Source organism: Carassius auratus, chromosome 19 (assembly GCF_003368295.1).
Source record: "Carassius auratus strain Wakin chromosome 19, ASM336829v1, whole genome shotgun sequence".
Taxonomy (NCBI): Eukaryota; Metazoa; Chordata; class Actinopteri; order Cypriniformes; family Cyprinidae; genus Carassius; species Carassius auratus.
The window spans coordinates 18,640,548-18,712,636 of NC_039261.1; the positions used below are offsets into that span (position 1 = coordinate 18,640,548).

The following is a 72,089-nucleotide window of genomic DNA, read 5'->3' on the forward strand; positions in this document are numbered from 1 at the left end:
AAATTATAGATCACACCCAAACCCACACATACATTCACACTTACACACACACACAATCAAGTGTCCCCCACAGTGCCTACACACACACACACACACACACACACCTCACACACTCCTACAGAGTAAGACACACAACGACATCTTCAACACAAACCACACGCGACCCATGCTCTGAGAAACATTCACAAACTCTGAACACATTGTGATATATACGCTAAATCACAAACAACCCTGTTAGTGGAAATACAGCTGATGGATGAATGCCTGCGACACACACACACACACACACACACACACACACACAAAGACCCTGATATACCGGATCATCACTAATGAGCTTTTTCAGAATAACACAACATTCCCTCCCGCTCAAATTCAAATTCAAATTCAAATTCAAATTCAAATTCAAATTCAAATGTATTTCCAAAGCACTGAATAAATCAACAATGTTGAGCATGATGCTGTATAAACAGTAACAAAATGAGCAGGAGACGACATTTAAAACTTCTTAAGACAAAATATCCATGTGTCTAAATGAACAGTATAACAAAGACCTTCAAAAAATAATCCAGATATATTTTTAACACACACACTTACATACATCAGCAACTGACAAATAACATGGACAGGAACTTGCTTTATCATAAAGATGTGTTGTAAAAATAATCTAAATATATCTATTATTGAGAAACTACACAGAATTTGTGTATGCTTAAGAGATCGTGACAATTCAGAATTCAGGAGAAAAAAACATACAGTATATTTCTACATATTAATTATACAAAATATCTATTTTTATACACTGTATATTTTGACATGTATATGTCATTACATATATTTGAATATATAAGAATTTAATATATTAAAATAAATATAATAATATTTTTTTAAATATACATATATTTTTTATAATTTCATTAACTTATATTATACTTTAAATAAATGAATATACAATTTGAAATATTTTTTTTTATATTTTATTGTGTACTTTATATATTTAATTTTACATTTCATATTACATACATACACACACACACATAATACAAACAGTGTGTGTGTGCCTAGATATATACATATAGACATAGACTAACACACACCAAGCTTAAATTCTATATAGTTTCTCATTAATATGTGCTTATTTGGATGAATAATTGAGTAATAAATATTGACACATTTTAAAATTAGTTTTTAACAGCAGTTTTAATGAAGTTTGCCTCATTGCAGGAGTGTTTGCATGTCATCAGCTCACAGGCAGACTCAAAATGTTTTATAATCTAAAGACAGTTATTGTTCTAGATATTGTGTGTTTACATGTAAATGCAGATGAGTCAGTTTGATACAGAGCTGTGAACTCACATGTGGAAGACACAAATGTTGTTTTTTGGGCTGAACAGGCCTCTGTAGCAACAGCAGCAGCTGCACCTCAGTGTGTGTGTGTGTGTGTGTGTGTGTGGTGACCATCATTAGTGACTGAACTCTGCTGTCAGTCACATGGTCTGGAGGCGGAGTCTGAGTCACAGTATCGCATGAGATGGATTTGACAGATATGAGTCAAGAGGATTTCATCACACACACACACGCACGCACTGAAACAACCTTCATATACACAACATCAAACACATCCACATAGATGTACACAAACCCACAGATGATTAAATATGTGCCCATCATTGCTGGAGTTTATTAACTGCTCAAACTATACAGTTGAAAACGTTATGCTACAACTATTAAAATATTTTATATCCAAAATATAAATATAAAAGATTAATTAAAATGATTACTAAAGATTATTTATGTGTGGGTATTTATTTATTTAATTTAATATAAAATTAATTTTAACAAAACAACTAGAAGACAAAACTGTTAGAATTTGTTTGTTATTATAATTATTTTAAATATAAATGTGTTCTTAATTATGTATAATTATAACTAATAACTATTATATACACACACAATGCAACTAGTCCATTTACACCTTTGAAAAAGTAAAATTGAGTATACCTAAAAAATATAGTATATATATTTTTTATTTGTGTGTATAGTAGTTAATATCAGATCATTTATTGATATTACATTATCATTTAGATCTGAACTAGACAGATAAATAATGCACAGGGATGTTTGTGAGCAATACAGATTCATGATTCAAATTGAGATTCAGATTGAATCAGTTGATTCAAACCAAACCAAATTCCGAATCAACTGATTCACTGAAATGAATCACACTTCTCAATTCTACTTGATAGAGAGAGTAATACTGTAGGAGAGCGTGTTTGATTTTTGCTCGTGCTATAGAATGTGACATACAAACTGTGAGGAAATTAGCTTGTTACTGAAAAAGTGCCACCGTTTTGAAAGCGTCGTCATATGTAAGCACTAACCGGCCGTGTAACACTGCAGTAACAACAGCCTACGACTGAGACGCTTACACAGGCACGATGCTCGTGTTAGGTCACATGTGTTATGAGAAGATCTTGACCTTTACTGGATGGCTGTAGTAAGCAACAGTTGCTAATGTGACATCTAGGTGTTTCATATCATCGTGTGTGAATCGAACACCCAGCTTTGCTCTCACCTGCTCGATGTGGATGTAAACAGTAAGAGATATCCCACCTGAGCGAGTCGAAGGTATTATTAAAAACACTGAATTCAGTATATATACTAGTTTTCTATTGAAGAGCATTTTTGAAACATCTGGAATTGCTAAATTATTTGGTTAGTTTAACCTATATCACCATTCCCGACACTGATTAACAATAATAATAATAATAATAATAATTATTATTATTATTATTATTATTATTATTATTATTATTATTATTATTATTATTATTATTATTGGTAAAAGCATTAAATAATACAATTATATTTAAACTAACTTATTTAAAATTAAATTCTTATTTTTTTCTGCACAATAACAACTGCTTTTACTGAACAGCTTACATTAATTGAAACATTTGAGATGACAAAATCAATTCTGATTAACTTATTGACCTATATTTACACTAGTTCTGTAAATATGATAGTATATTTTAAGGCAAAAATTTTGAGAACCACTGCTGTATGACGATTATCACTTGGATTTCTTTTTTAATTCTAAGGCCTTTCATGAGAAACATCTGTGATAATGTTGCTAATTAAATGTTCCCATTGACTCTCCTGAGCAATAATAGTTTGCTTGTGTCATTCCTCGTCTAATTACTCTCTTAATCGTTACATCTTTCTGTGCTCTGGTCTCTTTTCAGGTCAGGTCTCAGGTTTTTGTGGAAGGAGGAATTGCAAATCAGAAGCAAAGTCATGAACTGCCCTCTAGTGGGGAGAAGCGGCGCTTAGATGTTTATTGTACATCAGACTCCACTTAAAGCACTGATCCAGAATCAGTTTCTGATGTTTGTGTTCTAATGACAAAGATGTTAGAGGCTGATCGGGGATCAGCGGCAGGTTTGAGCGCTGGGCTTGGGCCCGTATTAGCAGCCGACAGAAGTGTTAATTGGAATAATTCTGAGGCGGAAACTCTCAGCTGTGCTGCTTAGAGGTTTTGCTCGAGAGAAACCACATGAAACCCAGCTATGGTCTCCCAAGAGCGCTAAACGCACTGACTTAGATGGGTTTGCATGTGATTCTGATGCAAACCATGAAGAGTACAGCACTGTACGGCGGGACAGAGGTGAACTGACCCCGTCGCGGCGTGTTAATGTGCTAAAATTGTAAAACCATAGGAAGCTGCTGCTGGCATATGCTGGCAACCAGCAGACGCACACATATACACCCTAATAGCCGAAACCCACACCCAAAAAACACATACACACTGGCAACAGCATCACCCATCCCATCCAGGAGAAAACCAATTATCTGTGCTCTCTGGATAACAATGCCCAAGAAACATCTGTGTGCGAGGCCTTACGAGGACCCACACAGGGCCGTCCCTGCATGCCTGTTTAATTTAAACACAGCCCCTTTGCCGGCTGGGCACCGGGTGTGCGTCAGACGCCTGTACCCAGCTGAACGAGGGGCTCATACCCCCGCGCTTGGCGTCCGGCATGTCAACACAGACGCGGGGACAAATGTGGGAGCAGTTGTGCGTTCTGTACTGGTTTGGCGCGGCCTGGGATGGTTTGGAATAGACTGGGATCATTTAGCTGTGCTGAGAAGAGAGTGCAGCCAGCGCACATGTGACGCCCCCGCTGAGGGTCTGTGAAGAACAGCCTGTAGGACACATACAGACCGCAGACACACAACACTAAAGATAGAGGGATAGACAGATAGACACATGCACACTCTCTCTAGACAGTGAGATATATATATATATATATATATATATATATATATACCCCTACACACTGACAGAGACAGAGACAAACTGAGAGACAGACAAACAGGTGGACAGACTGAGAGACAGAAAGACAGACAGATACAATAGATAGATAGATAGATAGATAGATAGATAGATAGATAGATAGATAGATAGATAGATAGATAGATAGATTCTCATTTCGCATTTGGCATCGTATTTTGTCTGGGGGGGGGGTGGCTTAAACTGGTTTAAATCTGTTTTAACCAATAGTAGATTCTCTGTAAAAATTGGAAGCTTTATCTCCAATAACTTAACCTAACTTAACCAGTAACTTAACCTGTGGGGTTCCTCAGGGCTCTGTCTTAGCTCCTCTGCTCTTGTTTGAACATGGCGTTTCCTTCCAGTGTTACCCCAACAATATGCAAATTTACTTGCCTATGACTATGAATACAAAGTATGCCATTGATACTCTATCAGCGTGTCTTGATGATGTCAAATCGTGGCTCTCTTAAAAAAAAAATTCTTCTTGAACACAGATAAAACTGAAGTTATCGCCTAAAGTCCCTCCGTCTCCACTCTCGTTCAAAAATCAAGTAATTTATTTCTAACAGTTCTCTATAGTCTCTATAGTTTGCTATTCACGCCACGTCTCAGCTGGATTATTGCATCTCCCTCTATTTTGGTACATCAAAGTCCCAAATCTCTCTTTGTAACAACTTGCCAATTCACCTTAGAATAGCTTCCACTTTATCTGAGTTCAAGTCCTATAAGAAAAAAAATCTCTTTTCTTTGAGTTTTAATATGTAGCTATGTTTGTTTTGTTTATGGTTTTTCTCTCTTTATTGTGTTTTATTGTTGGTTGTGGAGCACATTGGTCGGCTCTGTTCTGTGCTAAAACATGCTCTTGAACTTGAACAGACAGACAAACAGACGTGTACATTATAACAGTTCATGCATACAGTGATTTGGAAAAAAAATATTTGCATCCATCTGATATTCTGTATTTTCCATGTTTAATGCTAAATGTCATCAGATATTCAGACAAAATCTCTGACTTATCATGAACAATAAAAACTGGCAGGCACAGTCTGTCTCATTGTCTACCAAAACCATTCATCTGTCCATGAGACTTTGTTCACAGCTGAAGATTGCATAATTAACACAATGGAATGGAAAGATGCACCAATTGAGTCCATTTCATCAACAGCATCTGATGTGTACCAACAGACTTTCTGCTCTGATCTAATTCAGCAGATAAAGTGTCTCAGATCCTCGTCAGCTAGCGTTCCAGAACAGAGCATGACTAATTTTGGAGATTTTGTAATTAGAACGATTACAGAGGCGTTTCTGTCGTTCTTGCCGAGCGTTTTGTTTTTTCTGTTGTCGCATTGTGTGAAGTCTTACTCGCTCTGTTTAATTGGCTCTCGCAAAAAAAAAAAAAGTCTGCGTTTGATCAAATTATCCTTGTTCGCACTGAGGCTTGTTAGAAATCCCTTAAAGAAAATCGCCTCCAACTCCACAAGCTGTTGAGCTGAGGTGTGAGAGCCTCGCTTATATTAAAACGGAGCTGACTGCTGGTGCTTAACCGAGGATGTGAAGTGGATGGAGAACCTGATTGCACTGCATGAGATCTTACTCGATCTGTGGCTCCATGTGTGTGTTTTCCCTTTAAAATCAGAAGGAAAAGATTGGATGACAATAGCTAATCCCAGTTATCCCCTGAAAAGTAACACATAAACATGACTGGTTTACAGACAGATCATTTCAGGACCAAGAAGGATGTTGATCTGACAACATCCACTTGAAGAAATCCTGGAAGGACACAACAGGCAATGAAACTGTATCCATGTTAAGTATATTACTGATGGTGCGCATATTATATAATTGAATTCATAGAAGAATTTACTCATTATATATAAAGTACTCTGTTTAATTGTCATGTTCACAATCATTTCTCATATCTGGCAGTTCTCAGAGGTAATTTCTCTTCCAGTGCTTTCAGAGAAATGAGTCTGGATGAGATGTGTGATCTGCTAGCGCCACCTGGCGGTGCGTCATCAGAGATTATGTGTGTGTGTGTGTGTGTGTGTAGTAGAGCACACATTCCCAAAGACGTGTATAACAACACCTTCAGGGCCGCTGCTGGCCAAATGGGTGCCCATAAGCAGGATTGTATTGTTGTGCCCCCCTTCCTCAAATATGATGATGGAAAAAACAGCTACTATAGGGGTGAAAATAGAACTTTAATCAAATAAAAAACTAAATGAATAAATTGTATTATTTACAAATCACAATTGTAGCTCTCGACATTTACCTGTGGCTATAACTTTATTATGACTCCGATTTATTTTATAGTCTCAAGCGTTCAGAAATCATGCAAAAAGAAATTAAGCAGTTTTACTATGATAAAACCATGGTTTATTTTTGTAAGGGTTGTGATATGCACGATTTTTGTTGAAGAAATTATAAATGCTGTGTCATCTAATAGCAAAAAGGTGTCCAAAAATGAAAGATTAAGTGAATATTTGAATTAAATGTTTGGTCAGTAGCCTAAACAAGGATTTGATCGTCCTGTAAGTGTAACAGCAGCAATCACATGGCATTTGTAATAACGTACATACATTTTTTATTTTGTATTTGCCTACATTATGTATTTTAACAGTGTTATTATTAACCAATCATTATTGCCTCGTTGTTTTTTTTATATAATGCATTTTAAGTCATTTTAAAGGCTATATATGGCTTAGGTCTGTTTTTATAGCAACAACAACAACAACAAAAATATTACAGTATATTAATACTTCTGTGTAAATTATTATTTGAAGTAACAAAACCATGGTTAATTTGCAGTTACCATGGCTACAAGAACAATGGTTTGTGGTGTTATTGTTAAAACCATGGATAATTTTCGTAAGGGAACCTGAAAAAAAATAAAAAAAAAGTTCACAGGAATGTGCCTGAAAGTGATAAACGGGCCTCATTTGTACCCAAATGATTTATACTTTATTTTAATATATATTAAAAATGTATAAGGTGTGCATTGTAGCTGACACCTAGATGAAAACATTACAATTGTTTTATGACTGCAAGTCTTTCTCCTCAAATGCTATTGAGCTTCAAATTTGCGTTTGAGCCCATGTGAAAGAGTAGCATAATTTACATATGATTTACAGTTTATTTTAATAAATATCAAACATTTAATTCAATTGTGCATTATAGCTGACACCTACATGAACAATTAAAGTTGTTTTTATGAGTATAAGTCATTCTCCTCAAATGCTACTGACGTTAGAAAAGTGTATACCAATATCGCATGTAACAGAGACGGCCCCAAAATTTGAGACTCGTCCAACGTCAAGCCATCTTTGTTTTTTTTTACTTTTAGTTTTCTTTTCTCTTTGCTGGATTGGATTCATCCATCAATTATGAACATTCAGCCGCAAACATGAGGTGCGAGCGGTCGCGAACGCGGATGGGAGAATGGAGGAAGTTTTTTTTTTTTTTGGAGCAACTAGGATGGTGCCCCCTCTGCGAGTTGGTGCCCTAGGCAGTCGGTTCGGGAGTTCGGAGCGGGTTCGCGAATCATTTGAGTCAGTTTGGGGATGGCGAATCATTTGAATTAGTTCGGGAGATCGGAGCGGGATCGCGGGTCATTTGAGTCAGTTCGGGAGTTCAAAGCGGGTTCGCGAATCATTTCAGTCAGTTTGGGGATGGCGAATCATTTGAATCAGTTCGGGAGATCGGAGCGGGATCGCGAATCATTTGAGTCAGTAATGGGGATCGCGAATCATTTGAGTCATTTCGGGAGTTCGGAGCGGGATCGCGAATCATTAGAGTCATTTAGTTCGGAGCGGGTTCGCAAATCATTTGAGTCAGTTTAGCCCCTTTCACACTGCACGTCGGACCCGCAATATTCCCGTAACATTGCCTGGTCGCCTTCTGTGTGAAAGCAACCACGTCCCGGAATTGATTACCGAATCGAACCCGGGTCGGGGACATAGTAACATTGCGGTAATCGATCCGGAACGAGCGCTGTGTGAACAAAAGCCAGATCTAATTCCGTATCGAAGTGATGACGCGCGTTATCGCGCGACTTTTTTACCGGCTGTTTTGAAGGAAGATCAACATTCGCGACGAAAACATATGTGCAAACTGTAATAAAGCAGAGATCAGTTAGTTCCTCACTTTCCGCGCTGACGCAGAGATCGTTTGCTTGCTTCAGTTAAAGTATAACGTGCCTAGCTTTGTCGACTCGTACATTACACGTCACGCGCTGATGTCACGTGTCGTTACGGGATCTTCAGGGGTTGTGTGTGAAAGCACGCACATATACCGGGTCATCACTGGCAGTGTGAAAGTGCCAAATCTAGCGACCAGGGAACAATTACAGGAACACTTTACCCCTGTATTTGCCGGAATGGCAGTGTGAAAGGGGCTTTTGGTGATCGCAAATCATTTGAATCAGTTCGGGAGATCGGAGCGGCTTCGCGGATCATTTGAATCAATTCGAGAGTTCGGAGCGGGATCGCGAATCATTTGAATCAGTTCGGGAGTTTGGAGCGGGATCGATAAACTTTTACGTACATGTTTGTTAAAATATTTTAACAATGACTCAAATATATGATTTGGAATGACAAATAATTTTCAAATAAAGCCATACTGTAGAGAGGAGTAGGACTCGTTAACTGCAAACACCACACTTTTGTGAGTTTTGTTAAGTGGATGAAGATAGACGCGCACGAGTGGTGCGGGAATCGTGATCACGCGCTGCTGGCGCCAGAAGAACCGAAGCGGCGGGAATGGCGGCGGTACCGAAACGAGCGAGATCCAGCAGAACCGCTCGGTCTTCACAACCAGGCGTCCTGTGAGGAAACTTTGTTTCGTGAGGAAGCCCTTTATTTTTGTGAGAGGACTTTTAATTCTAAGAAATAAATATGTGAGAATATTTGAGGGAGTGAGGGATTTAAAGACTTTTAATTTGACGAACTGATCTGCTGAATCAAGACATATTAATAATATTAATAAAAAGAAAAACAATAGCATAATAATATACACATATAATAATCGAAATAACTATAAAATAATAACCTGTTTTTTTCTTATGTGTCCCTGTGATTGTCAGCTGCGTTTTATTTGAAATTTTGTTCGCTATTTAAATAAAATCATTTTTCAAATTTTATTTTATGTTATCATTTTGTATTTATTTATGAGTATGACAGGTTTATCCATACATATCTATGGTTTTACCTGTTTTTTTTTTTTTTTCTTCTATGGTTTTACCTTTGACGGTTGTATCTGTCCGGATGTGACGTCATCGCGCACCTTTTAACAGGCCACGAGCGCGTTCGAGTTTAAAAATGGCGAAAATTACTGAAAGTCTTGAACCTACCAAACGTGGACTGAAATAATATCTAACACATAACGAATTGCCGTTTGGAGTTTAAATTCTGATGTCTGGTTAACATTCATCACATAAAAATATATTCAATTATTAGTGAAATATAGCGCAACATTTGAGCTCCAAATGTTTATATGGATGTCATAGCTTGCTCAGGTAACTGTTTATGCCATTCCTCGTCCTTCTCTGTATTATCTCTTCAGCGCTTCTCTTATTGTTCATGTTTTCTTTCTCTCAGATGTTGTTGGATGATCACAGTCAGTTCATCTGACCGTAGATCTCACCTCCTCATGCTTCATGTCTGTATGTGAGTGTGTGTTTGATTGCTGTCTTTGATTCAGTGTGTTTTCTGGCTGCATCAGATTGTAATCACTTTCATATAAGATTAATACAATGATATTAGTAATAATATTTTTTGCATTTGATTTGACATGTCATTTCTTATATTTATATGCCCCATTTTAATAACAGTGTTAAAAATAATGTAAAACAATGAAAGTGAAGCAATATATTTGGCTATATCATCCCTCCCTACTTTAGTCTGAATGATCTCTCGTTCTTTTTTCTTTTCTTTTCTTACCTTGTGGAGTTACAGTATCTTAGTTTGGCTGTTCTGTTCATTAACTTGCACTGTTTAAAACCACCATGTAAAATAAGAGAGATAAGATCATAGATCATATCAAGTGTAATATTTGTCATATTCCCCACCCATATTTCTCACCGTGAATTAACTTATAAATAAACAGACAAATAGTTCTGATGCTGCTTTGGTTCATTATAAATGAGATGCAGCATCAGCACAGCCTTAATCTTTTCTGTTATCATGGTAATGTACATTTTATAATTTGGTGTTGTTTAAACATTAATCTCATAGCATTTATACAGATGTAATTGCTTTACAAAAGCATGCATGCCACCTTTGCACAGCATTAATTACTCGATGTACTGTAAATGCACCAAAGCCTCTTTAGATGGAGCATCTTTACAGTGTTAAGATGGATTTAGACATGTACTGTAGTTTGGGCTGTTCAGTCAAATTATCTATAGAGAGATGCTGATAGATTCTGTTAGATCCTGTGATGATGATCTGATTGTGCTTCCAAGCAAAGCATTTCAAGTGTGTGTGTGACAGTCTGTCGAAATCCAAACACTCTTTCCCATCTGCACTATATTTTGTAATTGTAATTGTCAGCTCTCACTGCACCAGTTTTCAGTGCTGAGATGCTTTAATTATAGTGCGCTTGAAACACAAAGCCAAGCAAGTTTTGAATTGCTTGACGATTATATTGCTATCAGTGACTACGTTTACAAGCTGTTAAAATTCGGGTTATGGTCGGGTTAAGGTCACTATTTGGGTTTCTGAAACGTTCGGGATAACCCGTTTACATGCGTGAGCAGAGAGAGTTACTCCTGTATACATGGAATGTGTAATCAGTCGCCAATATCCCGATGTAAACGGCGACGCACGGTTAGCGTCTGGACGTAAGACGCAATATGCGTCATTTCCGATTCTTCTTCCTGTATCCAAAGACTCAAAAGACCAAGATTCCTTGCGAATTGAACATGCGCAGAACACACATTTTGATGGGGATATGCCGAAACGCGTTTACAAGACCAAATATTCGGGTTAGAAAAGGGGTACCCCAGGTATAATATCCCGTTTTTTAAAAACCGGGATATGAGCATATCCGGGTTTTTGCCGGTGTTTACATGGCTGTGCGCGACCGGGTTATTGCTAATATCCCGGTTTTGAACGGGTTATTGGCTGCATGTAAACGTAGTCAGTATAGTCAGTTTGTGAGCTCGGGCACACTTGGGTTACGCAGCAGGACAATGGTCCAGCAAGTCCACCTCTGAATGCCTCAAGAAAGACTCAATTTTGTTTTTGGAGTGACCAAGTCAAAGTCTGGATTGAAATCTGATTGAGATGCTGTGACCTTAAACAGTTCATTCATGCTCGGAGAAAGACCGCTGGAGTGATATTAGGCATTTAGTGTATTATCTGTTCTGTTGTTTGTGTTTCAACATTAGCATCATTTTCTCTTTATCGTGTCGTTATTTATGCTATTAGTGTCTGAACTGTTTATTGGTAAATCTGTTCGGTTCACTGCTGCATTATAAACTCTAGCATTACTGAAATAAAACCCGCTAACAGCTTCACATCTGTTCAGATAAAACCTTCACAGTACAGAAGATTCACATCAGCGCTGTAAACACACTTCAGCTGAAGTTAACTCGACATGAAAGATAATGCAGCACTGAACGTGTGTTATACAGCAAATGTGCAAGACCACTAGAGGTCAGAGGTCACTGGTCAAACCTAATGAGTGCATCACAGAGGTTCTTGAGAGAGAAACAGTGATCTTTTATCTTGAGTGTGTGGGGTTAAAGGTCATTGTGTGGTGAATGTTTCTTGAGATGCAGAGCTGCTGTTCCTCCAGGGGCCACAAGAGGGCCCTTAACACACCATTACTGGAGCTTCAGTTCAATTCAGGATTGATATTAATCACAAATACATTTTAACAACATTATTTTGGATTTTTTTTGTGTGTTTTTGTGTACATTATATATTCCAAAGTTTGGGATCTGTAAGATTTTTAATGTTCTTTTAAAGTTTATAATGCTCATCACTGTCTATTTGTTAAAAAAAATACATTTTTTTTAGTTGTTTCTAATTTAATATTCTTTAAATATAATTTGTTCCTCTGAAGCAAGGCTAAACATTCAGCATTGTTACTTCAAAGAAAGAATAGTGTTAATTCAAAACAGAAATTGTTACAATATACACTACTATTAAAAAGTTTGGGGTAAGTAATTAAAAAAACTTTTTTTTTTAAAGAAATTAATACTTGTATTCAGCAAGAATGTGTTAAATGCATAAAAGTGCATATAAATACTTGCGTATATTGCTATAAAGGATGCCTATTTTCAATAAATGCTGTTCTTTAACTTTTTATTCATCAAAGAATCAAAGAAAAAATTGCCACAGGCTGCAAAAAAAAAAAAAAAATAGTAATAATAATTAAGCAGCGCAACAGTTTCATCATTGATTATAAATCTGTATATTTTCATGATTTCTGAAGATCATGTGACACTGAAGACTGGAGGAATGATGCTGAAAATACAGCTGTGCATCACCGAAATAAATTACATTTCAAAGTGTATAAAAATAGGAAACCAATATCAGAAATTGCAATAATATTTCACTATACTGGCGTTGTTTTTCAGAGTTTTTGATCAAATAAATACAACCTTGATGAGCATCAGAGACTCAAGTAAAATATAAAAAAACTGATCCCAAACTTTTGAACGGCGCGTGTGTGTGCGCGTGTGTGTGTGTGTGTGCGCGCGTGTGCGCGCACGTATATGCATGTATATGGAATAAAAAATGCTAACTCAGGACAGTAAAATAAATAACAATGAAATAAATAAAAAAAAATACGCATTTTGTATGATCTCTTATTTTGTTACAATTATTCACATTTTCACAGATTCTGGATGCTATTGTATAAAATAAAACCTAAATAATAAAAATAAAAGTACAAATAAATATAGTTTATATATAAAATACAGCTTCATAGGTCTTCTTGGATTTTTACAGAGATTAATTTTTTTCTTTTATGAGTCACTTGGATGAAATACATGGTTTATGGCTGGATCCCTGATCTGTGTGTGTGTGTGTGTGTTTGTGTGTGTGTGTGTGTTTTCACATCATAAGCTTAGGACAGATCATTGCTTCAGTTTAACGGGTCACACGGCCAATTACCCAAGGCTTTAATTAGAAGTCAAAAAGAAGTGACAAGATTTATGCAAATTAAGTCATTAATATTCAGGCTAGAAAACAACTGCCTAAATGAAAACCCCCATCACTGGGGGGTGGAGCCTTATTAATAGACAATTAAAGAATGGCATTACTTTAAAACAGATAGTTCCTGACGCCAGGCCGCACACAGAGAAGGAGAAGACTGGTAAAACAGCAGAGTTTTGGTTTGGGCTCGTGTCATTTTTAGCTTCTTCCATCTGAGACTCATTAATAACCGCTCTAATATCTGCAGGGCTTTTGCTTTTTAATTAGATTTGAGGAGGAAGTTTGGTGTTAATTACTTTTAACACTTTTAAAAGAATGTGAGGCTGAAAACGAGGCAGAAAGAGAATTTAACACATGACACTTTCACTCTGTCAGAAATAAAGATTTGACAGATTTTAAAGAAATTCCAGATTTATAAACATTGAACAGTTTCTTCTGTAATTGACCCTTTGCTAAGACTAGTGTTATTGCAGTACTGTTAGTTTTCGTATTCATTTTTTGAATGATCTTTATGTATTTTTGTATTTTTAGTTTCATTTTAAAATTAAGTGATTTTGATGTGATTTTATCATTATTTTTATATATTGCAATTTAGGTTTAATTTTTATTTCCCATCGTTTTAGTGCTTCAACTGAAACGTATTTCAGTTTGTTGCAATACAATATGTTTTTGTTTACATTTTTCAGTTCAGTTTTGGTATTTATTTCCATTTTAGTTTTTTTCCCCAGTAATTTTAGTACTTTTATTTATCTTAATGGTCAAGTCAGCCTTTATTATTTTCCTTTTAAGTTTTTATCTAATATTTTTCTTTTTTTAGTTTAATAGTTTATTTAAGTGTTGTCTAGTTAGTTTTATTTATATTTATTATTATTATTATTATTATTATTATTATTAATAATAGTAATAATTTTCCAGTTTGATTCCAGTCTTTAGCATTTCATCTTAAATGTAAAAAAGTGTGAAAGTGAAAGTGACGTGACATTCAGCCAAGTATGGTGACCCATACTCAGAATTCGTGCTCTGCGTTTAACCCATCCGAAGTGCACACACACAGAGCAGTGAACACACACACACTGTGAACACACACCCGGAGCAGTGGGCAGCCATTTATGCTGCGGCACCCGGGGAGCAGTTGGGGGTTCGGTGCCTTGCTCAAGGGCACCTAAATCGTGGTGTTGAAGGTGGAGAGAGAACTGTACATGCACTCCCCCCACCCACAATTCCTGCCAGCCCGAGACTCGAAACTCACAACCTTTTGATTGGGAGTCCGACTCTCTAACCATTAGGCCACGACTTCCTTTTATCTAATATTTATATTGGATTTCAGTTTTATTTCAATTTACCATTGTTTTTCTAGTTCTAATTTGTTTCATTTATATTGGTTTCTGTTACTAAATAATAATGTTTTTCTTGCAATTCCCTTTTTTTATCATAAATGCATATTAAATTCTCAATTGCAAGAGACAAAAGTCAATATTGTGAGTTTATATCCCACAGTTCTTTAAAAAAAAATTATAATACTTTTTTTTAAATATGTTTTTATTAGTGGTGGGCCGTTGTCGGCGTTAACGTGCTGCGTTAACGCGAGACTCTTATCGGGCAATAAAAAAAAATATCGCCTTAATCTATTCTCAAAGTTGGGTTGAGAGCTGGGTCTATACTACATGAGCTATGATGACTTTCACCTTGAAATTTTAGGGGACGTTCACATATCGCGTCTTTCGCGCGCTCAAGCTCGTTATTTCCAATGTATGCGCACGGTATGCGCGCTCATATTGGAAGCGACGCGGGTGCGACGCGCCCGTTTTTTCCAGGCACGTCCGCACCGCTTCGAGTTAAAAACATCTCAACTTTTCAGAGAGCTGCAAGCGCACCGCGGGTCATGTGACAAGAACTAACCAATCAGCTCCAACCTTTCCCGTAACAACGTTGAAAGCTCAGCCAGATGAAGGAACAGCTGATCATAGCTGTATATGGATAGCCATTTTGAAATAAATTTAGTAACAGAGCTACTGCAAGCGATTTTTAGAGCTGCAAATCCATTTATCCTTTGCTGAAATTTCCGCGTCTTCATGGAGAGAGCACGTCATGGTTGCTTAGCAAAGGCAGACGCCTCAGGAGCGCAACTGCCCGAGCGCTTTGGAAAGGAGGGGAAAGCGGCGCGCCTAGCGTTTTCCATGCGTTTTTAGGCGCGATATGTGAATGGCCCCTTGGTGCGGATGTGCGCGAGTGCGAATCTCTCTGCTCGCGTGCGGAATAGTGATGCGCGGGTCTGGGTTTTTTTCCAACCCGCGGTTCCCGCTTTTATGAAATTATTTGGCCCGCCTCAGCCCACCCCGCAAATAAAGTAAAATTAGGCTACAGTAAAAGACTAATTTCTCGTTCAGTGAAGTTCCTCCCACAGCAGCGCGTGAGCGTGGCGCTATTAGCAGCGCAGCTCGTGAACAGCTCTGTGAACGGTTTCATCCTGTCAAAATGAATTACTCAAAATGTCACGGAGCATGTGACCTTGTTGAATGTAGTTAACGAATACGATCTTCTCGTAGGTGAAAGAGTTGAAGGAACTGATACATCTCGTTCGTCAAATAAAATGAAGGGTCAGTCAGCCAAGCATGTAAATCTCGATCAGCAATCAGCAGATACAAAGCGCAGTTATTGGTGCACATATGCTTTTCATATTTGTAATAAAGAACATAACTCCACGTTTAATCCCCGATAAAACCTCATGATTTGTTAATCTGAACAATTTATTTAGACTATTTTATGCCATTATGCACACACCTTAATAAAGCCAAATCAGTTTTTGTCACAAGTTTCGTTGACTTAAGACATAACACATAAGACACAAATTTTCACCAACTACTGGCGTATTTGTGTAATATGAAGAAATGGTCAGTGAAAGAATCGGTGAATGAATCATTTTAGTGAACGAACTGAAAATCAACGAATCTCTTGAAAGAATCAAAATTACTACCACTAATTTCCAAGCTACATAAAAGGATTTTAATTTTTTGTTTGTTTTTTGTTACCCGCCCCGCAATAAGGTGCCAATTTCTTAGCCCGCCCCAACCCGACCCACGGGTTACCCACTTGTAAGTGCAAACATACTCTCTGAGCCCAGAGAAAATTCTTCCCGCGCACGAGCAGAGAGATTCGCGCTTTATATTAAAGGGGGAGTTTTTTACACTGTTAAAGAGTTGGATTCCCATGCTAAACATGGACAAAGTTAAAAAAATTAAGTTGTACGTTTGAAGGAGTATTTCTGTTCCAAAAATACTCCTTCCGGTTTGTCACAAGTTTCGGAAAGTTTTTTTCGAGTATGGCCCTGTGTGACGTTAGATGGAGCGGAATTTCCTTATATGGGTCCTGAGGGCACTTCTGCCGGAAGAGCGCGCGCTCCCGTATAGCAGAGCACGGAGAGCACAGACATTCACTGATCAGAGCGAGAGCGTCGCGAAATGTCACAAAAGGAGTGTGTTTTTGGTTGCCAGGGCAAGACAACCCTGCACAGATTACCAATAAAAAAAACAGCATTAAGGGACCAGTGGATGGAGTTTATTTTTACAGAGCATCAACGGAGTTGTGCAAGTGTTTGTGTTTGTTCCCCTGCATTTTGAAGATGCTTGTTTTACAAACAGGGTCCAGTTTGATGACGGATTTGCATATCGTTTATTTCTTAAGGATAATGCAGTCCCAACGAAAAAGGGTCACGATCGTGTGTTGGAACCGCAGGCGGTGAGTAAAACTGCTTCAAATATCTCTGTGTTGTTAATTTAGCTATCAGCGCGTAAGCACATCAAGAAAACAACATGCGATGTTGTCATCAAACTGCACTTTCCACATGTACAGCTTAAAAAAAAAAAAAAAAAAGACGACAAAGTGGAACTTTTTTCCAAAACCGCTAAGCAAATATATACAGTTTCAGTACATACTACATAGAGACGTTGTTGCTGATGCTGCTCTTGTTAAATTTCAGCCTCTGGATCTGATTCTGGATCATAAATATACGCTGAATCTGACTGTTAGCCATGGTTTGTTTTGGATGATGTTTTTTTCCTCACGGTAATGTCACAGCTTCCAAACGCTCTCAACGCAAAAGCTTACTCACGCTCGTGATTCTTTTGCTCCGCCCACATGTCACGCCTCCAGCCACTCGTGTTTTTCCGGGAAAAACCGGTACAGACTATCTTTCTCTTATGAATATAATAAAACTAAAGACTTTTTGGAGTTATGAAGGATGCAGTACTACTCTATAGGTACTCAAGATTAACAGGAGATTGAGTGAAAACGAGCATTTCACCCCCCCTTTAATGTACTTTCGCGCTACAATAATGCACTCTCGACATTTGGCAGGGAAAACGGTTGTTTGCACCTTGTGCAACGTGGAAATAGTTTACAGCTTTCTCAAGCAGTTTGTGATGCATTCTGGAGACTGGAAACAGCCCCTGGTCTAATGCACAACCGTCTTGAGAAACCCGTTCTAAAAGACTTCCTTTTAGTCATTATTTTATTTGGGTAGCACACATATTTTGAATGACTTCGGCAGAATTCAAATGAGCCATTTTGATCTAGATTAATTCCAAGATTACAGTGAGATTAATCTAGATTAAAAAAAACCACCACTAGTTTTTATGCAGTGGCAGAAACAGGCTTCCATAGATTACAGTAATTTTGTGGTTTTGTGGTATCTTATTTCAGTTTGTTGCCAAAACTACATTTATAATTCTTATATACTTGTAGCCTTTATGAAAATCCCTGATGTGTATCAGTTGCTCTGGTGTTCAGTGTGTTTGTGTGTGCAGTGTTCAGTGTCTCTCAGTCTTTGCTGACAGTGTATAATGTGATGTAATCACAGTGAGTTAGCAGATGGTCCAGCAGTCCCACATCAGGTAACCGTGACAACCGCCTCCATCTCTCAGCTGCCCACAGCATCACAGCTTTCCAGCGAGAGCCAGCCTCAAGTTTACCGTCTCTTAGGCCCCGTCCACACAGAGATGCGTTTCGCTGTATATGCATGAATTTGGTACCATATGCATTTCGTCCACACGGATCCAGCTTTTTGGGAGAGTGAAACCGTTTTTTTTTTTTTTTTTTTACGGATTCCAGAGTAGATGAATTTGAAAATGCAGTCTTTGTGTTTTCGTGTGAACAGAGAATCTGTATATTTTCTGAAACGGTGATGTCATGAGCCAGTCAGACACCGATACGTCCTTAATAGCAACAAACACTGAACAATTGACTCTTTATTAACTAACATTGACACAGATTAATAAATGTATTGTTCCATGTTCGTTTGTATATTGTGCGTAAGGTTTATGCATGTATACTACATCGTTCTGCGCTGGTTTTGTGGTTTCGTGTGGACACTGATATTTCTTGAGACGAGGGGAAAAAGAAAACTGGATGGGAAAAGCTCTGGTTTGGTGTGGACGTAACCTTAGAGAGTGGCCTGGAAGAGAGGGGGGTTATCCCTGTGCATTATGGGCTGTGTTTGTGTCCCTGTAGGCGAACTGTAGTCTCAAAACACTGAGGGGTTTATTGTGCTTCTTTTGGGCTGTTGAACAGAAACACCCACCCAGTGTTATAAAGCTTGGAAGAGCAAATATCATTTTTCAGTGGAATGTTTGTCCACTGGCCATCTGCGTTGTTTTTCATGCTTCCTGTGTGTGTGTGTGTGTGTGTGTGTGTGTGTGTGTGTTTGGAGGCCTGCGTTGTGTCAGGACCCCATCACTCTTGACTGTGTGTTTGTTTGACATGGCCCTCGGTGTTGTGAGAAGCTCAATTACCCAGAACCCCCTGCACAGCGGTTTATTAGGAGTGATGGAGGGATGGCGCACATCGGACAGCACGTCTGCACCATTTCCCACAAGGCTGTTCACTTGCCTCTCCATCATGTAATTCACCATCTGTAGCAGCGGAGATGGACACGAGCGAAACGGAGGGATGAGAACGGTCCACAGCTGAGAAGAGAACAAGAAAGAGGCATTTAATGAGGTGATGGAGGAAGTGATGTCTTTTATTCACATTTAGCAGATGCTTTTATCTGAAGCGACTCACAAATGAGGACAACAGAAGCGATCAAAATCATCAAAAGAGCAATGATACACAAGTGCTACAACAAGACTCAGTTAGCGTTTAAGAGCTAGTTTAAGAAAACAAGCAGGTAGTTAATTAACAAACTTTAATGTCTTGAGTTTTATGTGAGCAGATATTGGTAGCCAGTGCAAACTGATAAACAGAGGTGTGATGTGTATTATTTTCAGCTCATTTAATAGTAATCTTGCTGCTGTGTTCTGGATTAAATGTAAAGGTTTGATAGAAGTTGCTGGAAGACCTGCCAAGAGCGCATTGCAATATTTGCAGCATTATAAGAACATTTGGTTTGCTTGGCTTTGGTGTGTATATTGTGATGTATTTAATAATCCAGGTGTGACAGCAGTTCAGCTTGAGCTACAGGAGTGACTCGGTGGAGATGAGACGAGGTTTCTTCATCCTCATCATCATCATCCTCAGATCAACAGAAGCACTTTCATCATAAAGCTGCAGATTCACAAACACGATAAAGGTTTGTTAGTACCTGAGAGTCAAATGTTCTCACTGAAAGTGAGGTTTCAATGTATTTGCTTTCATAATTATTTTAGTCTGTAATGTCTTTTGAATAAGGATTTTTTTTTTAATGATATTATGTTAATGTTTCTAAAATGTTTTTTTTCGTTAAAAAATATCTTTATTTTAAATAAGTCTCTTCTGCTAACCGAAACTGCATTTGTTTGACCAAAATCAGTTATATTTTGAAATATTATTGTGATTTAAAACATCTGTTTTCTGTGTGAATCTCTGTTAAAGTGTAATTTATTCCTGTGATGCACAGCTGTATTTTCAGCATCATTCCTCCAGTCTTCAGTGTCACATGATCTTCAGAAATCAGAATAATATGATGATTTACTGCTCAAGGCACATTTCTGATTATTATCAATGTTGAAAACCGTTGTGCTGCTGAATATTTTATCTGGAAACTGTGATAAATTTTAATTGTCAGATTCACAGATGAACAGAAAGTTCAAAAGAACAGCATTTAATTAAAATAGAAATCTTTTGTGCATGTGTGCGTGCGTGTGTGTGTATGTGTGTGCACGCTTGGGGTTCGTCGTGCCAGTCGTTTGCTGTAATATGAGCATAAGAGGTAATTGCAAATTTCATATCAAACTCCATTATGGCATTTTTCTCTAATAATTTTTCATGAGCATTGATGAGTGTTTTTGTGTGTGTGATTCTGATTTATTCAGGCTGTCATATAGATATGAAACACAGCTGATGCTGATGATGGAGATCTGCTATCATTGCACTGTTTCCAAAGATCAAATCTTGAGTCTTGTATCTATCTATCAAATCATGAGGATTGCAGAAATGAATGTATGATTTCTTAGCAACGACAAAACATAGTAAATGTATATACAATCAATTAACTGACTGCTTATGAAGACAGGGGAATAGTGCGTAAGAATAGATTAATAGACAAATGTTTTGTATCACAGTTTTTCTGACATGTTGTTTAAATACACTATACATAATCAGGCATTATCACAAATGTTCATACGTTTCCAAAACAAAGGGTTTAATGTTGGTGCAGAATTCTTGATTGAATTGTCAAATGACAGTTTATGGTTTTCCCAGAGAGGATTTTGGATTCCTCTCCTTATCACTCCATAAAATAGAAAACACCATCAACGTCTGAAGAAAAATGCATTTGTGCACATTTTTAGTTCATTACTGTATAATAACCCTGTTGTGCACACAGTGAAAGATGACGTCTTCACGTGTTCATGTTCATAGTCCAGCAGGGAAATGAAACACACCTGGAGTTAAACTGCACCTGATTTGTTGATGAAACACACACACACACACACAATTGTGTTGAACTGCAGTGAACAGAGACACAGAGGAGGAGAGATGCATCCGTTCTGCTCTATTTCCATCAGTCATATCTGACTGAATCTCAAAATAAGCTCTCTCTCTGTGTATGTGTGTGTGTGTGTGTGTGTGTGTGTTACAGCTCCACATGCTTCTGCTTTTGTCTCCACACATACATACTGTAAATATCTGCATGCACAGATTTCTGTCAATCCAAATTTGTCAATTTTGTATACGGTTATAGTATTTATTATTTAGCTTTCACTTTAAGTTTAGATTTAGTAATTTTGTGTTTTGTATTTCAATTTTCAAAGTTTCAGTTTTTCATTTTATGTGTTTTATTTTCATTAGTTTTAGCAATTATTTTTCAATTTGGCTTTATATTCATTATCTTATATTTAATATTTATACAATCTGATTCAACAACCTTAATAATTAATAACCTAATAAATGTTATTAATTTCATCTTTTTTATATTTATTTCCAGTGTAGTTTTATTATTTTGAGTAATAGTAGTCCTGATGCAACATATCTTATTTTAATAGTTCAGTTGCTTTCTTTTTTTCTAGTTGGCTTTCTTTTAGTTTTATTTTGAGTAATTATTCCCTCTGTTTCACAGACAAGGCTTAAGCCTAGTCCCAGACTAAAATGTAAGTCTGAGTTGTTTTAACCAAAATAAACTTGCACTGATTTAAAATAAATCAGTTCCTTTGTTTTGTCATGAAATGCACACCATAATGTTTTTTTTCTAAGACGCATTTATATAAAAAAAAAAATCCTTAAATGTCCTAATGGAACTATCCTGGTTTAGTCTAAGCCCTGTCTGAAGCCAGGTGGGATCTTACTTGTGATCTTACAAGGGTAAATAAAGAACTGGGGCCAGTTACAGACTGCATTAGGACTGCCTATGCATAGGGCCCGGGATCTTGTGCAGCGCCCCTGGATGGCAGGAATGGTTTTATTTACACAAGCAGAAGTGAGATGAATGGCTGAGAAGACCGGGATGTGATACTGTCCTTGGTGTTGAGTTGAGTTGAGATCCAAATGGCGATGGAGATGAAGACCAGGGAGACACACACTCATGGTATGGATACAGGAGGGAACTTGGAGATGTTGGAGACAGGTAAGTACAACACTCTGAGTCCTTGAAGTCAGCAGGTAGGAAAGTCCTATGTGCAAATGAGACCGGAAAGTGGTGAAGTGTGTGAGTGCCTTTTAAGTGTTGGATGATAGGTGTGCGTGATCAGTATTCCAGTGAGGGAGTGCATCCCCGCAAGATGAACTGAAGGTTTTCAGTAGGTTAGGGTCGAGTATGTCGTTGCGTGTGACCCATGAGTGCTCCTCAGGGCCATAACCTTCCCAATCCACAAGGTATTAGAGTTGCCCGCCACGACGCCGGGAATCCAGGATTTTGCGAACCTCGTAAGCAGCACCGTCGTCCAGGATGAGTGGAAGGGGGGTTTTGGCTGCGGCTACGCCAGGCTCTGTGGAGAGAGGAACAGAAGGATGGTGAGGTTTCAGGAGGGATACATGGAATGTGGGGTGAATTCGGTACTCCGAAGGTACGGAGGAAGCGACCGATCTCTTGGATCTTCCTCTCCGTCTGCCTGTTAGACTGCGGATGGTACCCCGATGATAGGCTGACGGCCTCACCTAGGAGCGAGAAGAGGCCTTCCAGACTCACAAGATGAACTGAGGTCTTCTGTCAGACACGATGTCTTTGGGGATGCCAAAGTACCGGAATGTGGTTGAACATGAGCTCTGCGGTTTCCATGGTGGTAGGTAGCCCCTTTAAAGGAATCAGACTACAGGATTTAGAGAATCAATCAACTACCACAAGGATACAAGTACATCCCTTCGAGGAAGGGAGGTCTGTGATGAAATCCACTCCTAGGTGTGACCATGGTCGGTTAAGAACAGGCAGAGGTAGGAGCTTGAGAGGTAGGTGGCACGGGCTCTTTGAGATGGCGCATTCCTTACACCCTTGCACGTACTGTACCTCCTGACATCAGATGCCACGTTGGGCCACCAGAAGCACTCTTTTAGCAGTGATAGGGTTTCATTGACCCCCGGGTGGCCAGTGCCTAGTGAGGTGTGAGCAGAGTGGATGAGTGGAGTGTGCCGAGTCCTGTTGATATACTGTAAGCCTGGAGGGCAACCCGGCGGAGCATTGGTAGGAGTATCGGAGAAGGGAACGGTTTCCGGGGACCAGGAGATCGGGTGGACAATGAGCTTTTCGGAAAGTATTGTGTCGGGTTCTTCAGGGCTTTCCTCGGGTGAGTAGCAATGGGACAAGGTGTCCGCCTTGACATTCCTGGATCCGGGGTGATAGGAAATTGTGAAGTTGAAACGGGTAAAGAACAACGCCCACTGGGTTTGTCGGGGGTTGAGTCTCTTGGCCATCCGTAGAAAGGTTCTTATGGTCGGTAAGTACCAGAAATGGATGTCTTGCTCCCTCCAACCAATGCCTCCACTCCTCAAGTGCTAGCTTGATGGCTAGAAGTTCATGATTGACGATGTCATAGTTGACACTGACAATCGAGTAGTGTCAAGTTGCATGGGTTCGGAGGCTGGTTCTGGAGTGCTGACGGATTCTGGTCGACAGAGGGCGAAGTTGTGTTGAAGTTGGCCCTGGTGCTTTTCGAGACACGACTGCATACGAGTGGCGAAGTGGATGGAGAGCTGGATGAAGCGTTCAAGCCCAATGGTATCCTCATATGCAGCGAGATGCAACCGCACTTGTGGATCCAAACCCTGACAATAGATGGTGATGAGGGCTTGTTCATTCTACCCACTTACGGCCGAGAGAGTCCTGAACTTCAGAGCATTATCATTAACAGACATCTTCCCTTGTTTTAAATGATATAGTTTCTCACCAATCGACGAATCCCACACGGGTTCTCCGAAGACTTCTCTGAAGTGGTCTACAAAACTGGGGTAAAACTGAATGACAGGGTTTTTCTGTGTCCACATAGAATCAGCCCATTGAAGAGCTTTACCTTGCAGTTGGGACATGAGAAATGCCACTTTGGATCTTTCGGTGGGGTGTAAGTGTGGCTGCATCTCCAGGACCAGCGAGTATTGGAGGAGTCGTCCACTGCATTCCTCCACCGAACCAGAGATGGGCGCTGGTTTGGCCATGGGACTGGTATGTACTGCTGGTGAAGAAGTGGTTAAGTCGTTACTGGAAGTGCTCGCTGGTAGTAAAGGTGATGGAGTCGCGGTGAGAGTTTGTTTTAAGGTGTCGACCAGGTCCTGGAAGGGGTCTGGATGGCTCATGCTTGCATAAGGCGGTCTTGGTCCGGTCTTCTGTTACAATACAGACCGCTCGGAGACAAGAGATGGCATGTAATCTCTGACAAGACACACACTCATGGTGGATACAGGAGGGAACTTGGAGATGTTGGAGACAGGTAAGTACAACACTTTGAGTCCTTGAAGTCAGCAGGTAGGAGAGTCCTATGTGCAAACAAGACTGGACAGTGGTGAAGCGTGTGTTGGTGCCTTTTAAGTGTTGGATGATGGGTGTGCAGATGAGCTGCAGGTGGGCGTGATCAGTATTCCGGTGAGGGAGTGCGCTGTGATTGGGCGGTGACGGAGCCTGGCGTGTCTGTGACAGAACAGATGTGTTGTTCATTTTTAGTTGATTTTAACTAATGCTTTAATCACATCCTTAACTAGTTAATCTGTTAATGTGAAGAGATGCATTAGTAAATGTGTGAATTAACATTAACTAAACATTAAGTAATCCTGAACAGTGGAGTTGTTCATTGTTAGTTCATGTTAACTAATGCATTAACTAACGTTAACAAATACAACCTTATTGTAAAGTTTTACCTGTCTTTTTTTTGTTTTTAGGGAAAAAAATACAGTTTTGGACATATAAGGTAATCTATGTTTGTAAAAAAAAAAACCTTAGTCACCACAAATTAGCATGTTAAATATATATATATAAAAAAAAAAAAGATCTGTGTGGAGCTTGCCACTGATTCACGCAATGTCCTCACCTTCCCCCCTTACATGTTTGCATCTCTGTTTAATAGTTTAAAATAAATTCCATTCAGATCGATTGAGGTGTTTTCATGAAGGCTTTTGAATATTATTATGCAGATTAAGGTTGCATGCATTAAAATATAGCCAGTGTCTGCTAAACTATTGCATGCAAAAGTACAATGCACAAAAATGCTGTCTTTATCAGGTTTCGAGACACAGCTGGTGTTTTTAATTGATGCTCCTGTCCTGTAGTTTCATTTGTCACCAGTAGAGGGACTACCCCCCCCCCCCCTTCTCTCTCTCTCTCTCTCTCTCTCTCTCTCTCTCCCCCCCCCCCCCCCCTCTCTATCTCTCTCCTTCTCTCTCTCTCTCTCTCTCTCCCTCTCTCTCCAGTCGAGCCCCTGAGCGAGAGGCTGTTATTGGGGCAGGAGCAGACGGATCACAGACACTCCTCTTCTCTCCTCCTCTGACAGACGGAGCACATGCTCTCTCTCCCCCTCTCTATCTCTCTGTCTCTCTCCCTCTCTCTCTCTGTCTCTCTCTCTCTATCTCTCTCCTTCTCTCTCTCTCTCTCTCTCTCTCCCCCTCTCTCTCTCTCTCCCTCTCTCTCCAGTCGAGCCCCTGAGCGAGAGGCTGTTATTGGAGCAGGAGCAGACGGATCACAGACACTCCTCTTCTCTCCTCCTCTGACAGACGGAGCACATGCTCTCTCTCTCTCTGTCTCTCTCTGTCTCTCTCTGGTTCTCACGGACCCCCAGCCGTCTTCTCCTCGCCGCTGCGTGTCTGTGCTGGAGTACGGTGTTGGAGTATCTCAGCGGAGGAGGAGAGAGCATCCTCATCATCCGTCAGGGACTCAGACTGCAGCTTGATGGGAAAGACGCTGGAGCAGCTCCAGATGTTCCCTCACTACACCTGCATCTATCCACCCCACGCTCACAGCAAGGTAACAGACGCTGGACTCTTCTGCTCAGTCTCTCTCTGATAGGAGCCATGTTTCCATTCAAAGTTACGACTTAAAATTTAAAAGGAAAATTGGAATATTGCATAAAAGATTTGGGAATAAAGCACAGTTTCCATCCAGGGAGTTGAAGAGAACAAAATCTGTCTCTTCCTGATTAACCTGCACTAAATGTGATGGAGAAAAACTAAATTTGCGGCAGTAAGAGAAGCCACTGGATATAATAATTTGTGTATATACACATATACAATTACTTACAAGCTTTTAGGATAGGAAAGGGGTGGAACATTTCTGGAAACTTTCCAGAAATCCCTGGAATCTTCCAAAAGAAAAACCTTCGGGGCGTGCAAACAGAACATGATCATTTTATATTCTTTTTGGTGCCTCTGTTTGGGAACGCAGTTTTTGGAGTTAATTATAACAAAGCAATTTGACGAGGCTTTGCTAAAGCATATACAAATGACAGAACTAGCATTTCAGATGCTTGTGTAATGAGATCGCTCCGTTGGTTGGTCCAGTTTTATGCTGTCCCATCACAAATTCACAGTCTTTTTTTTTTTGATGCACATTAAGGAATTTATTCAGTAAAAGCGGTTCCTTCATAGTTTATGTGCATGTTTTCTTACTGAATAAGAAATTTATCATATCACATTTTTAGAATTTATGAGCATCTTAGTGTTTCCATCCAGCATTTATTTTTTATGCAATATCCCAAAATGCGCATAAAAATAGGTGGAAGCCTAGCTAGTGACAGACTGACTGACTTGAGCAGGTGTTGACAGTTGTCAGCTCATATTTACAGTATTTATATTGTAATATTACTTCAATGTTTTATACAATACAGATACAAACAGGAAGATAGCAATGTTAATGTTACAAAATTAATCAATTATGAAACAAATTCAATTATAAAGCAGCTCTACAGAAGAGAGAATAGTCTCATTCAGTTCAATTTAGTTCAACTGCGACTAACGGTCAGTGTTGCAGAATTCAATTATGATCAAGGCAAGGCAAGTTTATTTATATAGCACATTTCATACACAATGGTAATTCAAAGTGCTTTACATCAAAGAAAGTAAAATAATCATGAAAAATAACAAAAAATAAAACAAGCAATTTTAAAATGATTAAAATGTTTACTTAAAATCAATTTAAAAACAGAAAATTATTTTATATAAAATAAAACAGTGAAAATATAGTGCAATCAGTTCGGACATAGCACATGTCAGCTCTACAGTTTAATTTCAGTTCAATGTTGATTTACTGACGTTAAGTGTAGTCTCATGTAGACTTCAATGCTTGAGGCATCTTCTGATTTTGATATCAGTTTATTGATTCAGTTTTTTTTTTATTTAGTGTGTGTGTGTGTGTGTGTGAGGTCATCAGTGTAATTCACAGTGTTATACATCTGTGCTGGTGACATATTGCATCTCTCTCTCTCTCTCTCTCTCTCTCTCTCTCTCTCTCTCACACACACACACACACACACACACATAACTCTTTAAAGACAGTGTCAGGATCACTAGAGCATCACACAGTTATCTACAGTACCTCTCTAAATGTGGACATTGCAGAGACTTCTACTGTTTTAGTTAAAAAACTGTAACCTAAGCCTAACAGGAGAAAACTATACTGTTTTACAAAAGAGAAGGGTTCATAAATATATACATTTATTTATAAATATTTACTTTTTTGTGAGGATGACCATAAAAGATTTTATAAAAATATATAAATGTATTTGTAAATATAATTGTATTTTCTTATTTTAGTACTGTTTTACTGTACATGTGTGTACAACCCCTAAAGGAGGTTTTATAAAATGTATAAATGTATTTATAATTTTTATATATTTATTTACTTTTTATACTGTTTTACAAATATATATATAATTGTATATATATACAAATATAAATATAATTTTTTTTTTTTTTTTTTTTTACAAATGTGGATGTCCCCAAAAGATAAATCATTATATAAATATATTTAAATTCAGCAATTAATGTTTACCTAATTTTTGTACTGTTAATATTTGAAGAAGTCCCTAAAGAGGCTTTCTAATATTTCTATATGTATTTAAGTATTTATTTAAATTTTTTACTGTTTTTACAGATGAGAATGTCTCTAAATGGAGGTTTTATCAGGTTTACCTCTTCTACCCAAAATATGGTTCAGTAGGCACACACACACACACACGCACACACACACTCTCACTCTCTCTGCATGCATCTTCATGCTCTGAATATCTCGAATATCTCTGTGTTTCTGGAGGGTGTGTGTGTGTGTGTGTGACTTGGAGAGGTTTTAATGATGCTCTTATGAAATACTGCACATCTGTGTGCTGTTAAACACGGCTCATAAACACACAGCAGATGTTACGAGATGTTGTTTATCAGAAAAACAAGGGAAGGTCACATGATCTTTTCTCTACACAAGTACCGTGGTCTTACTATAGTACTTTGATGTATACCGTAGTAATTAATGACTGACATGTTCATGTTGTAAGGTACAGTTTCATGTGCAGGAGCCTGTAAATCATAAAAACTCTCTTGATTCTTCTTCTTTCTTCTGTTTGTGTGTTTATGATTGTTATAAATTCATCCGGCGTCTCTGAAGATTCGTTTAGAGACAGAAACTGTGACTCTGAACACTGACCTTTAATATCAGACCAATAGAGGACAGAACGATTCTCGTCTGAGACCAAACTCTTCACACAATAACACATCTGTGACTCTACAAATCTCATATCTCTGGCAGCGTTTACGCACACACACACACACACACACACACTTTAATGTAAACCTTTTCATGCACACTACTGTTTAGAAAGTTGGGCTAGGTAATATTTGTATAACTTTACTGTTACTTTTTATTAATTTAATGCATCTGTGCTGAATAAAATATATAAATAAAATAAAATAAAAAAATCTTGCTGACCCCTAACTTTTACTACATAAGATCCCAGTAACAGGGAGGAGATACGAAGGTCTATGAAGTAAGGAGACGTTTACTGTCCGTCTGGTCTCGTGTATTAATGATACAGAGAGGAATCATTCCTGAATATTCCTGATAATAAAACAGCCTTGTAAAAGATGGCATCAGTTATGAAGTCATTATATATGCATATGCTAATGAGGGACACCCAGCACATGTGTTTAGCAGAATGACCTTCATCCTCAGCCAATCAGATCGTGTCTCATTCTCCAGGAAGTTACAGTCACACTCCAGACAAACAGTTTCCCATGCCGTCTGAGAGAGAACAGTGCTGTTTTATACAGTATAGTATACTTAGAAATGTATTTTTGTATTGTTTTGAAATGGCTCTTAATTTACATATTTTATCTTTTTGTATAATTACAAATATATATTTATGTGATTTTTTTTTCATAAGTTTTAGCTGTATAATATACATATATATATGTATATGTGTGTGTGTGTGTGTGTGTGTGTGTATACATTTAATTTTCAGTTTCAATTTTGTACTTTAGCTTAAATTTATTTCAGTTAGTTGCCAAAAATATGTTAATTTATTTATATAAAATACAAATATTGGACAAGCGTACTGTAAACTAAACTAATATTAGAAATGCTGCCATTTCTAATTTCCATTTGGGTTCAGGTTTTCATCCAGTTTTTATAAATGTGTTTTATAAATATATGTTTTTATTAACTTTTCCGTCAACAATTTTAGTGCTTCAACTTAAACTGAATAAAATTGTATTTATTTATATTATTATTTATATAAAATGTAAATATATGAAAATATTAGAAATATTGTCATTCAAAGTTTTTCATTTAATATTTGTATTTTATTTGATTTTTCTTAGTTTATATTTATTTTATAACAACACTGGTGAGATCCATTAAGAAGAGAAGGAAACTAAAGACTGTGCAAGAAGTGAGATAATAGTGTGTGTGTGCGTGTGTGTATGTGTGTGTCTCTCTGTGTGTGTGTGCGTGTGTGTGTGTGTGTGTGTTCAGGCTGGCCGGTGTGTCACTGAGCTCATGTTTGGCTGTGTTTAATGATCTCAGGCTACTCTTGTGTATCTTGGCTATATATTTGTATAGTTCCAGTAAGAGCGTGTCCAGTTTGTGTGGTTTTACATCAGAAAAGGTTCATCTGTGAGCTGTGGATCTCACACACACACACACACACACAGCTGTGGCTCTGATTACAGTGATAACTGCAGGAACACTAACAGATGTGCACATTCATTCATGAGAGCGAGTGACGTCACATCTGAACAGATTTAGTGAGGGACTCGTCATCATCAAGATGCATCATGGGCCCTTTCCACATTTCCAGGATCCTCAATTATGATTTCTGCATTCTCATTTGCTCCAATAGCACAAGAAAAACCCACAACGACATTGCCATGAATTTCCAAAGGAGAACAAAAAAACTATTATTACAGTCATCAGAAGAGAGAAAAGCATCAAATGTAATCATTCTTTTAGCAGCTGTATTAAAAAAATAAAATACAAATCTCCCTGCAGCGTTAGCTAGTGTTTTTGGAAGTGTGGAAACATCGCCATAATCATGAAAAACAGGTTTGGGTGAAATCAGAGAATGTGAGAAACAAAACATCTTTATGGAAATATAAAAAGACATTTGTATGAGACTTTAGGTGAATGGGACATGTACTGCATATATACACTAGTGTTCAAAAGAGCCGGGCAGTAAATTAATACTGTTATTCCTCAAGGATGATTTAAATTGATCAAGAAATATACAGTAGTACATTTATAGCATTTATAATGTAGCAAAAGTTTTCTATTTCAAATAAATGCTGGTCTTTTAAGTTTCTATAAATCTGTGAGTCCTGAAAAAAAAAAAAAATGTAACCGTTTCCACAAAAATATTCTGATAATAATCTGAAATGTTTCTTGAGCAGCACATCTGTATATTATACTGATTTCTGAAGATCATGTGACACTGAAGACTGATGCTGAAATCACAGACATAAATCAGATTTTAACATATATTCACATAGAAAAAAATCTGTTTTAAATTATAATATACTATTTCACAATATTGCTGATTTCACTGTATTTTTGATTAAATAAATGCAGCCTTGGTGAAGTTTCTGACTTTATCTAATAATCTAATCGACCCCAAATTTTTGAGCTTTTTTGAAAAATGTAGCTTGTTTAGTTATTAAATTACTATTTAAATGTTCAATTTCAATCACGTTGTATTTTAACTAGAGGTGGGCATAGATTAATTTTTTTAATTAGATTAATCTCACTGTGATCTTGAAATTAATCTAGATTAAAATGGCTCATTCGAATTCTGCCGAAGGCATTCAGAATATGTGTTACCCAAATAAAATTGACACACAGTAAGTCTTTGAGAAGGGGTTTATCAAGCTAGATGGTGCATTAGAAATGTACATCTCCTGTTTCCAAAATGCATCACAAACTGCTTGAAAAAGATGTAAGCTAATTCCACATTGCACAAGGTGCAAACAACATTACTCCTGTTTCACACCAATGTTTAAGTTTTTTTCAAGTTTGTAGGTGTCAAGGTACAGAAACCAAATAATAGCACTGGATAGTCTTCAATGAAAAAATGAAATATACAATCAAACCTACATTTATTCAGACACCTTCAACATTTCTCACATTATTACAGTTTTGCTATATATTTCAAAAATTATATCTGGTTTCTGAATAATTTTTGGTTTGACTGTTAAAACTACAAAGTAATTCAGTCAAGAGCAGTGAGTGATTTTCATTTTCATTTTCTTGGATTAACACTACAGCAGCCAGTAGCTAAATTAGGCGCGGTCACTTTAAGAGACCATGAACGCATCCAATATAATACACATCCCATTTTTTCCTCAACTGTTTACTTTCACTTAAGAAATAACTCACAGTTTTTTCGAGCATAATTTCCAAGGTGGATATTTTGACATATTTTGTATGTATTTGTCGGCACAAGAGCAAAAATAAGCAAATGCGATGTTCAAGTGTTTTGAGACGCCTTTCTCTGCGCGAGCCCTGAACACCAGAACACCGTGGTGTTGAATTGGGCTCTTTCACATCTTTTTGTTTGTTCAAACTGCGATTTTGTATTTGTTCGTTCAGGTGCAGGAGGAACTTCGAGGAGAACTTCGCAGAAGAGAGCTCGGTTCAGTGTCGCTGTCCGTGATACGCGGCTCTCTCTCTCTTTCTCTCTCTCTCTCTCTCTCGTGCGCACCTAACGGCACGCGCTACTCTGTTCAGCTTTTCCGCGTCTTGTGTTTGGATGCTTTAATGTTTAAATCGACAAGCGGTACGTCTTAACAACACGTGAGAAAGATAAGCTTTCGTGGCGATGCGCAGCAGTGGCCCGTCAACTGTCCTGAGCATCTTTTTAGGCTGTCCTCAGCGAGTCAGTTATATAAAATATCAAGGTGAAAGTCATCATAGCTTGCTTAGTATAGACCCAGCTCCCAACCCAAATTTGAGAATAGATTAACGGCGATATTTTTTTTTATCGCCCGATAAGAGTCTCGCGTTAACGCAGCACGTTAACGGCGATAACGGCCCACCACTAATTTTAACTCAAAATATAATGTTTCAAATATTTTACAAATTTGCTTCAAAAATCACCTTTAAAAAATACTGTCAAATTACATTTCTGTTGATGATAAACTAAGCATCTTAAGATGTGACCGCAGAAAACATTTCTCCAGAAATAAATAATTTCAGATTGATTGATTCTTTGGAAGATTGTTGTGTTTCCGTCTGAAATGAGCCATAGGTTTTTTTTTTTGGTTTTTTTTTTTTTGTAGTCCAGAGGCAGTTAATGATGTCTGGGTGTGTGTGTGTGTGTATTGACACTATCTGTATTGTTGAAAGCACTATATAAATAGCTAGTATTGCATTAAAATATTTGTAACAATTTCTTAAAGTTAGACTGAACTTTTATTTTGACGGGTTGCTGTGAGGAGCTTGTATATGATTGACGGGGATCATTTTGTACAGTATACGAGGTCATTTGCTGATTTAGTTTCTCTCTGTGGATCAGAGCAGATGTGTTTAAATGCATCCAACATATTTTTGTATACAAGTTCACCTGAAGTTCGTTTGCAGTGCTACAAACGCTGAGTTTCATCAAGAATCGTCTGGGAATCACATTGTGACTCTTCGAATCCAAACTGAATTGAGTTGTGTGGTTCTGGCTCGTGAGCTCTGAATGTCTGTCAGTTAAAGCTAAATGTGTCTTTATTTGGGTCTCACAGCAGCAGAAGCAGCAGATGTTCATGTTCTGGTGGTCAGATTGTGACCGGTCCTCTCCTGACAGACTGAGACACATGAAGGACGTGCATCGTCTGTCTTACTCTCAGCAGCATGTGGAGAGTAAAGTGTGCGGTTTGATCCTCTCTGTGTAAACCTCCTGACCTTTAAAACAAAGCTGATCACAAGGGTGGGACGTCCACATTCCTGCAGACGGACGCTGGCCAACAGAGAGCAAAGGATCATGGGAGAGGGACAGAGACAGAGAAAGAAGTCTTCTGCAGCAGTAATGATGTCTGATCACAGTTTAACACTGTTTACCACAAGCCTGCTGCACCACTCATATTACAGTGTTATATATCAGTTATTATAGTATCATTGAGAATTCATGTCTATTGTTTAAAGTTTGTTTAAAGTTTAAGTCATTATTTTGTGTTTTTAGACATTTTTATTATTGTTCCTTTAAAAATATTTCCATAGTTTCTATTAATTTATTGTATTTTTAGCTTATTTTAGTACATTAAGGTAAACTAAATGAAAATAATAAATGTTCCATATGTACAGTAGTGTGTGTTTGTGTGTAGCTGTGTGTGTGTGTGTGTGTGTGTAGCTGTGTGTTTTTGTGTGTGTGATTTTTTTTTTTTTTTTTTTTTTTTTTTTTTTTTGTTAGAGGGTGTTTGTCATTTTATATTAGGTTGTTATTTTTTTAAATAAATTTCAATTGAATAATTTATTTGATTACATTTTTAGTTCAGTGTAAGTTTATTAATTTGCTATATAATCTACTAATTCATAAGTGTTTTTAACCATTTTTATTTTAGTTAACAACAACCCTCTGTTGCACAAAGATGAATGACTGGACATATAGTTATAAAAGTCTGCTAAATTAATAAATGTAAAGGTAAATGACTATAAATTATTATTAAATATGTGTAAATGTATGCATTTATTTGTTTTCTAATAGTTTAATGTCACACTGATCATTATGCGCAGCGTTGCTTTATGTCGCATACACTTTACATTCTTCAGAACCTTCTGGTTAACCACGCCCCTCTCTGTCTAGCAGCCATATGCCCCGCCCCCTCCTCAGATGGCCCCGCCCAGTCCAGGAAGCAGCAGCTGTAGTCAGAGTGGAGTGGAGCAGTTTAGCAAAACCAACCTGTACATACGAGGACTTCCTCCTGGAACCACAGACCAGGACCTCATCAAACTCTGCCAACCGTGAGTGTACACACACACACACACACACACACACACACACACGCGCGCTTTCACACTCTATAGGTCAACAGAAAGCCCCCTGCATTGCCAAAATGTGCTGTAAACTATGGAAGCCTGTTTCAGTCATGGAATAAAGATAATTACAACTTTTTATCTCTTTTTATTCTTTTCAACATAATTGTGAGAGATAAACTCGGAAATCTGACTTTCTCACAATTCCTTTCTGAATTCTGAGTTTACGTCTTGCAATTTTTTCTTGCAATTCTGACTTATTCCTTAAAATTGAGTTTATATTTTCGTAATTCAGATTTTTTCTTTTCTCGCAATCCTAACATTTTTTTTATAATTAAGTCTGAGTTTGCATCTCACAATTCAGACTTTTTTCTCTCAATTGTCTGTTTATATCTTGCAATTCTGACTTTTCTCACAATTTTGACTTTTTTTCTTGCAGTTCTGAGTTTGCATCTCAAAAATTCAGACTTTTTGTCACATTTTATTGTTTTATAGCTCTAGATTTGAAATTTTGTTTCACAATTCTGAGTGAAAATTTCTGTGGCAGACACAGGTTTCCATAATATTCCACCGGAGCAGACTGTGTGCTGTATCCCACAATGCCGTGTCCAGTGTGTCATCAAGACAGGAAGTGTTCAGTAATTCTGAGCGCTTCACACACACACACACACACACACAGTCTGCTGTGCAGTTTTATCATGGTCAGCAGCTTCATACGGTCTGTTGTCATGCTTCGCTATCTTTAGATCATAGAAACAGGAAGTTCTGTATGTTAACTTAACTCTTCGACTTTTAATGAGACTCAGAAACGCCTGCCTCACTGTCCCCACAGACTGACACACACACACACACACACACACACATATATTTCCCAGTGGACACAAACAGTATGTCTGTAATGAGATGAGCTGATGGCACACACACACACACACACACACACACACACACCTCACGTGACGGGCTGTGTGTTTGGAGCTGAAAGGCATGTTCACACACAACAAACCCAAACATTTGTAAATATTTTTCCTATAGAATGATGTTGATGGGTATGTTTTTTGTGTTATGACAGATCATTGTGATAATCACTATTATAATTTTAATAATATTTTGAATTAGCTTTTCCTTTTAGATTTTATGGGCTCTTCTTCTTCTTCTTCTTATTGTTTATATTTTTTTTCAGTGTTAGTTTTGCTTTTATTTTGATTTATTTTAGTGCTTCAGCATGTTTAAGTTAGTTGCCAAGGCAACGTTTTGTTGTTGTTGGTTTAATCCAGTGTTACGTTTAACTTTGACTTAATTCACTCTACTTTAAAATGTTTACTTTTACTATTAGTTTAACTTTGATCTAATGTTTTAATGTAAAATTTTGTTACATTTCAGCTTTTATTTCAATCATAATAAAAACTTTTTTAGTTTAATGTAATTTTATAGTTATATCTTTTACTTTTAGTTTTTAATCTTATTTTATTTTGATCTAATGTGATATTATTGTTTTTCCTAATTATATTTTGTTCATCTAATGTTACTTTTAACTTTAAATTTGAACTTTTATTAACATTTTTTTATTTCATATTTTATTTATGAAATTTTTAAGAAAACTGTTTAATTTCAGTTTAATATATATGTTTTTATAGCTCTATTATGTATTATCTAATATGATATTATAGTTTTAAAATTTAAATTTTTGTTTTTATTAAATTGTAGTTTTTCTTTTGTTACTTTTAACTTTAACTTTTTAATTGTAAATTTTACCATTAATTTCATTTTATTTCAATTATTTTTATTTTGTTAAGAAAATGCTTTCAGTAATTTAGTTTAAGGTAGCGATTGTGATTGTTTTGTGAAATGTAAAAAAAAGTTTAATTTATTTATTCGCCATGGCAATGTTTCTCAGTTTCATTTATAGTTAATACTGAAATAACTGCTGTAAAACTAAATAAACAAAATTTATTAATATAACATTTTAAAAACCTATATATACATATTTTATATATATAAATAAAAAAACTATAATATAACTATTATACTGAAATAACACAAATGAGTATTGCCACTATCCACAAAAATAATAGTCAAACGAAATCTCTGTGTAAACTGTATAAAATACTCTCAATGTTTTTTAGTTATATTTATCATTTCTCCTCGCAGCTATGGGACAATCGTGTCTACTAAGGCCATCCTGGACAAGAACACACACCAGTGCAAAGGTAAACTGTGCTTTTATTATAAAGTATAATGATAATCCAGTGATGTGACAGATGAACTGGGAATGAGCTTCATGCTTCAGGATGAGTATATCCAGAGTTTGAGCTTCAGAGAGTCTGTAAAACACATTCATCTTCATCATCTTCAGCGCAGCGTTTACTGTCTGCTGTGAGAGATCTTCATCATCATCATCACTTCTCTGAAGATGTTTATCATTTATCATCTGTCAGTTTTGTTACTGAAGGGATGATTTATCGTTTCTTCAGCATCTCACAGCAGGGTTTTTATGATGCTGTGCTCTTGTTTGATCATGTCCTGTGTGAATCAGGGTTATTATTGTTAATTAAATCCTTTAAAAAGTTGTAAATATATAAAACTTAAATTATTAAAATTAAACTTATTAAATGTTTTGTTTCAGCTACTTTCCAGGACATTTTCATTTAGCTTAAATATAACATAATGAATAAATGAAAAAGAAAATAAAAATGACAAACAACTACATTTAGAACAAACTCAATGTAAATGTACTGGTTCATTACTCCTGAAAATATCATCTTTGATGTATTTTTATTTATTTATTCATTTATTTGTGGCTTTTTATCATCAGAGTTTGTGAAACCTTCATTATAAGTGTTTTGGAAACTATCCTCACAAATAACTAAAGAAACTGCAAGCAGCACATTGCATTAAACATAGTTTTGAAGTGTAAAACTAGACTAAAATGGTATTTTAGTCTAATAAACAACATAGTCTAATAAACTTTAGTATGTTTTATTTTCACACATGAACTTTTTAATTAAGCAAGTGACTCTTAGTGTGAAAAAAAATCAGCATTTTTAGCAATACAGAAATGTTGAATATAACCTTGTAGTGCATTGCATTGATAAATACAGTACAGTGTGCTCTAATTTTATTCTGCACATTTTGGCAAATTTTGTTTATTGGTACAGAAAATGTGCATATTCTGCACTTTATGCATAGTTTAGAACTAGTGTCCTTCTATAACCCTTTTCTCAAATATTTCACTCTTGAAACTTTCCGCTTGCGTGATTTTGTTCCTAGTGTATGTCCGTGAGGAAGTATTTGGGGATTTGATCGGTGAAGAGGGTCATCTGACCTATTTCTCTCTAATTAAACCTTCATCTCTCCTGGTGTGTGTGTGTGTGTGTGTGTGTGTGTGTGTGTGTGTGTGTGTGTGTGTGTGCGTTCATTCAATCTGCCTGAAATGTTAATTAACACCGGTGTGACCCTTATCTGCTGATACAGCCCTGAGAATGAAGGTGTGACGGAGAATAAAGGATTGTGGGAAAGCACGGTCGCTCATAAATATCTCTGAACTCATTAATCAGGTTTGTGGGATTCCTCTCGGCTCGTCTGCTGATGGAGGAGGTCAGGAGAAACGGGAAGTCGAAGGCTTTAGTGCACGATGATTCCCGAGGGCCTTCAGGTGTTTCTCCAGCGCTCCAATATCATCTCATAGATACAGTACAACAGGAAAAACCTTTATTTCTCATGCACTTCACTCTTAAAAGTAAAGGTTGTTTATTGGCATCAATGCTTCTGCATCCGTGGAACCTTTCGAATGCAGAAAAGCTTTTGTAGATGTTCTTCAAAAAGCTTCTTTGAGGAACTCTTCACTGAAAGGTTCTTTGGTGGAACCAGAACTGCTTCTTCTGTGACATCACTGGATCCTTTATTTTTAAGAGTGTTGTCTGTGTTTTTTAGGTTTTAGTCTGTTTGGCTTTTCGTGATATTCTGCTTCAGACTAGATGAAAGAAAACATACAGAATATAAATTTAAGTGTGGATTTGAATATATTTGCATTTATAGATTTAAATGTCAATTTACATCTTCAAATCTTTTTTTTGCTTCTCCATTTAGCAGCACACACTTGCCCGTTTTATTCTTGTGTATTGTTATTCTGAAAGTTTCTTCTGAGAGATTTATTCATAAATCATTCACACTGATTGCACTTTATCTATTTACGTCTAGGTTTAAGATACAATACATATCTTCAAAAGTGTTTAGTTTTAAAAACACTTAGTTTTATTCCTCCTCTCTGTATTCTGAAGGTTTTTACTGGAGATCGTTTGCTTGATTTTAAACAACATTTTATTTCCAAACTGTATTTTCCTCTGATTGTTGGCAGAGTTTTCCTAATTTATGGAGAGATAAAAAGAGAAATCCAAAATCCCCTCAATAAAAAAACTTTCGCTCTATTTATGTCAGCAAAAACAAACAAGAAATGTGAACCTGGCTTTTACAAAAGTTCAGAATTAGTTTATGGAAATGTATGCAATTAGTTAATTCAAAAACATCTGCAATTCTTATGTGGTCACTCAGTTTGGTGAAGTATGGTGAAATCTGTTAGTGATTTATGTTTACCTGTGTGTGTCTTGTCTTACAGAAATTAAGACATCTCTAAATATAAATTACAAGAAGTTTGTAAGAATGTTCCTCTATATTTAAAAAAAAAAAAAAATCAAAAAGTTCTTAAATACTTGGAGAAGGTCAGGCTTTGGCATGGTCTGTTTTTAAAGATTGTCTGATCAGGTCAATGAAAAGCATAAGTTTCCTGCAGATTTCAGTAATAATCATTATAAAATCACAGTTTTTAGTTGTGACCTGGTTTATCTTTTGACGTTGTGCTTTTTTAACCTGTTGTGCATTTTAAACTAGTTATTTCTATTATTACTAAAAAGCCTGTGAAAAATGTTATGAAATGTTGAATACAGAAATAACTTTTCTTGCACAATCATAACCGATCAATGTTTATAGTAATGATAACTGGCATCAGATATGTGCACATTGCAGTTAGTCTTACACTTTTTAATGCTTAATGTATGAAACATCCCAAAAAAACATCTTACCTTTGTGGATTTAAAACAAGTTGGATGTTATCATTTTTTTTAAATATATGTTGTTGTTGTTTGCTGTATCATTTGATAGCAGTTAAGAATGTTTAGTGACTTTGGTGAATGTATTTTCTGTTATATAAGATTCAGCAAATGAAGTCTGATTGGTCACTTCACGCATGTTTTTCTTTATTTATGGAGGTTTAATAACTTCCAGCTGGTGGTGTGACCTCACATTGATGTTGTGTGTGTCTGTAGGTTATGGTTTTGTGGACTTTGAGTGTCCGGCAGCGGCGCAGAAGGCCGTGTCGTCTCTGAAAGCCTCCGGTGTGCAGGCGCAGATGGCAAAGGTAAGACATCTTCATCCTTCATCATCCTCACAGCGCTTTAAACTGCATCTGACTCGATCAAGTGCTGAATATTACAAGTTTGAGAGTGAGAGGATAAACTGCTGTCTTCTCCTTCAGAGCAGGTGGATGTCTCTCATTATATTACAGATACATGAAGAAGTCTCTTCTGCTCAACAAGGCTGCATTTATTTGTTTAAAAATGCATTAAAAATAATGAAATCCTAACATTTCAAACAGCTGTTTTCAGAGTGAATGTGATTTGATTCACAGCTGTATTTTCAGCATCATTCCTCCAGTCTTCAGTGTCACATGATCTTGTAATAAACACTTCCTCTCTCTCTCTCTCTCTCTCTCTCTCTCTCTGTCTCTCGTCAGTGTTTGACAGGTGAGTCGGTGTTAATTAGTCTGTCTCAGAGATCCCTGTCACAGTTGATGAATCAGAGGACTAGCTCTGGTCTCTTTAGTGTGTGATGATGTGTCTCATGTAAACCATGCTCTGAATCTGCTGGATGTAAACACAGTCTGATGATTCTGAGAGTCCGAGGGTGTTTCTGTCTCGTGTTCGGCCTCAAACTGAGCTTGAGCTGTAATTAAACCAGCGAGGCAGGGGAACCGTCCCATAATGCATCCGTCTCCTCTGGTACCCACAACTCCCTCTGTTTGCCCTTCAGAACTCACCATCTGTTCCTGAGCCAGATGACATCAGGAGGAAACAAAACTTGCTGGGATTGGAGACAGTTAACTTTGATGATGGCCTATGAAATCATTCTTATTTTCCCCCAAAATTCATTTTTTATAAAAAAAATTTATGGATTCCATTTTTTTTTTTTTTTTTTTTGCACTTTAGTTTTTCTAGACTTCGCTTCAGTAGTAATTTTTTTTTTTTTTACTACTGTACATAAAACGTACGCAATTTTAAAAATTGAATAAAAATGTCTTTTTTTGGGCCCTGAGAAGTACGTTTTGTTTAATCCCAAATTTAATTTAATATTTTATATTTGTATTAAGTTCTGTTTTGTTTTGTTTTTTCATATAAATTTTTCTGGATTTAATTTTTTTTATTTTAATAGTTTATTAAAAAAACTATTTATTTACGTTTAATAAAAATAAAACATTTAATGCCCTATTGAATACATTTGGTTATTTTCTCAAATTCCTTTTTTATTTTATTATTATTATTGTTATTATTATTATTATTATTTATTTAGTTTTTTACAAAATTGTTTTGTATACATTTTTTGGGATTCCATTTTAATGGTTAAATGAAACTTTATTCATCCGAAAGCATGATTGATCAATCAGAGTCATAATTACTATAATTTTTTTTATTACAATAATATGATTTTTTTAGAACTTTTTCATGTATTCAAATGAAGGCATAAAACATTATCAATTGATTGAATCTTTTAAACAAATTTAAATCTCTGTAGCAATTTATTAGAACATGGAAGAAACTAATAAAAATCGAACTTTATTCCTTAAAAAATAAGGTTTAAATAATTATTTTATTATAGTTTGGATTTTAAAAAAAATTCTGTACAATAGTAATATATTTCTGTCACAATTTCTTCAATAATAACTGATATTTTGATAAACCATTCACAGTTAGATGAGAAATATCAATAGTGTCTGTTCTGATTTCAGTCTTTTTCTGCATTATTTCTCAGGTGTGATTCAGTCGCTTCACTAATCATATGATAATGAGATGCTAATCAAATGATCCGGCGTTCATTAGGCCTGAAGCTGTGCTGTTTTTCATAGGAATGGAGATTTGTATTAATTCCCATGATGCTCTGTGTGAATTATGCATCACCGTAGCACACTGTAAACAATCACTGTACTGGAGGACTTTGCATTGATTGTGAAGCTGAGACCGTTATTTCTCCTCATACCAGTTATTAGTGAGTCTCAGTACAGACTCTGCTAGACAGTAAAAGTATAAATGTGTCTTATGCTTCATCTGCATTCCTCTAATGCTGCCGTCTGACTCCAAATAATTTAATTACAGCAGCAAGGGCTTCTGGGTAACTGAGAGACTGATCTGAGACAGTGTAAGATGCAGAGGTCTCTTCATGAGAAGAACACAGAGAGAGAACGAGAGGAAATGAAGCGAGGAGAGATGAGATTGAGTGTTTAAACTCACATTAACCTCTGATTAGAGAAGATTTCAGTCTCATGCTCTGATTCATTATTACATTACATCATATTCAACAAGACACACAAACTTCTGAGCCTCTGAAAGCCCATATGTGTGCAGACCGAGTGTGTGTTTACTTTTGTTTACACAACAAATCACACTCGCACACACACACACGCTCTCTCTCTCTCTCACACACACACACACAATTTCACGGCAAGCAATTTCATCTAGGATTCGCAAAAACAAAATGCTTAAAAAAAAAAAAGTGTATGGGTTACCTACAGAATTCATTGAATCTTGCTCTTTCAGCTCAGTGTGTGCGTGTTTTATATTAATGAATGTACTTGCAGCGGGATCACGTAATTTATGTGGAAACAGCATTCTAACCTTTACATTCTAATCCTGCTTCCAAGAAAATTATAAGAAGGCTGGCCTCTATGAAGTAAGTGTTTCGGATCATGTCATGAATTTGGGTGTTATAGTGGATTCGGTTTTAGTTTCAGATCAACAGATTACTAGTGTTGTGAAGGCTATGTTTTATCAACTCCTGGAGAGTCACACATTGATTACTGTAATTCTCTAAATATAGGTATTTCATCTCATCTTCAATTAGTAAAAAAAAACCTGCTGTCAGACTTAACTCGCGCAGAGAAAAGACAGTATTACTCTAGTTTTGGTTTCTTTACACTAATTGTCTGGAAAATGTAGAACCACTTGCGGAATCACGATCACTTGCATTTTTTTTTTTTTTATATGCCATACTTTTTGCTCATAAATTTAAGAGTAATACTTCATTTGAAACTATAAAAGGTCTAATTAAATTTGTGCGCACTTGCAGTATCAACAAGACTTTGTGCTTTTGTAAAATAAAGAAAACAAACATGATGTGCTTTCTGCCATCACAGTCTTGAACAGGAGCGCTTGTGATGAATGAAAGATGAACCGAAACTCAGAGAATGCATGCCTCACAGACATGATAAATATAGCTATAGAAAGCTTTAAATTACTACTTAACTTAAGCCGGGCCCTAGGGGTGTAAAAAAAAGTCTGGGCCTTTTTACAAGAAATATTTTAATTACACAACACAATTTCTGAAAATAACATGGGGGTATTTCAAATATATATTTGAGTAAATTAGGTTTTATGCATTCAGATCTTTACAGTATACTTGCTACAACACAGAATTTAATAACAATAAAAGATATGGAGAGGAAAAAAATAGCATGCAATTTTTATAAAACCTTTAATAAATTGATGTGAAATTGCATACGTTTCAAGATTTGAATTAATTAAACATGCTTTTTGATCAATGCAATCTTATTTAACCATTTAAAAGGAGTCAAGAAAAATAAAAATGGAATTTGGAGAAAACAAAATTAAAATGAAATTTTGAAAAAAATTAAAATGAAATGTTGGAAAAAAATAAACGGATTTCATAGGGTCCTATTCATTTTGCTGCAAAGCACTTTGGTCAATGGCAGTTGTTTTAAATGTGCTATAGAAATAAAATGTGTATGTTATTGTATTAATTCTGTATAACCTGAGACAGCTATGACCTTGTCAGAGAACTTCCCTCCATATTCCTGCGCCTTGACCATTAATTCAAGTATCCCTTGCTTCTCAGTGAGAAATACCAGGTGTGGCGTGTGTATCACAGTGAATGCATGACACTCGAGAGTCCTGTATACTGAAGTGTGTAAGTAACCAGAAGGATCTGTGTGTGTGTGTGTGTGTGTGTGTCTGCAGCAGCAGGAGCAGGACCCCACTAACCTGTACCTGTCTAATCTGCCCGTGTCTGTGGAGGAACAGGAGCTGGAGGCACTGCTCAAACCCTTCGGTCACGTGATCTCCACACGGATCTTACGGGACACCAGCGGCGCGAGCAGAGGTGTCGGCTTCGCCAGGTGTGTGTGTGTGTGTTCACATATCAAACCCTCGAAACAATGAGTGTGTAACGGACTTCAAAGAAGTCAAGTGTGTGTGTGTGTGTGTGTGTGTGTGTGTGTGCTGATTTATTCTGTGCTAATGAGGGTCAACAAAAGCCTGTTCATTTTAACAGCTGCAGCTTATGATTATTAACATAAGATTAATATTCAAAACCTCAGGACACAGTGTTTTTGTGCAGACAGGGTCATTTTCTGGATTTTTATAAAGACTGTATAATAAAACTCAGTGTGAATCTATAGTTACATATATTAATGAGCAAGTTGTAAAAAATAAAACATGCAGATTAAAATAAATATTGTACATATTATATTATATATTTATACATTTTCTAAAAGGTACATCTCCGTGTTAATTTATCTTTTTTTTGGGGGGGGGGGGGGGGGGGGGTATTATTATCATTTTACTATTTTATGTTATTCAATTAATGTTGTTTATTATAATTTTTTTTTTGTATTTGATATAATACCCAATGTGAATTTATATCTTTGCCAATAAATCACATTGTAAGGTCTAAAACATACCAATTTGAAATATTATTATTGCTGTTGTTTTTATTGTTATTATTATTATTATTATTATTTTAATTAAGTATTATTGATGTTGTTTTCTCAGTGTCATCACTGTGCTAGTAAACCTACACATTGCAAGATCTAAAACATACAGAGATGCATTAATTTTTTATTATGCATTTTACATTTTAATTGTAAAAGCTGGATTTCATGTACACATTTTTGTTTAAAAAGATTTTATTTATATTTTTAATAATTCTATCACACAAGCCGTCAAATCAAATCAGTGCTCTGCTGTAAGTCTTTTTAAACCTGTGAAGCGTCTTGTGTTTGTGTTGTTCTTCAGGATGGAGTCCTCAGAGAAATGTGACGTTGTCATACAGCATTTGAACGGGAAATATCTCAAGACTCCAGCAGGAAGCCCAGGTAGAGCTGTGAGAACAGAAAGAGAAACTCTATCCTAACATCTTTCATAGCTGATGGAGTTCTTGGTTTCAGAGAAGTGTCAGCTTCGTCTCAGGTTTCTGGTGAGCTCAGTTAGGAGCAGCTCAGATGATCTGATGAGAAACAGATGCTGTGTCTGCAGTGTTCAGTGTTCAGAGTGATGGACTGTTTCTGCTGTCAATCAGAACTGAGCTCAGGCTGGACAGGAAGTGATGATTATTCAACAGGAAGTGTTACTCTGATCTGTCTGTCTGTCTATCTGTTGTTCTATCGTTCTTTCATTCTATCTATTTATCTATCGTTCTATCTATCTATTTATCATTCTATCCATCTATAATTCTATCCATGCATTGTTCTTTCCATCTATCGTTCTATCTATAATTCTATCCATCCAACGTTCTCTTTAGTTCTATCTGTCATTCTATCTATCGTTCTATCATCCATCGTTCTATCTATAATTCTATCCATCCATCATTCTCTTTTGTTCTATCTATTGTTCTATCCATCCATCTTTCTATTGTTCTATCTGTAGTTCTATCTATCATTCTATCCATCTATCGTTCTATCCATCCATCATACTATCTATCATTCTATCTGTCGTTCTGTCTATCGTTCTGTTCATCCATCGTTCTATCTATTATTCTATCTGTAGTTCTATCTGTAGTTCTATCTATCGTTCTATCCATCCATCATACTATCTATCATTCTATCTGTCATTCTGTCTATCGTTCTGTTCATCCATCGTTCTATCTATTATTCTATCTGTAGTTCTATCTGTAGTTCTATCTGTAGTTCTATCTATCGTTCTATCCATCCATCATTCTATCTATCGTTCTATCGTTCTGTTCATCCATCGTTCTGTCCATCCATCATTATATCTATTTTTCTATCTGTAGTTCTATCCATCACTTTCCATCTGTCGTTATATCTATTGTTCCATGTCAAGCTTCTTTCTTTTTTCTTTCTGTCTTTCTTATCCCTTTATCTGTCTCTGTAGCTTCTGTCTTTCTTTCCTTCTCTCTCTCTCTCTCTCTCTCTGTTCTGGTTCTAGCAGTGCAGTGTACAGATGGAGAGGTGTCTGTCTGTGTTTGCTCTAGTGTCAGTCTCTGTCTCTCTCTCTCTCTCTCTCTGTCTCTCTCTCTCTATCTGTTCTGTTCTGTTCTGTGTTTGCTCCAGTGTCAGTCTGTGTCTCTTGTGTCTGTCTGTAGGTCCGTCTGAACCGCTGCTCTGTAAGTTTGCTGATGGCACTCAGAAGAAGAGACAAACTCAGAGTAAATTTCCTCAGAATGGCAGAGTGTGGAGAGAAGGAGAGGTAAGACACACACACACACACACACAGAGTGAGTTATTTACAGGAAATCAGGCTTATCATCATCATCATCCTCATCCTCATCATCGTGTCCTGAGTCGAGCTGATGCACCTGCTGCATGTCACACTAAAGGCTGAGAACTACTCCGGAGGTTAAAACAAAGCAAAGAACAAGTGTCTTATCATTTATTATAAAACGTAGCATTACATCACTTTGTTGTCCGTGACAAACAGTTGTTCTGCCATGGTACGTTACAGATCCTTGTGGAGATTGAAAGAATGCCGCCATCTGCTGTTCTGTCACTTTTTTGTAGTTTTAAATAAATGATCTGTTCTTTGATATTTATTTGCCGCCGTCACGGCTGATGCTTCTCCGACGCTGCTTCTTCTTCAGCTTTTGCCGTGGTCTTTGGGTTACACCAGCAGAATGGACACTGCAGACTAGTGGTTTGCATGTGTACTGCACTTCGGACAATGATCGCAGAAGTATAAATGAAAACCGACGCATCCTACGACATAGAAGTATAAATCAGCCTTAATTCAGCAAAGACGCACCGTGAACATCTGCAGACAGCTGCTCTTCGTCACCACTGGGCTTCTGTCGCTTACAGCTCAGTATAGTTAGAATAGTTTCAGTTTTGTGAATATATTAAAATAGGGCTGCTCGATAAATCAATATGAAATTGCAATTGCAATAAGACAGAAGCTGTGATTGTGACAATAACTAATTAAATATTAATAATCATGTATGTTCTGATTGGCTGTGATTTTGTTTGGTCAAGCAGAAATTTAACTTGCAGTGTTGAGAGACACATTGTCACTGGATGAATCTGGTTCTGATAGTTTCAATCTCTCATCATCATAAACTCATGTGATCAGTGTCTTTCTCTCCTCTGATGGAGTGATGGAGCATCTGAGGGTTTGGATCTGATGAAGTCTGCTGTTAACACATCTCTGTCTCTCTGTGTGTCTCTGCAGATGGGAATGACACTCACATACGACCCTGCGGTCATGCAAAACGGGTACGTCTCTCTTTCTCTCTCACACACACACACACGCGCACAGAGACAGGAGGAGTGTGTTCCCAGTTTGTTCTGCTTGCAGGAAATCCCTCACTTCCTGTTTCCTGTGTCTGTTTTCTTATGAAACATCCTGTCTGATTAGAAATCAGAACAACACAGCTCTGATTATTTACAATCTCATCACAGTGCCACCTGCAGGACACACACATATACTGTCGTGTGTGCTGAAGTGTGTGTGTGTCCGAACGCATCATAGTGAGACATAGTCTCCACAAAAATGGTTCAGGAGTCTCATTTTTCATGTTATCTCCTTTAGATTTGAAATATAAACTCATGAGACATTTGACTTTCAACCCATTACTTTTCTAGATTGCTCCCGAACTGATTTCATGTATTTTTCTATAAAATAAAATAAAAAATCAGTGTGGTAAAAAAAAATTCAAGGCACTTCAGTGTGTCTATAACTTTTAATATATTTGAGCATTATCAAATCTGGTTGAAGATGGTACAGACCAAAGGGTCTTCTTTCCAAAGACACCAGAATTATTTGTGCAACACTCTAAAGTAAGGAACTGTTACAATTATAAGTTAGCTAGGGCACTTTCAGCTCTGAGAGCCATAATGAGGGGTCAGGTTCACAGGTTAAACATGCACTCAGTCATTTCATGCTGAATATATTGTCACCCAAGACACCCAGGATTCATTTATTCCTCAAGAAAGTGACAGAATTACAGTAATGTGATTGATTTATTATTATTATTCAATTAAATCACGGTAACTGAATTAAAAGCATATGTGTTCATCTCATATGAGTGGACATCTTAAACCAACCTGAAAAAATGAATATTCATTTGATTAATTAAAGCACTTTTATTTAGTTATTCTAAAACGAATTTAACATGCATAAATTGTAAATAATCATTTATGATTTATGCATAAACACACACACACAGATGTAGGTTGTTATGTATAAGAATGCATATGTGATATTTATATAGATATTTATAATTAAAAACAAATCTCTCTCTAATATTTCATCATTTCTTTAAAATTTATTTGTCTTTTAAATGGAAGTGTAATTGATAAGAGATTGTGAAAGCACAGTTGATATATCCTCACCCTTCTGTAATTCAGATGTTTTAAAATTATTGTTTTCATTTGAATTTTTAAGTTTCAGTAACTTTTATATTTCAGTAAGTTTATTTATTTATTTATTTTAATTCTTCAAATGTCTATATAGTGTTTTATTAATTTAATTTTTTAAGTTAGGTTTTAGTTAACTATGATAATTCTATATATATATATATATATATATATATATATATATATATATATATATATATATATATATGATTAACATGTGATCTCTGTCTCTGTGCAGGTTCTCCTCTTCTCCATACAGCATCAGTGCTAACCGGATGATCACACAAGCCTTCACTCCGTTCATCACCACTACACCCGTCTCTACATATCAGGTGTGTGTGTGTGTGTGCGCGTGTGTGTGTGTGTGTGTGTGTGTGATTTCAGTGTCAGACCATCAGAGTAGCTCTGAATGAACGAGCTCCGTGTCTTCAGCTCTGATCTGGAAACCCGTCTGAGTTTGTTTAATGAATATGAGCCGTTAACCCCATCAGGGACAGACACCTTCATCTCCACATCATCTTCAGGAGGTGAAGAATCGACTGTCTGCGGGTTCAATTGTTGCTCTGACAGCCGAATTACACAGGAGACTTCATTAACAAATGAGACAACGAGAGATCAGAACGAGAGAGCTGTGTGTGTGTGTGTGTGTGTGTGGTGTGTGTGTGATCGATCCATCACTGTCAGACTGATTGATCAATATCAGAGCAGAGGAGCGTCCTCTTCATCACTGTCTTCTCTTCACTGAGATCAAGCACAGATTTAGCGCTAATATGAAGCTAGTTTCCTGTGGCTCTGCATGAAAATGATGCGTGCATATATTAATATTTCTTTATACTACAGCTCTAATATGGTTCTAGGTCAATGTATATATGAATTAATTACTGTTGTTTGATTTGCTTTTGCAATTATTTTTATTAGCATTTTTCAATCCATTTTTTTATGCAATACTTTAGGTGGAAAATTTATTCAGTAGTTTTAATCAAAATTTAAATGCAAAATGTCGCTTCTAGCTGAAATACATTTGTTTTTTATTTCAGTTCATGTTTATGTAAATTAATGTTGATTTAATGCTTGTAGCTAGTTAGCGATATTAACCCTTTAATGTGCCGTGTGTGGACCGTGTACATGGTTTATGAATGCTGGATACGACTGTGTGTTGTTCCTCTCAGTTTCAGAGCACAGCATGGATGCCGCAGCAGTATGTGATGCAGCCCACAGTAAGTGACCTCTGACCTTTACTCTCTCCTTGACCATTTACAGACACAAACCTTAAAACTACAGGAACAGAAACTGCTTTCTTAAGTGCATTATACAGGCTGAAAATGAGCATGAAAAACTAATGAAAGGGAAAATGTTTCTTGCTCAGTCAGAGTTTAGCAGAGGCAATATCTGTATAAAAATGGTTGACTATATCTCAGTAATATGAGACCTGAGTTAGTCAGCTGCTGATTCAGTCTTATTCTCATATAAACACCTGTAACATGTTCCTCGAGCTGTTTCTGGAGTGTTTTTGTGTTAAAGTCATTGATTGAGTTCAGTCAACCATAACCCACGGTTATATGACATCCACCAAATCAATATCTGTGTGTTCTGTGCTGAAGTTTCATTTATTTTTACACAACACAAATTCATCGACCTGACCATACAGTAACTCTTTCTGGAGACCGGGCTCATGTGGATGTAGACGTCCTTCTTTATTTCTACAGGAAGAACATAATGCAAAAAAAAAACACTGCAAAAAATTATATTTCTTTATCTGGTTTTCAAATTTAAAAATCTCTCTGATCTTAAAAAAAAAAAAAAAAGATTTACTTGAAGCAACATTGCTAACCTTTTTTTTTATTTTTGTGATTCGTCTTATTGCACTGAGATTTTAACTCAGTTTGGCTTGTTTATGCTAATTTAGAATCTGCTTGTACAGAAAAGCTAATTATAAAATCTATAAAAACTTAATTTGTTGTGCAGTTGTGCTTCTCAAGTAAATGTATCTTTTTTTTTTGACATTTTTACTGGAAAACTACGCAAAAATGACTAATTAGGAGCTTAATAAGAGGTTGTTGTTTTTTTTTGCAGTTGTTGAATAAGTTAAATGTGTGTGTTTTGTGTGTGTGTGTGTGTGTGTGTGTGTGTGTGTGTGTGTGTGTGTGTGTGTGTGTGTGTGTGTGTGTGTGTGTGTGTGTGTGTGTGTGTGTGTGTGTCTGTGTGTGTGTGTGTGTGTGTGTGTGTGTGTGTGTGTGTGTAGGGAGCGCTCATCGGTCCAGCTCTAGATCACAGCTCTGTAATGTCTCCACTAACACAACAGATGACTCTGGGAACCTCTGCTAATGTGGGTTAACATGTCTGCTCTGATTTCACATTTACTCAACACTAAATATCACAACAACATCAGCTGTGTTTGGTCACTGTACAGTATAGTCAGATGATATAAGTGGTTTTAGGTCAGAATAATTTATATCAGACTTAACACCACACTTAATCCAAAACTAAAGATGTATGACTCTATTCAAGATTATACACCGGCCTATATCCAGATTATAAATCCTACTAAAAGTTTGACAATGATTAGACTGTATACTCAACTATGAAATAGATATATAAGGCAGACTATATACCAAAAAATTGTCTTGATCTTTCAAGTCGTTTGATGCCACTCAGATGGTGTTGCACTGCATCAGTCCAAAAGAAGATTAATAAGAAGCGCACCCATTAAAAAAACGTGTCTCACATTGCTCCGGGGGGGGGGGAGAACAAAGGCCGCCTTTAGCAAATCGAAACTTTTATTTCATGCATGATTCGTATGGATCTGTTAACTGAATTTAAAGTGTGATGTCGTGATGAGCATGTATCGCTCACTAGGAGTCGCTAAATGAACAGAGTGATGCACGCAGTTTTTTGTTTCAACGGAGAATCAGTTGCCATATTGGTTGAAATCCCCAAATATAAAAATAAATGACATCTAAATAAAAGTAATCACTGGTAATCTAAAATAATTTTCAGATGTAACTGTAATCTGATTACCCCTTTTTTTAAATGTAATTATAACGAAATACAGTTACTCATATTTTGTATTTTAAATACGTAACACCGTTACATGTATTTGGTTACTCCCCAGCCCTGTGCCGATCATGGATCAGATCGATCTACAGTGGCAAACGCTAAGTGTATTTGAGCTGATTAATGCATTGGAGACATTGTGTTTACCTCAGTGCATAACTCACATTTCACAGTTATATTTTTCATCTGTAAATGTTATTTTGCTGTCAGGAGTGGGCCAAGGCTGACGTGAGTTAACGAGCAGACATGGCTCAGAATAGTTGCAATAATTGAGTCACAATGCTAACTATAAAAGGTACAGCTGTCATAAAACCAGAGAGAAAGGCTGCATGGCTATAAAGGTATGTGAGTGAGTCAGTGGTGATATCAGTGTGTTCCTGTTGGTCAGTGTTAGAGGAGCTCAGCTTAGACTGACCAGGTTAGTTTCCCAGTATAATCAGCTAAAGTCACTGAGCTTGACCTGTGTTCAGTTTTGCTTTATGCAACCAAATCATTTGACAGTGAGTCAGACTAACTGAAATAAGCCTGGCTTATTTGCTAAACTTGTTTATGAAACAGGCCTCGATGCATTAAAAGCCAGAAGATGCATAAGTTAATTTATGATTTGCTGTCTGTCTGAACCAAATAAATAAAAGTGACAATTTTCTCCATTGCATTGAATCGCATTGTGTTGAAACAAACTGAAACAAAATCAGGAAGTACAGGAAGTTAATCACCTCTGACCACGCCCTTTAACTCCACTCATTAGCACTTCTCTATGAGACAGCTGAACCATCCATCACACACACACGCACACACACACACACACACACACACACACACATACACACACACACATACACTCTCGATCACTCAGTGCCCTCTGCAGGACAGTAGATGAACTGCAGGTGTGTGTGTGTGTGTGTTTCAGTATATAATGCCTCCAGCTGCTGTGGGCCCTATGCAAGGCACATTCATCCATCAGTTAACACCGGTCCATCCAGAGGTAAATCATGCATTGTTCAGGAGTTACAGAGATAATAGGGCTGCACACTTTGAGCATAAGTTCATTGTGATCAGATTGTGATTTAAAATGCAAAACAAAAAAAGAATAAAAGAAGAAATCTTTTGCTGTTTGTAACGCATTAAACTCCATATCATCGGGAAGGAGGAGGCGGGAACCGGCGCACAATCAAAATCATTTTAATAATTCAAAAATAAACAAACTAGCGCACCAGCCCCTCACGGCCGACTGGTGCGCATAAATAAAAAGCAAACATAAAATAATGTCCCAGGCCTGGTCCTCTCTCGTCCTTCACGGTCGTCACTCCAGTTTTATATCCTTCCATCTCCTACGTGGGACTCGAGACAGGTGGTGGGGCGCAGGTGCAGCTCATCTCCATTCACTACACCTGGCCTCACTCCTCGTGCCCACGTCTCTCGGCCCCGCCCCACTCGTCACACTGTTATACTCAGTTGACAACAAGGTTTATAAAAACTTACTACAAGTCAGGGAAGATGTTAATAATTCGTATTATAAGCAGTATATATGTAGAAATTAACATTAATATTCTGTATTAATAAATTAACTAAAGGATGAAAACATTGTTTTGAAAATGCTCTAATACACGTAATGTAAAAATATTAATATATTAAGAAATGCTGTAAACATTTTTCATTGTTAGTTCATGATATCTAATGCATTTGCTAACGTTACTATGAATTTGCTAACGTTACTATGAATTTGCTAACGTTACTATGAATTTACTATGTGTTTAGTTTATTTAGACATGTTAAAATTTACATCGATCAGAGACTGAAAGCACTGTCAGATCATGTGTGAATGAACACTGCCACGCTGCGTCTGATATCATTTCATTAAAAACTGCAGCCTTATGATGATTTCCTGCGTGATGATGTCACTTCCTGTTCTCAGGGTGTACTAACAGAAGCTCCCGCGTCACAGAATGTCCATGTAGCACGGCAACAGATCACCATGGAAACCAGCGACCACATGCAACCCTGCTACCAGACCAAGTGTGCACTACACCTGTGCACTGCACCCTACACACTACATCTACTTCACACACACTAGCCATCCATACAACCTCATGACCTGCTGGCCTTTCATATTCTTTAACAGTACAAACTAATATAACATGTTTGCAATTAATTCAATCATTAATCTGGGTTTAAATTTACTAACAGTAATATGTGAACCTGGAGCACAAAAACAGTCTGAAGTCTCTGAGGTATATTTGTAGCAATAGACAACAATACATTGTATGGGTCAAAATTATCGATTTTTCTTTTATGCCATTCTTTAATACCATATATATATCAAAACTTCATCTGTGTGATGCTGATTTTGTGTTTTATTGTCAGATAGCATCCTGAAGAGGTGAATGTACATCAGCGTTGTCTTCTGATGGACGCTCTGCTCTCTAATAATGGACACGCAGTGAACGTCCAGCTGACCTCAGCACCAAAAACACGGACTGGACTCATTTCCACCTGGACTGGACTCTGCAGGCTGCTTCATTTTATTGCTTGATTTTCTTAATTAATTTAAATGTCTGTTGGACTGAAGCTCCTATAGAGAGTTAATATGAAAACATTGCATTGATAGATGTGGATTTGATGTAAAATGATCAAGATGAACACGTATCGTCTTCCTCAGATATTAAGCGATTACATCTTTATATTCTGTTGATTTTCTTGTCAAGTGTTGGCTTTGTAGGAGTTTACACACATCTCAGTTGCCTTCATTTTGAATACATCTGAATATTGTTTAATATCCGGTATCATGTGTTAATCATTTTGGGACTGAATCCTGATATCATCTTTTCTACAGCTGAAGAAAGATGAGGTAATTATATTTTCCTGAATGGATTGTGTTTTAGTGAACATTAATTTTCACAAACAGTACAGCAGGTGTTTTTTTTTCCTAATTGTTAATATATATCAATTTAGATTTATTTACACATTAGATTTGAACCAAATAATAATTTACGGAAAAAAAAAAATTACATTTGTTTTTATATGCATTTCTTTCATTATAGATGTTATATTTGTTTTTAGTTTAATGTTTTTAAAGTGTTTTTTAAAGTGTTTTATTTTTATTTTATTATTATTATCATTTAATATAATTTAATATTTTTATGATTCATTTATTTGTTAGAAAGTATTTTTTTTATTGTTTATATCTTAAAACTTTTTCTTAGTCATTTGATTGTTTTTATTTAAAATTAAATGTAATTTTAAATCTATATTTAATTAGATTAATTTACACAATACATTTGGATCTTTGTGTAAATTAACAGCATCACATAATTAAAAACGTGAAATGAAATGAATGAGGATTGTGATTGTGGATTCTGAGAGTTGAACTCGATCAGTCTAAAGCAATAGAAGAAATAGTTCCTGTAGTTTGTGTAATTATGAATGAAAGCCGTCATATAAACCAAAGAAGAAGAAGAAGCTATTGTTGATTTTATTATGACTGTGTTCAATTCTATGAGTTGTATTTTGTTGATCATCTCTTTATGTACAATAACGAGCGGATTCCAGTTTCCAGAAAACACATTATTTGAACAGTAAAGAGGAATGTGATCCGATGATGTTCATGCTCCTGATCCGCTAGTTGAAATTGGCTAGCACAGGTAAAAAATATATATTTTTTTAAATTATGTATTTTAATCTCATTTTTTTTTTTTTTCAGTAAGTGTTTTATTTATTTTTTATTTTCCTTATAAGCATTTCATTGCTTTTTTATGATTTACATTTTTGGGGGTTTTGAATTTATTTTAATCATTTATTTATTTTAATTGTGAATTTTTATGATTTAATGAATTTGTCATAAGTGTTTTATTTTTTTATATAATTTATTTTAGTTTTAGATGTGTAAATTTTTATGTGTTTTATTAAGTTTTTTTAAATTAATCTTTTATTTGAATTTTCATTTTTTTATGATTTGATTATAATATATAGTATTTTTTTTTTTTAATACTATGAATTTTAGTTGTGTATTTTTATCATTTAATTACTAATATTTTATTTGCATTAAGATTTAAAATGCAAAAAAAAATAAGCTTTATTTTATATTCATGGTTTAATTTATAGATTTTTCATTTGATACTTTTAATAATTTTTTTATGTTTACTTTATGATTTCATTAATGTTTGGTGTTTTGTTTTTGTTTCCTTTTGTTGTTGTTTTTAACTTAAATGATTTGTAAAAGTCTGTAGGCTATATAATTCACATTTAGTAAAGGTTTTATTTAGTTTCTTTTAAAATGTTAAAATAACTATTAAAATGGTTATAATTTGAAAACAACAAATCATGACATAAAAACATCAGTTTTATTACGATTGTTTTTTTTTGTTTGTTTTTTTTTTGCAAACGATTGTGATTTTATTTATAGAATTATTATTTAATTTGATCTATGAGTTTTATTTTTAATTGCCTTTATTCGTTTTACATTTTATGTTTTTAGTGAGTTTATTTTTATTTTTTTCATGTTTTACATTTTACAATTGTGTGATTTTAAGGCTAATAACTCACACTTAGAGAAGTGTTGACAGTGAGTAGCTGTTTTTGACAGATTCAGCTCTGTGGTCTGCTGTGTTTGATCGGAGCGAGTGCTCGTGAAATCGCCGCTTGCTTCGGTAACGGAGGAGTCACATCGCTAGGGGCGGACTGGCCATTGGGAGCACCGGGACATTTCCCGGTGGCCTGACGGTCAAAAATCCGAACTGCTCGGTTCACCACACTCTTAGAAAAAATGATTCAGGCTCCGAACTCCCAAACTGACTCAAATGATTCGTGATACCCGCTACGAACTCTCGAACTGATTCAAATGATTCGCTAACCCGCTCCGAACTCCCAAACTGACTCAAATGATTCGCGATCCCGCTACGAACTCCCGCGAACTGACTCAAATGATTCGCGATCCCGCTATGAACTCCCGCGAACTGACTCAAATGATTCGCGATCCCGCTACGAACTCTCGAACTGACTCAAATGATTCGCGATCCCGCTACGAACTTCCGAACTGACTCAAATGATTCGCTATCCCGCTACGAACTCCCGCGAACTGACTCAAATGATTCGCGATCCCGCTGACTCAAATGATTCGCGATCCCGCTACGAACTCCCGAACTGACTCAAATGATTCGCGATCCCGCTACGAACTCCCGAACTGACTCAAATGATTCGCGATCCCGCTACGAACTCCCAAATGATTTGCAAACCCGCTTTGAACTCCCAAATGAATGGCTTAGTAGCTTAGGCTTCCAGTCTGTTTTTGCTGTGCTGCTCACGCTCAATTAAAGTGAAAGCACACTTTTGATGGAAAAATAAATATGATTTTACTCAAAACTTGTTCAAAATGCACAGAATAAGCATGTCAAGAGTTTTAACAACAACTAGTGTTTTAACAATTATGCCAGAAAAGAAAATTAAGTATAACATATGTATTTACCCATTTAAACTTTTTAATTAATCGTTTTGGGTGAAACTATACTGTACTATAGTATGTTTTACCGCTCACGCTTGCGATGTGAAACGGGTTATCAGAAAGGGTTCATTTGGGGTTCTATATACAACCATAGGGTTCTTTACTCAACTCCAAAGACCTTTTATGCTAAAAAGGTTCTAAAATGACAAGAAATAACCCTTTTGGCACAAAGGTTCTTTAGGCTATTATTCATATATTACATTATTCTGCAGTATTTTGTATTTGTAATTAAATTATTGTTTGTAGTAACTTAATATCACATTTTAATCATGCTGATTTTTGGAGAAAAACTGAAATGGCACTCTTCGTGTGATATTGATTAACTAGCTACATACAATGATATAAATAAATTTTCTAACCCCCATATCTTGAATTTTGTGATCATTCACATGCATTCATAAATGCATTTTAATACACCGAATAATGCAGTGAAAGAACGCACTCAAAATGCACACGCGCACTAGTATGACTTCATCATGTAACTTTACATTAGCCTAGATGCGTGCACTTTTTAGGCACGATTTGTTTAGTTTTTGAATATACTTCATACTGTTAGGTACATCAGTAAAAACAAAAAATACAAGTTCACATATCACACCTAAACACGCTTGGAAAAACGTAATTAGAACTAGCTACTAAATTAGTTAAAAATGCCTATCCATATACAGCTATGCTCCAAACTCCGAAAGCCCTGCCAAATTAGGAGGGACCTGCTATTTCATGGCAGCCATAGACTGTATAAAAACAGCTAATCAGTATTGTATAACTGGAAGTCAGGTGACAGCAAGCAAATGTTCAATGGTGGCGCCGGCGATACCTAGTAAACCATACTAGAAACATAGTTAATCATCTTAAACCATGCTAGAACATTTTCAAACTTTCTGGCTAGGCTTTTTTCAAGCCAACTTAAAATTTGTCTACAAACTTTACTATATAGTCAGGATTGTTGTCGATTATTCTGATTTCAGAACAACAAATACCAAGTTTGTTTCAAAAGTTACAGATGCTTTATTAAACTAAGACAAGAATGTATTTAAGTACTGCAGATGTAAAACTAACTTAAATGATTGCAAAATATGATTTTAAATAAAGATCACTGATGAGATGTTCTTTTTTTTCTTTTAGACAGGACTTTTATTATTTAAATTAAGTATGTTTATGTGTATTTAATATGATTACGTCATACTAGGCATTTCTTTATGTATATTTATATACATTTCATTATTATATAACATGTACACTCATTCATAAATTATATTTATACACATACAAATTCATAATTTCAAGTGTAGCTTAATGGGGGTTTTTGTATTATGTCTATGATCTTCATGACTTGATTTATATTTGATAAACCTTTTTTAATCATATAATATAAAATAATTACTAATAGAAGTTTCTCTCTTGTCTAGTGTGTAGCAATGAAACAGACAACACCACCATTCAACAATGTTTTTATTTAAATACAACATTAGAAACAATTATACATTTTACACACCTGATTGCAACCCGTCTCTCTTGAAATTTCACTTTTAGAACAAAAATGAATAGAAAGACTGAGCCTGTCTCCTTATCAATCTTAAGGCGAAGGACACGTGTAGACGTTCAGAAAAGACTTTTTTAGGACAGACATGACTGATATGGACATGACAGGAATAGGGGCAGAAGACAGAGTTCTTTCTGAGAACACTGCCTCACCCTCTTCAGCTTATCCAAAATGATAATGGTGTGTACGCTATTTACACTGAACTTTCCCGGCAGTCTCCATTCTATACCTACCCCTTCAACTCTGACAGAATGAACATATTTGTTGTAAATTATGCATCTGACGAGCTGAAGTCAGTTGAGGTTTCAGCGCTGCGACAGAAATGTGTAGCCTTGCCATACCGGGATGGTTTCGTGGCCACACCCCTCCTCCAGGATCTCAAAAAGTCGGTATTAATATTAGAGATATGGTTAACATACTTAGTGCTAAAGATATTCCCCTCTCCATGTATCCATTGCTTCAGCTCCATCATCTTGCAGAGGTTTGATTTCGGAAATATTAGTGATTAGAAAGGTCCTGTGTTTATTATCAGTCATGGTTAAAAGATTACTACCATTTAATAAAAAAATGTCCCCCTCTCACACACCACCCACCTCACTATGGCCCAGGAATGGCAGTCCCTCCACCCCCCGCACCAGCCCTCAACATGCGGACAGCAGAGGAAGCCTGTTCAAGCCTGACCTACAGACCAACATGGAGAGGGGGAAGAATGGCCGAAACCATTCCCTAGTCTGGTGAGCAATTACTGACATATACTGGAGGGTCATTTTGTGCCAAAGATTTCGGAATAAATTCCCACAACCACCACATTTTCTTCAAACTTTGACAATAACTTTTGTCATTAACTAATGTCAGTATTATGAGTAATGAGGATAAACACTGAAACGTGTGATATATTTTATAACCTACATTTGAGCTATATTTCATGTTTGTCAACAGCGGCTGAGGTCCACATCCTTAGCCTGCTGGAGACCTTTAAACAGCAACAAGACCAGCTTGTGGCAAAGGTGAAGTACCTCAACAGCTGAACAGCATCTCAGGGCGAGATGTTGAGATGCCTTAAATATACAGTTTCCCCTGGAACAATTGGAGTCCGTAGAGGCATTTGAAATTTTTCTAAAGAAACCGTCAAATGGACACCGATACGGGTCCGTTTCGCGGGTCCGTTCCGGAAGCCGCGATACTTCCGCGGACGATCCGCCGCGGAGTCCTTTTGCTGTGTGGGATGATTCGCGAACCCACTACGAACTCCCAAACTGACTCAAATGATTCGCGATCCCGCTACGAACTCCCGAACTGATTCAAATGATTTGCGATCCCCAAACTGACCCAAATGATTCGCGATTCGCAACCTGACTCAAATGATTCGCGAACCGTCTAAAGGAACCGTCAAATGGACACCAATACGGGTCCGTTTCGCGGGTCCGTTCCGAAAGCCGCGATACTTCCGCGGACGATCCGCCGCGGAGTCCTTTTGCTGTGTGGGATGATTCGCCAACCCACTACGAACTCCCAAACTGACTCAAATGATTCGCGATCCCGCTATGAACTCCCAAACTGACTCAAATGATTCGCGATCCCGCTACGAACTCCCGAACTGATTCAAATGATACGCGATCCCCAAACTGACTCAAATAATTCGCGATCATTTGAACTCCCGAACTGATTCAAATGATTCGCGAACCCGCTACGAACTCCCGAACTGACTCAAATAATTCGCGAACCCGCTACAAACTCCCAAACTGTAAGTGGTTAGGACTATAAGTGTGGAGAAACGTGGAAGAGGGATGCTGCCAAACTGTCAGTGGATCCCGAACTTTGTTAATAAAACATAATTTAGAAGAAAACTTTTTTTTTCTTTACAGAAAAAAAGTAGAAAGAAACAGAAGTTTTCTATGTTTTTCTAAATTTCCGGATGCTTTCAAAAGGAACAAAAACATTTTAAATGCACCTTTAAATTCAACTTGACCTTAGAAATGTTTACCTTCCTGACTATTTAACAAAAATGTCTTTGCCTTTTAGATTTCTTCTTTGTCCATCATTGGAGGCCAGGATGTGAAGAGGGTGACCTGGAAGATTCTGGGCCGGCTCTTCACAGATGAGGTGTCTCATCAGATCAACTGGAAGGGTGTTAATAACAAAAAGCCCTTCAGTACGATGGCAACAAAGACCTTGCTTTTCAGTAAGTATATCATTCAAAGTAATATTAAATGCATTCAAAGTCAATAGTTTGTAAATGTTAGGGCAGGCTTAAAAACCGCTGCAACCATCTTACCAATATGACTGTGTAGACTTTTTTTTTTGACAATTGATTAACTAATCTTTTACTAAACGTGACTTTGCGTTTCATAAATGATGTTATATTTTTTTTTGTATGTCATAGATGATGTGTAAATGAATAAATGATTTACAAAACTTTCTGCATCCCCTAAATCTAAAGTGTAAAAAAATTACAGAATTAAAATAAATTCACATTAGTTGTTGTAGTATCAAAATTGGATGTGATGTACTATTAATTGAAATATAAAATATGATCGAGCAATAGAATGAATAGTGAAAATAACAGAGGCTCATACAATTAATTAAGCATGCAAATAACTGAAAGAAACATATTTGATGAACAAATTAAGCCAACTAATATGATTTATATTCTTTTGGATTATCTACTAATACATTTAAAAATTACAAATGCAGTGAAAATTCAGGGATTGGTTACATTTACGGTATCGGTATTGTTTAGAATCAAAAATAAAAGTATCAGACTTGTTCTGCAAAATGTGGTATCGGTGCATCCCTAATTAAAATTATATAAAAAAATATGATTTCAGTACACAGCAAATTTCTGGAGTTGAAAATTTAGGAGTTAGGCATAAAAGTGTGAAAGAGTTAGATTTTTGGAGTTTATTTTTTAACTCTGACTAAAGTTTGTGTTATGGGATACTCATTGGCTGTGTTTTATTTTGGAGTTCATTCATCGGTGTTAAGGAGCGTGTTTTAACACCATGTCTGGAGTTAAATGTTAAGAAAGTGCGCCATGACACGACCCTGGTTCAGCAGCACGAAGGACTGATGGAGTTTTGTACTTCGTCGTGACTCGTGAGGTATGTAAAAGCGTATTTATATACATATTAAAAATATATATTTCAAAATGTTTGATATTTTCTGACGGAGATACGTTTTGTCGTAGCTGTTACGTTCTGTATTGTAATGTCGTGGCGAACTGTTGACCGTTAAGTTAACTCGGAACATGTGGCTGATTTGTGCGGTGTTTTTTTCTTTGTTTTTTTTTTTTTCTGATGTGAACGAGCTAACATTAGCATCTTTCCTTTCACCATGTTTCTGAAAATGTGTGTTTTTCCGTCAAACTGAAGAGGTGACTCCGCTCAAAAAAACCTTAGTCGACGAGGTAATATCTTGTATCCAGCAGCAGCCTTATGTCTGTAGCATTGCCTAATGTTTTAATAAACTGCAGGGTACCCTGCTAATAAGATACATTTTGAGCCGTGAAAGTGTAGGCCTGTACTTTTTTGAATTGTAATGCTGTGTTCACACCAAACGCGAATAGAGCGTCTAGTTTGCCGCTTGACCATTTTGAGATCATTCGCTTCATTCGCGCGAGTAATTCGCTTCATTCGCGCGTGGAATTAACTTCACAACAGACGCGAATTCGCGTCATGGGGGGGCTTCTGCCAGCTGAGTTCACGCAGCATTTTCAACCGCCATTTTTATTCGGATAATTTTCAAAATATTACTGTTACTGTGTCATGAAATGTAGTTTTAAAAGTATTTCAGGCGAGAATGTAGTTATTTTAAACTCAGATATGTGGTTTATTTATAATGACAGCGTCTATTTAAAAAAATGTGTTTCGCCGATCTCGGAGATGAGCTCCATGCGACCAGCGGGAGCTCCGTCATCATGTATCCGCCGAGAGCAGCCTCGGCTCGGCTAGACCTTCTGACATTTGCCGCTGGCTCTGATGTCTCTTTAGTGGTTCAAGATAAAATATAATTCGTTTGGGGTAAAATGAAACGTTTCTTATCAATTGGCCTTTATTCAATTTATTTATTAATATGTTTTTTATATACATATATGTCCTTTTTATTCCTGTCTCTATAGAAATATGTACTTTTGTCATATAGCTCCGGTTGACTGCTCACTGACAACATCTGTCGTTCCTCCTTGTTGAATGAGTGGAGAAGGGTATTCCTGCACAACCGGAGGCTGCAGGAACATACTGTTGAATGAGTGACTCCTAGCAGGCTCCTGATTGGTTAACGCGGCGCGAATTGACGCCAAAGTTGAAATTTTTCAACTCGGGCGGCAGACGCGAATTCGCGTCAAACGCTAAATGCACAAAAAGCACCTTCGCGCTTAACGCGCGTTTCGCGCGAAACGCCCTATTCGCGCGTCAATTCGCGTCATTCGCGCGAACTAGACGCGCGAATGAGGCGAATTCGCGTCTTCCGCGCCGCGCTTAACGCCCCATTCGCGCCGCGAGACCTCCAGACGCGCGTAAACGCGCCTTTGCATTGACTTAACATTGAAATCATTCGCGCCAGACGCTCTATTCGCGTTTGGTGTGAACACAGCATTACAGCTATGATAAATACGTCTGAGAGCGCGTGGTTTTCAGCTTACACTTACACACACACACACACAGTTTCTCAATCACACTAACATTAGTTGTTATGTTAAATAACATGTTTTCTCTTTAATTTCAGGTCAAGATGTTGATAAAAGTGCAACTTGGAGGGAAGAAGAAATATATAAAACTGGAAGAAGTTTGTTTCTCAGATTTTCTTAGTGCAGGTAAGTTATAAATTTAGTATTTAGTTAATAAAGACTAAGTAGCATTAGTTTTGTAATTTCTTTTGTAAATAACCTGTTGGTATTATGGTTTAGTCCAACAGAAGTTTATGATATCAGAGAATACAACATTGAAAGTCACAGATGACCAGGGCATAGAGGTGGATGAGGATGTATTCCCAGAACTTGCAACAACCAAAGAAATGTGTTTTATCATCCACACTGATGATGGTAGGACATTAAAAGAATGTTTGTTTTGTTTTATAGATATTTTCTGAGTTTGTGTCTTGACTCCGAGACAAACGTGTGCATTTCAGAACTTCTGTTTGCTGAAACATCCAAGAATTCTGTTGACTTCTCAGACCTGACAGAGTTTGGTGCCTCTTCAAATCAGACAGAATATGTTACGCTCACTACTTGTGGTAAGCAGAGATATATATAATGTGATTATTTGGTCTGACCCTGGATATATCCACTATGGTACATAAAAAAGTTTTGCTGAAGCAACTCTTCGATTGTATATGCCTTATACTGTGTTTTTGTGATCTTCAGATTTGACTGTCCTGCAGCAAGGGGTTGTTGAAGGACCCTCCTCCCCAAGTCTGACAGATACATTGTCTGTCTCAAGCAGATTAAGCAGCAGTGATTCTGGATCTCAAATGCTTCAACCTTTAACGGACAGTTTCAGTGCAAGAAATGTATTTTTTTTTTTTTTACTTCCATACAAATAGATCTTATGCTGTAGACATAATGTTGTAAAAGAAATGCATTTTGAAAGTATTCAATGGTATGTATGGTTATTTGATTAAGATTAATGTTTTTGTTTTAAAAAAAGTCCAAGTGTGGTTGTAATTTTTCTAAATGTTTTCTTTTAGAATATAAAGCAAATTCTTACTTCAAAGACAGCAGGGATGACTGTGATCAAAGAGTATGAAGACACTGGGAGTTTGAAAGATTCCACAAGGCGGTTAATGGTGAACATAATTGTAGCTCACATGCATGAAAAAGAAGGGTAAGAACCTTCAAGACATGGCTTTATCATAAAAAAAAAAAAAAAAAATCAAACGATTCTTAAGACATTAGTTTCATCTTTGCAGGAGAACTGTTAGTAAAGCAACAAAGGAGTTCCATGCCCTTGGGATTGTGTCCCTGTTCCCATCTTTGAAAGACCCATACTCTAAAAAAGGATATGTAAGTTTGCCTACCGAACCATAAACATCTTATACGCTCTTGAGTCACTGTAATTGTATTATTTTGTCTAACATAAGATACTGCTTCCTCCCAGGAACATTTCTATGACATTCAGAGCAACAAAGGCTTTCTTGAGTGGCGTATAAAGACCGTGCAACGTAAATCCAGAACCACCTCTGCATCACAGAGCAGAGTGGAGCTAAAAGGAGGTCCCACATTATCAAGAACGATTGGAACTATAGATGACCAGCGAATGGGAGATGAATGTCTGGAAGCTGTGTCTCTCCTCAATCACACAACTGACCGTGACTTAGTGTTCCAGAAGATGAGAGAAACTTTCCACTACCGTCAGCAGATTCTTCACAACCCACAGCGCTCAGCTGATGTACTACAAATGTTTCCTCGTTTCTTGGACGTCAAAGGACTGGTAAATATTAAATAAGAATATGAAATTTTATTAAAAATATTATGTTACATTATATGTTTAAACAGTTGGCTTTTGTTTTTTAATTAGATTTTGCAAGACTTCTCACTAATGTTTGGAGCAGAGGTTGCTTCAAGGTTTCTGGAAAAATGGAACACCAGTTTCAAAGAAAAAGTCATCCAGGAGGCCAGGAACCTTAAAGAGACTGCTCTCCTGAAACAGCATCTGAAAGCTGTACTGAAAGAAGGATCTGATACTACTGATGATCCAGGTACAGTCATCGTTAAAATAGTAATGTTTTTACTTGAATCAATTAATCTTCTGGTTAAAGTTTTTATTGATTATTTCCCAAAAAAAAAAATATTTCCAAAAGTCTGCTAAAAACACAACACAGTTATTTCTTAAAATTTAGTCTATTACAAAAGCTCATCAGTAAATTCATGCTTTGTGAATGCTGTTCATAACTACTTGAATTTAAAAAAATGTGATGCGTGGAAAAGAAACCTTGGCTTTGGATATGTACAGTATGAAATTTAGAAATTTAGTTTGCTCTCCATCACACAACTAATAACTACCCCACTAATAGTTTTTACTTGTAAATTACACAATCCACGCTGTTAACTTAATGATGCCATAAACAGACTGGTTTGAAATAACAACTGTTATTTTCTGTCTCCAGAATGGGACAGTGACATGGCTTCTCTATTTGTCCTGCTTCATCTTCTTACTCCACAACCAGCTGGAAGAAAGCGGCCCAAGAAGATCAGTGTTGGAGAGGCAACAGATCATCTGGTCAAATTTCATAAGGTTTGTTAAGACTATCCTATTCCAAATATTGTACTTGATGCCTTTTTTTACAAATTGTTTATAAAGGGGACATTTATTTTATGTTTCAGTCATTCCAAAGCCTTGATGATCATCTCCTGACAACTGAAGGAAACCCTCAGCCATATCTTCTCGCCTCAGGGACTTCAAAAGCACAGGTTTCCACCTTTTACATTGTCTTGGACAGAAAAGTTCTGCCTTGTCAATCATGTACATCCTTGGGTGCCTTTGATGAGCTGTTCAAGTCCCATTTTGTTTTCAGTGTGAAGTATGATGATGCTCTGTCCAGTCTGTACACATTTTTGCAGACAACTGTGTACAATATCGATATAAGTACAACTGAGGAAACTCCAAGGGTCAAAGAGCTAAGAGCAAGACTGTTGAACAAGCACTAATTGTCTTATTTAACCAAAATGTTAAGTTGTTTCCTCTGCACTTCATCCTTTTGTTCAGCTTTGCTTTTGTTCAGGCACCTCAAACTAATTCATGGAATGTATCCTGGGAAAAATCTAAGACTGAAATGTGGTCAAGCAGATTGTTGCTTGCAGTTCTCTAGTTATTCTGGATTTAGGAGACATCTCATTAAGATACATTCTTCAGTTGGTGACAAATGTGACCCTCATGAGACCCCTTCCAGTTATGAAAGTGAAGAACAAAATTCTCATACCTTAAATGATGAAATACCTTCTACTTCATCCCAGTGCCAAAATTTTGAAGCAGTCCCTTCAGTATCTACTCACAAGAAAGATATGTGTGCGTCCATTATAGCAAAACTTATGGCAAGTGGTGTACCAAATACTGTAGTTCTTTCGACAATTGAAAATTTGGAGGAATTTGTTGAAGATTTGCAGTCAAATATTAAGGACCATGTCTTAAACTTACTACCAGGTAACAATCCATCAAGACCAGCCATAGAAGAGTTATTTAAAAGTTTGGACAACCCTTTCAGCCAATTGAACTCCGATACCAAATGGAAAAAGTATTTCAGAGACAAATGGGGAGTAGTAGACCCAGTTGAACTGCACCTTGGTGTTAGGTATGACACCAGACGAAATAACAAAACTGGAACTTATGAACAAGTTCCCGTTAATGATAAATTCATATATATTCCAATTTTGAAAACATTCCAGTTCATTTTCAGAAATGAAAACATTTGTGAGATGATGCAAACATGTACTCAGTCTGACATATATGAAGACTTCTGCGATGGTAGCTACTTTAAAAATCATCCTTTATTTTCGACTAATAAGTTTGCTCTCCAAATTCAATTATACTATGACGAGTTTGAATGTGCAAATCCTCTTGGTTCCAAAAAAGGAATTCATAAAATTGGTTGCCTTTACTTCATTCTTAGAAATCTTGCTCCAAAGGTGAATTCTGCCCTCATGAACATCCATTTGGTATCTTTGTTCCATGCCCAAGATGTTAAGAAATATGGGATTGATGAAATACTGAAACCTTTAATAAGCGACTTGAAAATATTAGAAACTGTTGGGATTGCTGTTCCATTTGCTGAACAACCTGTATGTGGCACACTTGCTCTCATTACTGGTGATAACTTAGGTATGCATAGCATTCTTGGGTTCTTGGAATCATTTAGTGCAAATTATTTCTGTCGATTTTGCTTAATTGATAAATCTTCAGCTCAGTCAGTTTTCTCAGAGGATGACCCAAGTTTGACTTTAAGATCACCAGTACTAAATGATCAGCATTATGCCAGTTTGGTAGACGATCCAACACTAACCTCTTCTTTTGGCATCAAGAGGAAAAGCATGCTCAATACTTTGCAGTATTTCAATACTGGGGAAAACTATGCTGTCGATATCATGCATGATATTTTGGAAGGGGTTGGTCAATATGAGATAAAACTGCTTTTTGAATATCTGATTGAACATTTCATCTCTAAAGAAAGCTTGTTGAACAGGACGTATGCTTTTAATTATGGCTATATGGAAACTAAAAACAAGCCCACAAATATTAATCTTGACTGCGGAGGACATGGAATAGGCTTAAATGCATCGCAAACACTGTGTTTAGTCACAAACATACCTTTGATATTTGGTGACCTGGTACCAGATGATGATTTGCACTGGCGCTTGTTGCTCTTGTTGTTGAACATCATAAATATTGTGTTCTCTTACTCAATCACTGAGGGGATGACCGTTTATTTAAAGCACCTTATTATCGAACATCATAAACTCTTTAAAGAACTGTTCCCATTAAAAAACTTGCTTCCAAAACATCATTTTATGGTCCACTACCCAAGGTGCATTAGAAAGATCGGACCACTCATTCATATCTGGACCATGAGATTTGAAGCGAAACACAAGTTTTTTAAAGATTCTGTGAAGAACTTCAAAAATTTGACAGTTTCGCTTGCAAATAAACACCAGTTTGCAGTAGCATATCATTGGGAATGCTCGTCTTTAAAGACAGTTGAGTCTGGTCCAGTCAAAATTTGTTCACTTGAGACACTTGAATTTTCAGAAAATATAACTGAATCTCTCCATGTTGATTCACAAGCCACTGTCAATCTCACAAAGTGGGTAAGATGTTGTGGTGTTGAGTATCGTGTTGGACTCTTTGTTTGCACGGGTACTGATGAAAACATGCCAGTTTTCAGCAAAATAACCTCAATCATTTTACACAATGGTAAAGTGATTTTTGTTTTGATTGAGCATGAAACATTTTTCCATGATCACTTCCATGCTTTTCAAGTGAGTGAAAACCTACCAAGGAAGGTACTGGTTATAGAAAGGGAAAGATTAAGACATTTCAAATCTTTTGATGCCCAAATGTCATATGGGTGTGATTCACAATTTTATGTTGTATCAGAGAGTTGTATTATCTGATTTCTTATTTAAATGAGTTCACTGTGAATTGTCACTTCATCTGATGTATAAGTGTCTACCTCAGGTTACACAATCCTGCACTACTTTTTATATATATATATATATATATATATATATATATATATATATATATATATATATATCCTGCCGGCTTGATTTTATATAATGCAGTGATGTGTTGACAATGTTTTATAAAATTTTACTAAGCAGTTTTATTTGGCACTCTGTTAGATGCCTACATGTATTAAATGTAAACATTTTGCTGTTAGATTTTACTGTATTTTATGACTGCAGTTAATTTCAAAGTGTGTCCATGCATGGAATTTCTAAAGCTAATGTATGGATTTGCTTAAATAAAAGCAGTTAGTGAAGAGAATGGCATTCAGTGTAGTCATTTTCACATAAAACATTAAATATTAACTCTAAGAAGTGTAAAATTGAATGTTTTTAAGTGTTGATTTTAACACTGGTAAAGGAGTTCATATTTAACTCAATTTCAGAGTTACAGTTACTCACTGTAGGATTAGTATTTTTACTCCAGAAAGTGTTACATTTTAACTCTAAAAAAGTGTTAAAAATTCAACTCCAAGAGCAGAGTTATTTTAACACTGTGCTGGAGTCTATTTGATGGTCACGCATGTACACTCAGATTGAGTTGATTTTAACTACCAGGGAGTTTATTCCAAAGACCAGAATTTGCTGTGTATCAAAATAATTTTACACAATTAACGCTGCAGCCCGTCTGAGATAAAGAGCTTTTTCACATGGCTATAAGCATGACATTAAGTATATAATACAACTTTCATTCTTCAGGTCGATCATCTATAAATCTATTTCAATATCTTCTCAATGGTTAAGGGGATTTCCCAAGCCTGACAGTGAAACATCAGATACCATGATATACTGTATATGTAATTTGAGTTAAAAAAAATTGTTAATCATGATAGTTAATCATGTACAAGCCATTTGCAAATGACTTGTAACAGAATTTACAAAACATACATAAAATGATAGTATATCACTTGCTAATCATTTATGAATGTCTTGTAAATGATTAGTTCATCATTATTTAACCACTGACTTATAAATGACTTACAACTGAACGTTATTATAAAGCGTTACCCTCTTTGGCAACTCAAAATCAAAAATGGTATGATCATAACTCCCTGAGCAGCTGATGGCTACTTTGCAAACACAAATTGTTCAGTCAGGTAGACCTATGCCTGATGTTGTGTTTAACACAATGCAATAGTTAGTGCATCAGTGAAAACGGACGGACACGGTCACTTATTTAGTAGGAAAAAGTGGGCTACTAAAAATATTCCTGTTAACTATCAAGCAGTGCAATAATGATAATAATAAAAAGCCGACATGCAGTAAATCTTCAAAATTGCTGTGCCACTCCCTCCGTCTGATTCCTTCAGTTTGTCGCTGTCACTGTAAACGGTGTTGACCATAGGTGCACTTCTAGAAAGTGGAGATGCCAACTTCCGGCACAGTCTTGGGGTGAAACAGTGGTGTACCTGCACTTGTGCATAAAAATGCAACTACGGTGGAAGTTTAGGGATTGGAATCACAGTGGATTGTCATGTCAAGAGAAACGCACCCCAGGTGTGGGCAACAGGCCCATCATGTTATCAAAGTAAATGCATGCAAACGTATTGGCTGCCTGGTGGTTCTGATAGCTTTGCTCGTGTACATTTATCTTGGAGCTCCATGATAATAATAATAATAATACACACGGATGGAATGCAGTTTCAGTTTTTTAATTTAGTGTTGATTTTGGGATGGTTAACCTAACACCTAAGGTCTCTGCTGCAACATATAGCTTGAATGTTAAGTCACTTTGAATAAAAGCATCAGCTAAATGACTTAATGTAATGTAAACCAGGACTAGGGCTATGCACATCTCATCAGTAAAGACGCTCCTGTAATTAGAACAACACGTTCGTTCAGATCAGGGTTGCCAGGTTTTCACAACAAATCCTGCCCAGTTGCTTCTCAAAACTAGTCCAAAACTAGAACAGTCGCGCTTCCAGAAGGTTCCCCGATAAAAAAAAATTGCTTCCCGGGGTTAAAATATACGTTTTTTAGCAGGGTTGCCTTGGTAAAATTAGCATTTTAGGGGCTAAATATCACGTTATTTGTATTGGGGTCGCTGTGACCCGCGGACATGAAAAACAACCACCAATAACGTGATATTTAGCTCCTAAAATGCGACTTACCAGGGCAACCCTTCCAAAAAATTTATATTTCAACACCTGGAAGCAATTTTTATCGGAGAACCTCCCGGAAACGCGATTGTTCTAGTTTTGGACTAGTTTTAAGAAGCAACTGGGCAGGATTTGTAGTGAAAACCTGGGAACCCTGATCTGAACGCACGTGCTGGAGATATACTTCTAATTACAGGAGCATCTTTACTGATGAGATGCGTATGAAAATCGCATTCGATTTTTTGCACAGCCCTAACCAGGACTAAATGCAAGTAAATGGAGTTTACCCACTGCTCAAATGTCAAAAATAGAGTTTATCCACTGGTTTATGTAATGTAATGTTAAGAGTTTACCTCCAAATAGATTGTTATAGGACCTTAACAAACTTAAAATATTACAAAACCACTTGATTTATCCACATACAATATGTGCTCTGATCAAGGGACCATTTAATACCACTGATATTGTTTGAACATTTTGGATGTCTTTTTTAATGACCGATAGCGAAAGGCTCGGCACACCTGGATCATGAATTCATAGTTTACCCACATCTTATTTTAACCTCCACAACCCTGTTTATAACTTTGTAAGTCACGTTTCTCACATACCTATCTCAAATATTGTATTGTGTAAGCATACTTGGCTTTGGACGCTACATATCATAAACATATCTGTCTGTTTGATTACATGTGCTGTGAGGAAAAACACTGTGACGCGGTCAGCCACGGATGCAGAGGTCACCAAGCACACAATCAGGTGTTCAACCTGGCAGCAGATCGGGCAATGAGGAGACGTGTCCCACATCCATCCACACAAACGGAGTAAAAGACATGTTTAAACAATAAACCATCTTTTTATTGAACCTCTTGTCGTTCAATAGATAAAATATTTTTATGTTTGCACCGACCTAGGCCTACAGTATAAAGCATTAAATTAGGTTTTG

The 72,089-nt window shown here is 36.7% G+C and overlaps 2 protein-coding genes across 6 annotated transcripts; both read left to right on the forward strand.

Annotated features, from left to right (window-relative positions):
- Positions 1-19,167: 19,167 nt before the first annotated feature.
- LOC113119701 (RNA-binding motif, single-stranded-interacting protein 3) lies at positions 19,168-54,568 on the forward strand. Of its 5 annotated transcripts, XM_026289318.1 has the most exons (15): positions 19,172-19,494; positions 19,928-20,065; positions 26,018-26,347; positions 34,647-34,804; positions 36,965-37,023; positions 40,135-40,226; positions 44,113-44,270; positions 45,169-45,248; positions 46,475-46,578; positions 47,554-47,597; positions 48,979-49,072; positions 49,910-49,957; positions 52,705-52,779; positions 53,710-53,810; positions 54,159-54,568. In XM_026289318.1, exons 3-15 carry the CDS (start codon positions 26,273-26,275, stop codon positions 54,160-54,162), a joined length of 1,092 nt encoding a protein of 363 aa, XP_026145103.1. In that variant the 5' UTR covers positions 19,172-19,494; positions 19,928-20,065; positions 26,018-26,272; the 3' UTR covers positions 54,163-54,568. The 5 variants fall into 5 exon arrangements, with proteins under 5 accessions (XP_026145102.1, XP_026145101.1, XP_026145099.1 ...); XM_026289317.1 differs by lacking the exon at positions 54,159-54,568 and having other exon boundaries at positions 19,168-19,494; positions 44,116-44,270; positions 53,710-53,891; XM_026289316.1 differs by lacking the exon at positions 54,159-54,568 and having other exon boundaries at positions 19,169-19,494; positions 34,650-34,804; positions 53,710-53,891.
- Positions 54,569-63,562: 8,994 nt separating this feature from the next.
- LOC113120191 (uncharacterized) lies at positions 63,563-65,637 on the forward strand. The gene is made up of 9 exons (XM_026290132.1): positions 63,563-63,644; positions 63,738-63,872; positions 63,959-64,063; positions 64,194-64,339; positions 64,517-64,653; positions 64,739-64,832; positions 64,927-65,259; positions 65,347-65,527; positions 65,630-65,637. Exons 1-9 carry the CDS (start codon positions 63,563-63,565, stop codon positions 65,635-65,637), a joined length of 1,221 nt encoding a protein of 406 aa, XP_026145917.1.
- Positions 65,638-72,089: the final 6,452 nt, after the last annotated feature.

Excerpts from the sequence above, each read along its gene's own strand:
- LOC113119701 (XM_026289314.1), top strand. The coding sequence starts at position 26,273 with ATGGGAAAGACGCTGGAGCAGCTCCAGATGTTCCCTCACTACACCTGC. Across the intron at positions 34,805-36,964 it reads CTCATCAAACTCTGCCAACC|CTATGGGACAATCGTGTCTA; the intron begins GTGAGTGTACAC and ends TTCTCCTCGCAG. Across the intron at positions 49,958-52,704 it reads AGTATGTGATGCAGCCCACA|TATATAATGCCTCCAGCTGC; the intron begins GTAAGTGACCTC and ends TGTGTGTTTCAG.
- LOC113120191 (XM_026290132.1), top strand. The coding sequence starts at position 63,563 with ATGTTGATAAAAGTGCAACTTGGAGGGAAGAAGAAATATATAAAACTG. Across the intron at positions 63,645-63,737 it reads CTCAGATTTTCTTAGTGCAG|TCCAACAGAAGTTTATGATA; the intron begins GTAAGTTATAAA and ends ATTATGGTTTAG. Across the intron at positions 63,873-63,958 it reads TATCATCCACACTGATGATG|AACTTCTGTTTGCTGAAACA; the intron begins GTAGGACATTAA and ends TGTGCATTTCAG.